This window comes from Ahaetulla prasina, chromosome 1 (assembly GCF_028640845.1).
Source record: "Ahaetulla prasina isolate Xishuangbanna chromosome 1, ASM2864084v1, whole genome shotgun sequence".
In the NCBI taxonomy this organism is placed as follows: Eukaryota; Metazoa; Chordata; class Lepidosauria; order Squamata; family Colubridae; genus Ahaetulla; species Ahaetulla prasina.
Genome location: NC_080539.1, coordinates 61,485,594 through 61,557,682, shown reverse-complemented (window position 1 = coordinate 61,557,682; position 72,089 = coordinate 61,485,594). Strand labels below are relative to the sequence as shown.

The window sequence follows — 72,089 nt, the reverse complement described above, 5'->3', positions numbered from 1 at the left end:
ATAATTGCCATGGGACCTTGACATGGTAACTTAGCTCTTCCCTCTGACTATAGCTCTGTAGGGAGCAGGAAGCAAAACCATCATTATACCATGTTCTCAAGTCTCAACCTATATAGGGGCCCAGAAGGATGTCTTGGTTAATAATATCAAAAGCCACCAAAATATCAGGGAGAACCAACAATGTTTCATTTCCTTTTGTTTTTCTTTTCCTGTAAAGTTTTTCCATTAAAGCTGTGGATATTTGGCAGCGGATACAGAGAGAGGGAGGGAGGGAGAGAGAGAAGGAGGGAGGGAGAGAGGGAGAGAAAGGGTGAAAGAGAGAGAAAGATATTTTTTATCTGGTATTTATTTATTTGATTTTTAATGTGACTCCAACTGACTTTGGCAGGCTCACAGGGTAAAGAACATAAAAACAACAAAATACAATAAATTACACCAAATTAGAAAATTAATATACAAGATGCTTATTGTATATTACATTTTGTATATATTTGTGTTTATATGTAGATGTATATGAAATAAAACTTCACAAACAGGATAGTCCCATCCACCCTGCCCCAAAATGAGGTTTTCGAGTCCTTCTGGAATCCTATCAGGTTAGGACCACATGGATCTAAGAGGTGACCTCATCTGAGAGGGCAAATGCTGCTACAGAGAAGGCACACTTCCTGGACTCTGAAAGATGACACTAATTGAGGGGACTCAAATCATGCCCACTCTGCTGGATAATGATGGCTTGGCAGGAAGTGTTGGACAGAAGGAAATGCTCAAGGGTATACCTCAAGTAACTAGTACCTGTGCCACTAATAGATTTATTGGTAATAACAAACAAGAATGACATCTGGAAGCATAATGGCAACCAGTGCTACTTACTAAGCAGAGATGTTACATGGGCAAGCTAAAGCAAGCTCATCACTGCTCATGCAACTGCATCCTGGACCAGTTGAAGCTTGAATGGTCTTCAAGGTACCCATATAGAGTACATTGCAATAGTAGAATTGTGAAGTGTCACGAGTGAGTGATTATTTATGATCCAGGAAAGCATGCATTTGGGGCATCAGACAGAACTGTGCAAAGGCCACCTTGGCCCCAGCTGCCACCTGCTCTTAAATATCTCCCTGAAAGATTTAAATTGCATGAAAAATCTGTTACTAATTGAAGCCCTTTATTACCAAGATCACTGTCCCACTTCCTCTGACATATGTTTCTTTGCAAAGAAAGCCTGCTAATTATTATTTCCAAGAAAAAGAAATGATTCCACCTCTGTTGCTTCTAAGATTGCAATGACTGGACCATCATGTGTCTGACCTTTTCAAAAATATGTTGATCTGTCTCAAAATAAGGTTTATTATGAAATGATAATAGACAAGAAAGAAAATCAGAAAAAGGGAGAAAAAGGATGTTTTAATTTCTTTCCCATCCTAGTAATAGCACTGTCATCCATTCAACTTCAGGTTGCATGTTATCATCATGCCCTCATGAAAGCTAACCTATTTAACTCCTGTCTAAACTGTGAACTTATCTTTTACATGGTAAACTGATAGATGCTGAGCAACATTTAATCTTTCCTTTATGATGTCACTGCTGGTTTGTTTTGAGAATCCAGGTCTAGGCAGAATTCATTGGGCTAGATATGGGGGACCAATCTGGAACTGAGCAATTTGGCATAAGGTTCAACCATGTCATATTCCAGTTGAGACAATTAATTTCTGGTGCATGCTAGAGAGTTTTTCAGGGCAGTGATGGGTTTCAATTTTTTTTTACTACCGGTACTGTGGGCGTGGCTTCGTAGCCATGTGACTGGGTGGGAATGGCTTGGTGGTCAGTCATGTGACTGGATGGGGGGTGGTTTGGCAGCCATGTGACTGCATGGGAGTGGCTTGGTGGTCAGTCATGTGACTGCATGGGAGTGGCTTGGCAGTCATGTGATTGGGTGGTAGTGGCTAGATGGTCATGTGACTGGGTGGGCATGGCTAGGTGATCACGATCCTAGTTCCCCCATGAGGATTCCCACATCCAGACCTTTTGCAATCCCCCAAAAGGTCAAAGAAAACCAGATTCCGTACAGCTCTGAATCTTTAAGGCAAACCAAATACAAGTGGTCCTCGCTTAATGGCCGGTTGCTTAGCAAGTGTTCTAATTTACGACTGACCTCCCCAGAGCTACTTGACCTGTTTTTGGAGTTTTGACAGCCATGCAAACACACACTTATGACCAGTTACAACATCCCACACAGCCATGTGACTGAGGTTTTCTATGTTTTTTTGCCAGTTTCCAACAATTCCTTCTGGTTTCTGGTTCAAAATGCCCATTGGGGAAAATGGACTTGTTTAACAGCCACAGTGTTCACTTAATGACCACAAGGTTCACTTAATAACCATAGTGTTTGTCTAACCCAGGGGTCTGCAATTTTAAACACTGGTTCGGGGGTGTGGCCAGTCGGCCATTGCTACCGGTTCTGCGATCATGTCCAAATTTTCGCCAATGGTTCACCTGAACCGGTAGCAACCCACCACTGTTTCAGGGTATACCAGGGATAAAATGTAAAATTTGTTACTACCGGTTCTGTGGGTGTGGCTTGGTGGGGGGATAATGTGACTGGGTGGGCATGGCCAACTTTTTTTTTAACTTTTAAAAGTTCGGCCAAAGAGGTTGTAAAAAAATGCTTTTAAAAGCCTCTGATGATCAGGCAACTCAGCTGGGATCGCCAGAGGAGCCTTTTAAAAGCTTTTAAAGGGTTCTGACGATCCCAGCTGAGTTGCCTGCTTGCCAGAACCTTTTAAAAGCCATTTTTACAACCTCTTCAGCCGAAGAGGTTGTAGAAAAAATGCTTTTAAGGGGTTCTGACAATCCCAGCTAAGCTGCGCGATCATCAGAGGCTTTTTTTTAACTTTTAAAAGCATTTTTTCCATTGAAAGAAAAAATGCTTTTTAAAAGTAAAAAAACCAAAAACCTCTGATGATTGCATGGCTCAGTTGTGTGTGTGGGGCAGGGATTTTTGCTACCAATTCTCCAAACACTATCATCGCTACTGGATTGGGCGATCCAATCCGAACCGGGAGCATTTCACCCCTGAGGTATATCAAAGAATTTGAAAAACAAAAAAGGAATTTCAAGTGATATACTTCCAAAACAATAACACCACAAGATATCAGTGTGTAAATCCATTCAAAAGTTACATCTTAATAGAAAGAACAAAAACTAGAAGATGAAATTTAAATATGAAAATTTGCATGCACACTTAAATTAGTACAAAGTGAATTGGTGGCAATGTTTAAATATTTATGAATGGATCCCATGGTTTCATACGACAAATGCTACTATTCTGTGCATTTCATTTCTTAATTTTATTGAATGATCATATCAACCAATTTTAATCTATTTTTATGTAGCCCATAATTAGAACCTAGAATTGAAAACAGATATTATATACAGAAGCTGATGAGTAGTGGCTCAGATTAAGACCTCCCACTAATGCAGCATGGAAAAATAAACCATATTTGACAAATCATTCCCACAAAGCAAATGAATCATGTCTCAGATTTGATGAGTCTGTTTGCTATCTTCTTTTGCCTGCATTTGAACAATAAGGTATAAGCAGAATATTAATGGCTTGAAAACAACATCGAGTTAAAATGTTTAATTCGTTTTTCCACTTAGATATTTCCACATATTCCACTTCCGCCAAATATGCATTATCTTTCTATGACATCCCAGTTAGTTATACTAAAATTCAATAGCCATTAATTATTTTGCTGTAATGTGTTGCTACATAACATATTGGGAATCATTCGTTTTAAAAGGTTTATGATAATAAGCTATCAATTTTTTTTGAGCAAATGAATTCTCATATCACTCCCATATCAAGCGATAAGGCGTAATGGGCAAATAGTTACAAAATAGTAATAATGATATACAATTTCAATTTTGTGTCTGGAAGAAAATAATTAGTGTTCTGATTGCTTGAGGTAACTCTTTGGAAAATGGAATAGGAAGAAGCCTTTCCCTAGAGAAAACATTTTATTCAATTCAAATCCCTACATTAAATCTAATGTGAGATTTGATTTATAGTAACACTGCTAGAGATACACTAGTCTAAGGCAAAAGTTCATTCACTCATAGATCTGTGAGTGAGCACATTTTAATGGTTGTTAGAAAAAACTTCACCACTCTATCTTAGGTACCCTTCTGTAACATTTTAATGTACAGTATATTTGGCCACCATTTGTAGAACTTACCACCGAATGATCCCAGATAGTTAGATATATGAAAAAATGCAAAAATGTCACTGGGCATTATAATCAGTCAGATTCAACCATGTGACTATGCTCATGGCAGCTGAGAAAATCATCATATTGCTCCTACTTTGAATAGGGGAAAGGAGAAATGTGTCCCTCATGCCCAGGCCATCAGATAGACATGATTAATTTTGCCTGTCAGGCTGCATTGGAAGACTTTTGCTCAAATCCTGAAATAACTATGCACAATGAATAGTTAATAATGAGTGAATAGTTCTGGTGAAGATAGATTTCATTCTATTGATGAAAAAAAGAACATGCTTTTGAAATTTCTTTCAAAGAAATGAATTTGAGGGAAGCACTCATGAAAAATGTGTTCTGCTATTTAGTCAATAGATGTTCTGAGAGGATTTAGGTGACAGCTGTGAATTTCTTGTACAATTTCTCTCCACTGAGCCACAGCTTCCCTGATTTCCCATGTTTCAATTAAATCCCAAGGGAAGGCATTAGGAGAAAACTCCTTGTTTGGGGAAGAATAGGCATCCAGCCTATTCTATCATGTCGCAATGGAAAGCAACACGAGCAGAAATTTCAATGGTTCAGATGAACAATGGTTCAGATGAACAGATATATAGTATTTTTACTTGGCTGTACACTGCCCTGAGTCCTTCGGGAGAAGGGCGGTATAAAAATCGAAATAAATAAATAAATAAATAAATAAATAAATAAATAAATAAATAAATAAATAAATGAACAAACAACAGCATCAGCTGTAGTAGCATCCTATACCAACTCCAACAAATTCCTATCCCACTACCAACAGGGGATTTGAAAGTAATGCTCTAACATCTTGAAAATAAGATTGAAGGGGGGGGGGAGATAAAGTATTTTTTTTTACAGATGATGAAAACTGTTGAGTTAAATTATAACTCAATTAATTAATTAAATTAATTAATTTAATTTAATTAAACTAATTAAATTAAACTATACCAACACTCTTCATACTCTTCATACTATACATTAATGATCTTTGTGACCATATCTCAAGTAATTGTGTTCTCTTTGCTGACAATGTCAAACTATTTAACACCACAGACAATACATCCATCGTTCAAAAAGACCTTGATCATCTAACTGCTTGGTCTAAAACTTGGCAACTCCAAATCTCAACCAGCAAATGCTCAGTCTTACATATAGGAAAAAAGAACCCAAACACTAAGTACATACTAGATGGACATTACCTTACAGATGACCCCATTCCCGTTAAAGACCTTGGAGTTTTCATGTCAGATGATCTAAGTGCCAAAGCCCACTGCAACTACATCGCAAAAAAAGCTCTAAGAGTTGTAAACCTAATCTTGTGTAGCTTCTTTTCCAAAAACACCACACTACTAACCAGAGCATATAAAACATTTGCTAGACCAATTCTAGAATACAGCTCGCCTGTTTGGAACCCTCACCACATCTCTGACATCAATACAATTGAACGTGTCCAGAAATATTTTACAAGAAGAGTTCTCCATTCCTCTGAAAACAACAAAATACCTTATCCCACCAGACTTGAAATCCTAGGCTTAGAAAATTTGGAACTCCGTCGCCTACGACAAGACCTAAGTTTAACTCACAGAATCATCTATTGTAATGTCCTTCCTGTTAAAGACTACTTCAGCTTCAATTGCAATAATACTAGAGCAACCAATAGATTTAAACTTAATGTCAACCGCTTTAATCTAGATTGCAGAAAATATGACTTCTGTAACAGAATCATCAGTGCTTGGAATACTTTACCTGACTCTGTGGTCTCTTCCCATAATCCTAAAATCTTCAACCAAAAACTGTCTACTATTGACCTCACCCCATTCCTAAGGAGACCATAAGGGGCGTGCATAAGCGCACAAAACGTGCCTACCGTTCCTGTCCTATTGTTTTTCTTTTCTTCTTCCTATATACATATATGCTTATACCTCCTTATATTTACCCATATATGTGTTTATATATTATATAATCTTTTTGTATGATACCTACATATATTGTTATGACAAAATAAATAAATAAATAAATAAATAAATTTTAACATATCATCAATCCCAAAACACCACTAAATATGCAGCCCATTTCAGTTGAGCTGTAATTAATAATCTACAAGTGTCTGAACTGGAATCAGAAGACATCCTCCTATGGTAACACGAACATTTGCTCTGGCCTCTATGGCTTGTCCCTCATTAGTAAATTTTGTAAAGCAAGTTCAGGCATTTTCCCATGTAGTCTAGCATAGCAATTGACACACACTGAAATTAAAACAGATGCTGCTACTTCTGCCTGACTCTGTTCAGCAGGCTGGTGTGAAAAGTCCTCAGTATCTGGATGACAACTGCTTATTTATTTTGGGTCATAGGACATGAATAGATGTGGATGAAGCATGATAAAGAAAGGAGTCTTGTGACTGAGGTAGATATTTGATAAAAAGTTAACAATATCTGAGACACTTTGCAATAAAAAGAGAATGAAAGAACATATTAACAGTTTCTCTTAATGTGGAAAATGTGAAGAGGGAAAATGCTCCCTCTCTCAATTCTAAAAAACCTTGTTTTTCTCTGAAGCTGAGCTGATTATTAAATGATGGAATTTTGTTGTATTCGTGTACATCAATTGAATCTCTTTCCATACAAATATGTTGCAAGTTTGCTTGTCAAATGGAACTAAAATAAAGCTTTGGTAAACTTAAGGGTGGTGGTGTCAAAGAATGTCTGAGGAGTCAGCTGAGTAATTCTCATGCTTTTATAATCTATTCTTACAAAGCATGATTAAAAAAAGGATACCAGCATAATCAACATTAATCATTTCTGGCATCTATATAAAACCACCTTCTGAAGCATATGTTTATGCTCCGAGAGTTAGGGTTTATGTGTTCCCATATTAAACAGGGTTCTGGTCATGGTAAATATGTAATTGTTAGTAGAGGAGCTTGGAGCAGTAGAAATATGAAGGTGCTTGGACTGGCTTAATGGATATCAACTATCCATCCTAAGTCACATAACTCTTTTGCTTTCTGATCCCCAGTCTCTGAATTTGTTTTTCTGCTAGGTTGGATTACTTTGAGGGATGTCACTGGCAGGTGTCAATGAGGTAGATGTGACCTGAATAGAAAACAGGCATATAATTAGGCTGAAACAACTGAACATTCTAACTAGCATAACATCCCAACTTTGGAATAGTGTGATTTTGGTACAACCTTTCTTGGCAGGGAAACAAAAGCATGGGAAGATTGACTATTTTATAACCTTTGTTGTGTGCTACCCAGAGTCACTTTTTGCATAATGGCTGTTTATAATTCTATTTTATTAATTAATTTTACTTTAAAAATGCATAGATAAGTTATCTATATCCTAGTTTGAAAGGATCCATTCTTTAGTTATCCCTTATTGCCTCCATGTTCTAGTTGGAGTGCTAAACATCTTGTTAATGCTGAGATCCTGTTTTCTTCTTCTTCTTCTTCTTCTTCTTCTTCTTCTTCTTCTTCTTCTTCTTCTTCTTCTTCTTCTTCTTCTTCTTCTTCTTCTTCTTCTTCTTCTTCTTCTTCTTCTCCTCCTCCTCCTCCTCCTCCTCCTCCTCCTCCTCCTCCTCCTCCTCCTCCTCCTCCTCCTCCTCCTCCTCCTTCCAAAGGATAAAAAGGAATGAAGGGCCTACATTTCTTGCACTCTCCTCAGTTCTGTTGTGCTTGAAGCTGCAATATATATATTTAGAGCTCTTAATAATGAAGTATATTATCCAGCAAGTTTCTGGACAAGAAAGCACTTTAATGATGTATTTTTAATCAACTTGAAATGAGCATTGGAATAATTTACTGCACTATACTTCACATCACTATCTCTATTTACCAAATTCTGCTCTTTGCGGAGCTTAGATTGGTGGTAGAGGCCATGTTCTGAATACAAAATTTCCCCAGCTTCTTCTCCATAAGGAAGAACTTTAGCCTGGAAAAGTTTTTGCCTGTCAAGACAAATGCAATGTATAAGGTTGCCCCTCCACAATGATTCTGGGAGGCATACAGTAAAAATAACCAGAATATAAGTTAAAAAACTCAAATACTGAATAATATTAGATATTATTGTAATTGCTTGTAAGAACTGAAAGTAGCTTTCAAGAGATTCACAGTTTCCTGAAACATAAATAGTTAAACAAATGGAAATTTCATAAGATATATAAGAGCGCATGAGATCTCTTGGGACATTTAAGTTTAATGAGCTTTCATCCCAAAGTACTAATGTCACCAGATCTTGTGTGAGAAAACTTAAAGTTACAAAATTTCATATCAGAATGTTGAATCCTTACTAACCTGAGAGGTTTCATGAGGCATTAACATTTTATATGCATGTCCACTACTGGAAAAAGTAATATACAACTGTTAATGCGGTATTCACTTAAAAATATTTCCAACTCCTTAAAAATGGCAAAAGACTTTAAATTTGAAATGTAAGACTCTGGGAACTAATTCATATATATCGTTTAGGGTGAAGTTATAGAAGTTATAGTCCTTTGCATGGAAACAGTTTCCTTTTCAGTATTATTATACCTCAGTAAATATATTACAGTTGTTCATGTATCAGTTTCTGTGAAAGCACAAGCAAAACAGCACCTTTTTAAAGCAATTTCTCTCCTCCCCCCACTTCCATGCCAGACTGAAGACAGATATGGCTGATTTAAAAAGTCAAAGATGTGGCAGCTTTAAGTAGTAGCTCAGAAGCATAAAAAGAAATATGTCACTTTAAAGAATTGCTGTATCCTGTGTTCACACTCTCACATATGGTGAAAAATCTCTTTTGAATCAGCTTTGAAACAACCACAGCTGTACATTACTGAGATTAACAACAAAGTTCTGTTAAAGCCAACAAATTTAAATAGGAATCAGATGCTCACAAATTCAATTGATTTGGAAACAATGAAATTTTGTACCTCTAATACATCTGGTGAACAGGGACGTTTTACAGTAGTGGTGACTTACTATGACTTACCCCTAGTAATGGGGTGAACTGCTGTTACATGTCCCAGTTTCTGCCAACCTAGCAGTTTGAAAGCACATAAAAATGCAAGTAGAAAAAATAGGGACCACCTTTGGTAGGAAGCTAACAGCATTCTGTGTGCCTTTGGTGTTTGGTCATGCTGGCCACATGACCACAGAGACGTCTTCGGACAGTGCTGGCTCTTCGGCTTTGAAACGGAGATGAGCACTGCCCCCCTAGAGCTGAGAATGACTAGCACATATGTGTGAGTGGTACCTTTACATTTACCTTACTATGGATGAAGAACAATAGAATAGAATAGAATTAGAATAGAATTTTTTTTTATTGGCCAAGTGTGATTGGACACACAAGGAATTTGTCTTGGTGCATATGCTCTCAGTGTACATAAAAGAAAAGATACATTCATCAAGGTACAACATTTACAACACAATTGATGATCAATATATCAATATAAATCATAAGGATTGCCAGCAACAAGTTATAGTCATACAGTCATAAATGGAAAGAGATTGGTGATGGGAACTATGAAACAATTAATAGTAGTGCAGATTCAGTAAATAGTCTGACAGTGTTAAGGGAATTATTTGTTTAGCAGAGTGATGGCCTTCGGGAAAAAACTGTTCTTGTGTCTAGTTGTTCTGGTGTGCAGTGCTCTATAGCATCGTTTTGAGGGTAGGAGTTGAAACAGTTTATGTCCAGGATGCGAGGGATCTGCAAATATTTTCACGGCCCTCTTCTTGATTCATGCAGTATACAGGTCCTCAATGGAAGGCAGGTTGGTAGCAATTATTTTTTCTGCAGTTCTAATTATCCTCTGAAGTCTGTGTTTTTCTTGTTGGGTTGCAGAACCGAACCAGACAGTTATAGAGGTGCAAATGACAGACTCAATAATTCCTCTGTAGAATTGGATCAGCAGCTCCTAATAATAGAACAGCTGCCTTTATTCAACTCATATGGAGGTGCTGGATAGAGAAAGGCTATATTAATACTTCCTACATATGTAAGCTGCCTCATATTGCTAGGACCATTTTTCAGAATGTTACCTGATCGCAGCCTATGGTCCTCTGCAGGATGTGAAAAGGAGGTTATCAAAAGGAAGAGATTTGCTGATGTTTAATAGTGAAGTTTCTAATGGTTTGAAAAGTTCTTGTGTGTGTTGGGTTGGTGACTGAAGCCTTCAAAAGAAGTATTAAATGGCCATAATCTTAAAAGGATGACAAAAGTTCTAAGAAAATACTTTTGTCCAGATTTTCCCTTGCAGGCTGAAGAGTTGCAATAAGATGAGGAAGTTTCTGGAAGGACCTTTTCCCAATTCGATGGTTTTCTCTCCATGCACTTCAATATACCACCACACTATCTTCATGACTATGGAAAGGTAAGGGCTTAACTGGAAAGCCTCCAATTTCCCTTGAAACATGCCCTGGCAATTCACTTCGGGAATTATATATAGAAAAAGATCTAAGCAACTTATGGTAAGTCATTTCTATCTTCAGCCTGCCTTCAGCCTGCCTTCAGCAAAAGAAAGAAAGAAGGAAAAGAAAGGAAAGGAAAGAAGGAAAACAAGAAAGAATACCACAGTGATGGAGATGATGGGCAGCCAGCATTGTGGCTTTGCCCTAGTAGTCATGGTATAATAATTTGCAAATTGTTTTTCATCTGGAATGTACCAATCTAATTAAAATTGCATAGCTCTTTCTACATGCCATTTTAAAATTGGTATACATTGCCAAATGCGGGGACTTAGAAATTTAGAAACTCACAATGATAAAACCTGAACTGACTGCTCTACCAATTTACAATCTCTAAATTAGCTGGGATAACTAGTGGGCAGTACGGACCTGGTTGACTACCACTGGTATAGGGTCTCCTGCTTGAACAGAGGGTTGGACTAGAAGACTTCCAAGGTCCCTTCTAACTCTGTTATTCTGTTCTATCCTGTAAACAAGTCTTCCTTTGACATTAGCAAAACATGAGTACCCAGCAAAAAAGAATTATCCAGTGACGATTTCTAAGAAAATGGACATTCATTGTGCCTTTTGAGCTGGTTTGCCTTTTAAAAGGACAACTGTTTATAGCCAATGCTGTGTAGCATAAGGCCCTTTAGAATGACAATCATCATAAAACAGATGGGAAAGACCATCCTTATCATGCTATATATACTGCTGAAGGGACTCAAACAATCCTGTTCATAACTGAATTTATAACCACATTAGAGCATTCCTAGATTTGATTCAGATCCAGGTCCATTTGGTAGATGTTTCCCAATTGAGCTTCAAGTATCATGTAAAAGAATTGAGTAACAGCAGATTTTTGAAATACCTTACCTTCACTCATAGCTCTCTTGTTAAATGGGTGAGGTTCAGTAACAATATTGAAGTCTACTTAAAGAACAGTGGAGAGCTTTTTGCCTTTCAGAATCAATCATCAACAGTAAAGGAACAAACAGTCGAGAAACAGGCTGCAGACTAACACTTGGTACAGCAGCCATGGAGGCCTTGGAAAATATATTCAAATGCCATGATATGTCCATACCTACCAGGATAAGGATTGTGCAAGCCATAGTATTCTCTGTTTCGCTCTATGGAAGAAAAAGTTTGTACTTTAAAGAAGCGGGATAGAATATTGATGATTTTGAACTTTAGTATTGGAGAAAACTCCTGAGACTATTGTGGACTGCTAAAAAGACAAACAGCTAAACATTGAACAAATCAACCCAAAGTTCTCACTTGAGGCATAAATGATCAGGCTCAAATTATCCTACATCAGACACATTACATGAAGGCCCAGCTCTCTGGAAAGGGCTGTAATACTGAGAAAGATAGAAAGAAAGAAAAGATGCACTCAGCAATGAGTACACTATTGAGAGATATGAAATAACAGGCTAGAGATAGATAGTCTTAGAGAATATCTATGGCAGGGGTCCCTAACCCCCAGGCTGCAGACTGTTGTTGGTCCATAGCCTGTTAGAAACAGGGTCATGCAAGCGGCAGGCAAACAAGAAAACTTTATTTGCGCATGTACAGGATCTAGATTGCATGTGAAATACCCCTCCCCCTCTCTTTGGAAAAATTATCTTCCACAAAACCAATCCCTGGTGCCAGAAAGGTTGGGGACTGTTTGTCTATGGGATTGCTAGGTGTTGAAAATGACTTGATGGCACATAATCAAAGTATGACACTTGCATGTCATACCAAATTACAATGGTTCATACCACTTTTATATATGTACTCTATTTATCTTGTGCATATTTCCTCTGAGACAGTTTCAAACAGTGATTTTCTAATAAAAACTGAAATTTCCATCCCGCTTTCTTTTCCATATGGCAATGCTGTGTGATGAATGAAAAATTAAATTGTTTTTGTTGTTTGGCTTGCCAACCAAATGTAAGCCATTTCTGAGATGAATGTTGAATGTTTCCCAGAGCAGAAAGTTATTTGCAGCTTTATTAAGACTGCTACAGTTCCATTCAATTTTCACAATTCTACTATCAGAAGTCAATTTATATTTCATAACTGTATTATAGATTGCAATGACTGATTTGCAAGGCTTCTTTATTATGGAGTGGTAGAACAGCACTTTAGAACAATACCCAAAGTTTCCACTTAATAAACACATTCTCTACCCAACCAAAGAAATAAATTGCTCGGCTTTTTGTAGCTTTTATTCTTTGGATGGATTTGATGAAAGGGGAAGAATACATTCGGAATGACTGTTGACTAATTCATCAAAGGCACAATTTGCTTGCGGGCCTTAACGTGTCAATGCTTTCAGATGAGGACACATTGTGCAGTCATCTGGACTCATTGAAAACATTTTATAAGACATAAAGAGGTTGCCACCCTCCATTCTGTATTTCCTAACATCTTTGTATTGATCACAGAAATTTCTCTGCTTGGAAAAAAGATAGAATAAGTCTCTAATACCTTTTGATTCTTCACAAAGAAATAACTCTAAAAATATCATGTTTATCGGTACCTTGAATGGTACTTTGCAAATTCATCTCATTTCCACAGTGTAACCCCAACTGACACTTCTTTTAGTTAAATATCAGTCATCATGCCTTAGTATGATTAACATACTGTATCTGTGCTTTGTCTTTGGAAAATAAATGTCTCAGTTTTGTCATTCGTCCTTATCGGATAATACCCTCTTCCCCCTCATATACAATATGCCAGCAAATGCCATGGGGAAACCAGGAATGGAGGTGAAATGTAAGAGAACAAACTTTTGCCTTCTAAACCAGGGGTCTCCAACCTTGGTCCCTTTAAGACTTGTGGACTTCAACTTCCAGAGTCCCTCAGCCAGCAAAGCTTTGCTGGCTGAAGGACTCTGGGAGTTGAAGTCCACAAGTCTTAAAGGGACCAAGGTTGGAGACCTCTGAGGTAGATGATAGATTGAAGTACTGAAAGGTGCTACGAACTACAGATCTACTTATAGACAGGCCTCCCTTCTGGTAGTGCCAGCCAGAATATTCTATTTGAAATTTTCAATTCAGTTCAATTTATAACAGTCAAAGACCAGAGACCAGAACAAATACAAACACTCAGTAAATATACAATTAAAAATTCTAGAATAAAATAATAAATAACAGATAAAATCTATAATAAAATCCAGTCTGTCAATTACACATGGTCTACTATACCAAAATTACAATCCATAAACTGTGAGGCCCGTAGTCAGTTTAATACTAAAAGGGAAAGGAATAAGCAATGTAGTATATAATAGCTATGGTGGATTAGACACTTGTTTCCGATGAATCCCCCGTGCTGCTGTGCAGAATCTAGCCACCTGCACTGTAGTTATGGACTGTTCGTCCTTAAGCAGGCACTGGAGATAAGCAGTGTTGGAACAGCCAGGATACCTAGCAATTATTGGAAGGATATGTTTTTTTGGCATCTTTATGTAAAAGGAACTTTGAAGAAGTATGTGACCAATGGTCTCCACCTCTCCTGAGCCACAGGAACAGAGTCTTTCAGTCAATGGTATCTTTTTATATTTGCTGTACAGGATGGCCGATGGAAGTGCATGGCATGGCGCAAGCGAAAATGCTTTTCAACGGTTTGCCAACTCCAACTGGCTAAGATAGCTGGCAGGGGTAACAACATATCTAATGGCACATGGAGCCAGAAACAACAGAACTTTCCCTAAGTCCGTTTGCCTTTTGATGTCCTCTACCCTTTGTCACAAGGTTTCTTTTACTTGGTCATAGTCCAACGTGAGTATTGAGGCTGGGGAGACCATTACATCTTTTTGGCCCCTGTTGAAGAGTTCTCATCTAAACCTGAAGAATATCCAATGTTTTTGTATTTTTTCCCTCAGTCAGTTTCTAACAAATATGGTTTTATAATTATTTTTATGGAATATTTTGATTACTTCATTGTAGCCATTTTTACTGCAAATCTCTTCAAAACGCAAATGTCCTGGAAGTGATATAGAAATCTGCATGTACTGTAAGTAAATATTTTAAGTGTGGTGGAGAAAGCTGTCCAGGATTGACATAGCTGGCTTTTATAAAACTTTCTTCTACACTGGAGGCAATTAAAGGTCTCTAGACTGATATAATTCCTTGGGGGAGTGAAGGGACGAGACTTAGTTTCCATACAGAACACTGCAGTTTCAGTATTCCTCTTTTATTTATTTATTTATTTATTTATTTATTTATTTATTTATTTATTTATTTATTTATTTATTTATTTATTTAATATAACCATATATATAAGTATGAGTATGTAATAACTATATTAATTGGATATAATGAAAGGAAACAATAGGACAGGAATGGTAGGCACGCTTGTGCTCTTATGCACGCCCCTTACAGACCTCTTAGAAATGGGGTGAGGTCAATAGTAGACAGTTTTTGGTTGAAGCTTTTGGGATTTTGGGAAGAGACCACAGAGTCAGGTACTTTATTCCAAGCATTAACAACTCTGTTACTGAAGTCATATTTACTGCAATCAAGATTGGAGCGGTTAACATTAAGCTTAAATCTATTGTGTGCTCTTGTATTGTTGCAATTAAAGCTGAAATAGTCTTTGACAGGAAGGACATTGTAATTGATGATTCTATGAGTTAAACTCAGGTCATGTCGAAGGCGGCGTAGTTTTAAATTTTCTAAACCCAGGATTTCAAGTCTGGTGGGATAAGGTATTTTGTTGTAATCAGAGGAGTGGAGAACCCTTCTTTTAAAATATTTCTGGACACGTTCAATTGTATTGATGTCAAAAATGTGGTATGGGTTCCAGACAGTCGAGCTGTATTCAAGAATTGGTCTAGCAAATGTTTTATATGCTCTGGTTAGTAGTGTAGTGTTTTTGGAGAAAAAGCTACACAAGATTAGGTTTACAACTCTTAAAGCCTTTTTTGCGATGTAGTTGCAGTGGGCTTTGGCACTTAGTTCATTTGATATGAAAACTCCAAGGTCTTTAACAGGGTGGGGGTCATCTGTAAGGTAATGTCCATCAAGCTTTTACTTAGTGTTTAGGTTCTTTTTTCCAATGTGTAAGACTGAGCATTTGCTGGTTGAGATTTGGAGTTGCCAAGTTTTAGGCCATTCAGATACAAAGTCAAGGTCTTTTTGAAGGGTAATCTTCTATATAAGTATCTTATATCTTATAAGATATAAGGGTATATAGGCATTATGTGAAATCCCTGAGACATGTTGTTGAATAGAGCAGGAAGAGGGAACCTTTAGCCTCAGGACCATATAGGATCTCCAGATACATTTTGATAGCCTTCCAGGGCTACTTCTGCCTCCGCCTCCGCCTCTACTTCACCTTCTGCTTCTGCCGCTTCTGCTTTTGCTTCTGTTTCTTCTGCCTCTGCCTCTGCCTAGCCTCCTCCTCATCTTCCCTCCTCCTCTTCCTCTTCTCCCTCGCCTCCCTTCTTTTTGCTGTGCTCACTTAGTTTGCACTGCAAAGCTATCAATGTACAATGGGATGCGAGGGTTTGTTTTACAGCCAGCTTGTTGCAGACATTGATTCTGAGAAGGAGTATCTGGCCCAAGATCATTCTGCTGCCTTCTGTGCCTAAGTGAGAACTAAAATCTAGTTCTCTTTGCTCTAGCTTAGAATCCTGAATGCTACAGCACGTTGGCTGTCTCCACCCTACTGTTATCACTATCAAAATCCAGTGGTTTGGTTTAAATGTACTTTTCACATAGCCTACAGCTCTATCAAACATCTCTCAATCACCCATCCCCAGGTGATTGAAGAAAGTTGCTTACCCTTGTGAGCTGGAAGGGCTAATAGACTGATTTGGCCTCTACTTGCAAGGGCTTGGCTTATGCTAATAGGAGAAATGCTTTTACAGTGGAAAGTTCTTGTATTTTCTTTACTATATAGGAATATTTATGCCATGCTTTCCTGACATTTAGGTATCTCTCAGACTGATGCATTCACCAATATTAAAATCTCAAAATGAAATTCACAGCATCAATAAACACAATAAAGAATGGAAAGAGAAATGTGTCTATCCATCCAGCAATTGGATTCCAAGAAATGAAAGGCTAGACAATTGAAAAGGACAGCATCCAAATCTCTTGGACCAAGTTGTTCCACAGTTCCAGCAATGTCCAGAAAACTGCAGATTCCCAATCCCAATCCCAATTTGTCCAATTTTTAAAAAATAATAATAGCAGGATATCTGAGATAAAGAATTATTTCACTGGAAGTTAAAAAGAAGTTCTCACAAGTATGCTGAAGAAACTTTTCAGTTTACAATCTTTCTTTTTAAACAATGGATAGCTGTCTTATCTTTAGAATCTCCTACACTTTGGAGATGGATGAAAGAAAAGACATGTAGGTTAGCTCTATCTCCTACCATGGGAAACTTGGACTCTGAGCTGAGTCTACCACCTTGAATGCATAATGAAGGTTAAGTGAGAAATCTGAATTTTGATTCTTGTTTTCTTGGGAAAAGATCATATTAGATTTTATATGCAATGGCAGGTGATAATTAAGCTCCATTTGCACAGCGTTAGTGTAAAAAGAGAAATGACAAGGCATAAGGGCAACAATCTAACTATATTTATATATATCACATTTAACTTCACCCTTGACTTCTCTGTCATTTCTATATCTATATCTATTTCAATTTCAACTTTCTTTACTTACAGTCGATGAAAACATTTCACTGATGATAAAATCTTTTTTGTTTGGAAAGAGCAAAATAGTCTTATGTATATTCTTTGTTAATATTCAGATTAAAATATTACATCTTGGGACATGTAAAACTTTTTAAACGATTACTACTTTTTAAAGCACAACTGAGGCGCAAAACCCAATACTGTTCACAGTATTAAATGATTCCTTATTTAAATTTGGACAGTGTATCATTTAGAAGTTACTGTTTAGACTTAGAATAACTTTATTGTCACTTTGAACGTACACTAAGCGGCATATATTAAAATGAAATTTCATTGCATACAGCTCTCAGAGAGTCTCCACCTCTAATATACTACATAAACATGACAAAATAAATAAATAAATACAAAATTATGCATATACCCACATATCAGTAGTGGGTTCCACTTACCTTCGCCACCAGTTCAGAATTGGGACTGCACATGCGTGTGCGCTTGCTTTGCTCGTACACAGCGAAGTGAGAACCTTCTGCGCATGCACAGAGCATCCATGATGATGTCCGAGTGGGTTGGCGGAGCCTCCCACCGCCACTATCAGTTCGCTTGAACCGGGTCGAACCGGTAGAAACCCACCACTGCCACATATGTTATATGAAACGGAGAAACAACAGTTTCGTTTGGATGTATATATGTACATGACAAGAGAAACAAATCTTGCAAGTTTACCAGACGGATGGCATAGGGAACAAAGCTGTTACAGAATCTGGTAGTCCTGCTAGAAATACTTAGAAGCCTCCTCCCAGAGGGGAGCAACAGAAACAGACCGTGAAGTGGGTGTGTGGGGTCTCTAACAATGTTTTGAGCTCTAAGCACATAGCGCTTATAAGTAGTATCCTAAATGACAGGAAGTGAGCTTCCTATAATCTTGTTTGGTTATTCGGCTATGCAGGAGACAGGACTTGTTCATTGCATTGATTACAATGCAATGTAATCCACAAGCCCTAGCTTGTTGTAGCTTCTTGAAAAAGTCTCAAATTGCTAGGTTAAACCATTGTACTAAACCCATAAACCAAGGAATGCAAGCCACAATGGCTGGCCTCACGCTTAATAATGTGAATTAACATGAACTGTGAGCCATTTTCTTGACTGCTTAATATTGCTTACTACTCATCCAAATGAGTACTCTTTCTTCCATTTTTTTCTTTTTCTTTTCTGTGCTGCAGTTTTCCAGTCTTATTGGATTTCATTTTCCTTCCTAGCCTATTCATTTTGCTGTTCTTCTCTTCATATGTCAGCAGAGAGAAAAAAAAAAACCTCTTCAGCATTCTGCCACTATATTTATCTTCATAATGCAGTACAGCTCCTCAACTGGACATATGAATGAAAATATATTTATAAGGATGTAAAAAGGCCTTATAGGGATAAGACCACAGGTATATCTAGCCTAGCATTCCATTTGTCATAATGGCCAATCCAAAAACTCCCTGAATGACTATAAGAGAATGTAAGAGCCATCAATCATCTGTTCTTGCCATTTTCCCTCAGTGACTAGTCTTCTCCACAAAGTAGCTTAATTTCTACAACCTTGTTGAATGATGAAGGCAAGAGAAGTTAAATGTAAAAGCTAAATTTCAGGATACAGAAAATAAAATTTTTGAAGCAGGTAAAATACAGATGGAAAGCTTCTCTAAGATCTGCTGGCTCCAAGTTATAGTCTTAAATGAGTCAAATAGTGGAAGGAGGACGTAGATTAGAGAAAAAGAGATAATCTTAGAAACATGTTAAGATCGTTATATGTGACAAAACGAAAAGGGGGAGAAGGAAAGGAGAACGTAAGGGCTTTTGGTACCAACTTGGGAGGAGGAAAACCACCCCTGTGCTAACAGAAAGGTAACACGACAACTTAAGAGAACCATGGGTGAGCAAGATGGGAGGTAACGAAACAGTGTGCAAGAGATTATAAAACATAATTTGGCAGCTCAGCATGAGAAGCTGGAAGTTTTACCTATGAGACAATTATCCAGGAGAGTGATGGGGGCGGGGGAGATCAAGGTGTAGATTGTCAAGAGGAGGAGAAGCAGTCTGGGTTCAGATGAGCCAGATGTGAGGATATCCAAGCCATTAAGGATGCATCAAAATTCCCAAAAGAAGATGTGAGAAAAACAATTAGGTGTGCCTCTATAAGGAGGCTGTGGGTGTTTACAATGCAGGGGAAGGGGAATTCAAACAAACAAACAAATAAAAATGTACTTGGAAAACAACAAAAAACAAACTGCAGTTCAAAATACCCCAAAGCAAAAAAATTAATATGCCAGATAATATATTTAAAATAAATATAATATTTATATAAATACAAAATCCTACATTTATCATCTGACTAATAAGCTAATAAGATTTACAGTAAAACAGCCCTACAGCCATTCCTGTCATATTTCAATTACTTCCACTAAGCAGTCAACTTTACAAAATTCAACATAGGAAGTAGGGTACATACTGTACAGTCTCTTCATAACTAACTTGTTTGTTACTGTTACAATTACTAAAGTCTAGATTAACTAAAGAAGATTTTGCAAAACTTTATGTTACAGTTTGGTAATTCTTGATTTACCAGCTGTTTGATGGCCAAGATCTTTAATGGCCAAAATCTTTAAACAATCTTAATTGGGGTACTATTTATGAATTTTAAGGGTTTTAAATTTAATTGTTTTAAATTTAATTGTTTTGTTTTAAATTTCGGCCATTTATGAAATATGTTTATTTTAAGTCTTTGTTTTAATTGTATATTGTACTCTTTTTATAATTTGGCTGTACACTGCCCTGAGTCCTTCGGGAGAAGGGCGGTATAAAAATCTAAATAATAAATAATAAATAAATAATAAATACAAGATGGTCAGAAAGGACTTATGAAATGATAAGGTATTCTTCACTTCTTATAGAACATGGCAAACCAGATTCCTGCTTATTTTCTAAGTGGGAATTTGGACATGTGTCCATAGGTCCTTTTCAAGGTATGTTACTGATAAAATAATTCAGTTATACCTCCACAAGTAGATTGAACAGAGATTTAATAAATAGTTAACTATAAGAAGAATCTGGCCTTCAAATTCATTATTTTAGGTCAATGTCATCCAACCTGAAAACCAGTTTTCCTGCTTAAGCTTATTCTCCACACTTAATATTTTTGTTGCTGACTGAAGTGTTTACATTGTTTACATTCATTAATTAATTCAACATACATATTAGTCATTTAGTGTGAAAGGAATAAATAAAATTCACAGGAAGCTCTGATGTGGAAACATACAGATAGTGCCCCTGGGTAAGAGCCTCCTGTTCAATCACAACAATTCTTGCCCCCTATTTTTCCATCTGAAAATCATTCAAAGCTCTTCTTTGAATTAAGGTGTCAGGTATCAGGTTCATCATTTGCTATAGGTGGCTACAAAAATGACAATAATGTTAAGCCTCATCACTAGAGCTTCTCCTGAAAATCCTAAAATGCCTCAAAGTTGAAGTTTCTCTACCCTCATTGTATTATAACTTCATTTTTTTCTTTTTAAAAATAAGATAGTTATATAAAGAGTACAAATAGCATCTTTGTGGTTTCCAGTACTTTTGAATAATTAAATATGGAGTATATAACATGGACCTGCAAATCTGGCAGTAGTTTCTTAGATCTCTCATTTGACTCATCGTATTGATATTTGCATTGCAAATACATATTTTTCAAAAAAAATTGTTCAGTAGAAATGTATTTGAGATCATTATTCGAGAGGTTTATGAACTGGGGAAAGCAGAAATTCACTTCTCTTTCTAAAAGTAAGCTACCCAATATGGTGGAGGCAGCTCATTTCTGTATTTTTTTAAGGAACAAATCTGTTTGAGTGAACCCAGGAAATGCATGTGTAAATGTAGTTAGTGAGATTTTGTAGCACTGTGATTGGAATATTTAATGTTTTAGGGTTTGATGGTCATACCGATTTTGCTTTTATTGAATATTATTGTGACCTGGCTAGGATTATTGCATATAAGGTAGGCAGACAGGCATATAAGTTTCTGTATATTTTTTTAAAAAGAAAAATTATTATCATTCTTCAAAATAGAAACATAACTTTTATGTCTCTATTAGGTGCTAAGTTGGTGCTTATGGATGCATTCTTCTACTCTTCTCTCTGCCCATCCTACATAGTGGCTGTTATGTCTGTTAGTGAATATCAGATTCCCCAGATTTCCTTCCCTTCCCCTCCTCCATTCCTCTTCCCATCCCTAGGATTTTTGGTTTAAATTTGGTCTAGGATGCTCAGTTTCACAGTTGAAACTATGGTTGAGTCTATCTATGTCCTGTAAGCTTTCATGTCTTGTGACTGTGTCTTTTGAAAATCAACCCACATTAAATAAGTGCTCCATTACTCAACCCAACTTCCCAGGAAAGGAAATGTGTAAGAGCATAATTCAAACTAGTACAAACACACTGCAGCAACCTAAAAAAAAATACAAATGTGTTTATTTATTTATTTAGAAGCTTGTATGGCTGCCAATTTTATATACAGGTGGGTCACAATAATATTCAATAAAAATAGTATCTGTATGACTACTGAAACCTACAGTATCACATATTCCAATCATAGTGCTGCAACATCCTATTTTTTTTAAATCATATGTTTTGACTGGTGGTGCTAAGTTGGTGCTTATGGATGCATTCTTCTACTCTTCTCTCTGCCCATCCTACATAGTGGCTGTTATAGTCCTTACATTGGATGTTGTAGATGAAAACATAATCTCACAATATATGGACAGATTCAACTACATTTATATACTCCCAACAACACTGGCAGGGCAAGCTACTGTATATAAACACAGAGCAAACACCACACTCACTGGCACTGATGATGTTACCTAGTCAGGTGGGAAAATATCTGCAAGCAAACAAGCTCAGAGAACATCAAGGACTCCATAGTTCATCCCTGAGCTACAAATATTATCTTCTATTTGAAAAGTTTTCTCCCAAATGGCAGTGTACAGTACTGTGTCACAGATGTGCCTGAGCATTTTGCTAGAATAATAAATATGCAGTTCAACAGAGGATGTATTCCTGCAAACCTGGTTTATGGTTGCAGTTTGCCAGCTTTAGTAATGAAAGCCTTTTTGCAATCCAGGAAAAAGAATGTGTGCTTTTTCCTGTCCTCAAAAGAAAACAAAAGCAAAATCCCCACTGGCTGTTAACCATCTTCAAGTCATAAAAAGGCCATTGCTGGGGATGATTTATTGTCCGTCAGATATAATAAAAGAAGAGACTTTTCCTCTGGCATTTACACTTCCTTGGTTATTCCTTTTGGCAGTTTCTTTTTTAAAAAGATCAACTGCAGCACCGAGAAATATACACATGAACTTGCTCTTAAGAAAATTGCAGGATGAGCAAATGAGATTCTATCTGTATGAAACTGTACATGAGATTGTGAGCTTTTAGTGATGAACCTGAATTGTAATTCCACAACACTGGAGATCAAAGGCAAGGAAGGTGGGCAAATAATTACTATGGTAATTCTGTTTTAACTGAATACATCATTTCATCCAAATGAGAAAAGAATTCTGAGATAATTGTTCCCTCTAGGATCATAAGGGTGGAATATTTTGCTCTAAGATGGTCTCTTATATTCCTATCCAACATATCAAAGTAACTATAATAGCTTTCTCTCACTAAAGTATAGGCCTTGCAAATGATTAGCAGAAAAATCAATTGTGATGGGGATGCTCATGTTTGCTTTGTTAAAGCAATTGAGATTAATTTTCTGGGAAAGTTGAATAAACCTGAGCTATAAGAGAGAGAGAATCAGAACAAAATTCAAATAACTTATTTCACTTGGAATGCTTAACAAGAGGTCTTTTCTCCTTACTAAGTTATAATTCAAGGTGCTGGTTATCTCTTTAAAGCCCCACCTCATTTGGGACCAGGCTATTTGAAGGAGTGTCTCTTTCCTATTGCATCCATCTGGTCTATTAAGATGGGAAGGCAGAGTATGTTGTGGATTCCATCATTATGGATGTACAACTGGTGGCACCATGAAAAAGAGCCTTTTGCTGGTGGCCCCTTCTCTATGAAATATCACTGCCCCAGAGTATGATTCACCCACACTCTGTTACTTTTCTGAAAGCCCTAAAGATACAGGCCTAGGGACCACAAATAGAGGTGGAGCCGACCAAGTGGTTGATTTCATTGTGTTGTTGCTGCCATGAGAGTGGGGATGGATTTTTATGTTGTGGATTTTTAATGTTGTCAGCCGCCTGCAGTCATCTTGGTGTGTGTTGGGCAGCCTTATACATTTGTTTAATAAACACTGTCCACTCCCCCTTGAATTGGAAGAAAATTATACTGGCATGAAATTTCCTTTGTCATTGCCACTCACTTGGTTTCCATCCAAGGCAATGGCTTTCAGAATTTATATATTTTGAAACTGCCTTTAGACAGTGTCAGAATAAAGGGAAAAAATATAACTTTAACACTGGATGTTAAGGATGATTTAGTCTCATTCATGCCCTGGGGCATGGGGGGGAAGGAGAGAGAAAAGATTTTTCCACGTAGGTCAGTTAAAGTGCTATCTATCATTCCTTCGGCTGATTGCAAACCATACAGAGTTCAACTTTGCTGTTCCTTTCTCTGATTTCTAACCTGCACAGTACAGAGGCAGGCAAGGAATGGGGGTGGGGATGAGGAATTTTGGCAGCTGAACCTCATGCTGAGTGAGGAGAAGAGGCAGAATAGGAGAACTAAGCAGCTCCCATCTGATCCTTTACCTAAAGCTATGAGATCAGAGACTTGGTGAGTAAAAGCCACTACCCACTTTTCCTGGCATCTCTCTCAGCCTTGAGCTAGAAGATGTGGTACGCCACCTCAAAAATATGAGAAGTATAAAGAAGACGTTTGATGGTGAGGCATGAGGGAAACTCGTGCTGCACTATGGAACTTCCCTGCAGGCCTATCTCATGAAGTAAGAGCTAATAGCTAAGCAGGGGTGTGGGTTAGTGAGAAAAATACCCAACTACCATGTGCATGACAAGTATTACCCATTAATAACCGAAAGATACATGGAAGGTTGCTCAGGGTGATGGGAGACAAGTTCCATCCTGCTTTATTACATCTCTCTCTCTTTCTCTCTGGCATCTTCCAGATGTTGTTTCAGTTATTGGTAAGGAATAGTTTAGTACTCTTTTAAAAGATAATCAACTAGTCAAAGTATGCTGCCTGAGACTTGACAAATTCTTGGAGTGGGGTGGGGTGGGGTGGGATAGGGAGATGGTTGCGCTAAATTATAATCCAAAGAGGTGCAAACAACAGTTGATAAACGTGGAATTGCACTGTGAAGTGGCAGAGAGAAGTCATCCCTTTATCTCTTGCTTCACTCTATATCAGGGGTCTTTGCTGGCTGAGGGACTCTGGGAGTTGAAGTCCACAAGTCTTAAAGGGACCAAGGTTGGAGACCCCTGCTCTATATGTTTTGCCAGAGTGGCTGTGGAAAACAGTGCCTAGAAACTACAGGGAGGTATGCTGCACTGATCCTATCCTTAAGGTTACCTGGTTGGTGAAAATGATCAGATTGTACCCCTAGTACCAGTTTGTTACAAACTTAAGCAGGATAGTACAACTTGAAAACCAGAACAACTAAGGATGGCATAAGCCTACTTCAGATATGGATTGGGAATGAGATGAAGGCAAAATTATGAGGACATGGGAGAAAAGAGAGGTTGATGAGGCATATTCAAGTAGTGAGGAAGTGCAAGAGAGGAAGGAAAGGCCTATGGTTAGGTGTTTGTAACTATTGTGAATATATTTCTCATTGCTGATGCCTCAGCTTTTTAATAGAACACATTTTTGTATTATGGGATATTACAAATACTGGGCACATTTAAATAACAGTAATAGTAACAGAGTTGGAAGGGACCTTGGAGGTCATATAGTTCAAACCCCTGCTCACACAGGAGACCTATACTAGGGATTTGAACCTCCGAACTGCCGACCTTTCTGACCGACAAGCTCAGCGTGCCTAGTCAAGCACATTTCCTTGATTCTTGTGTGATGATAGCCCTCAGCATTGGCTCCACATTCCCAGCCTGGTAAAATTTCCAAAGGGATTCCTCGACAAGTTAAAATTCCTTGTGTGGAGTTAAAATATTGTGTGGTATCCCTTTACCTCAAGAACCGGAGAAAAATTCAAATGAATGCTATTCTGGTTTGCCTTAAGCCAGAGCTAATCAAAGTGTTAAATTTGACAAAATTGATTTCCCTCAATAGATTTATAAATCCTTCAGCAATATTACTATCCCAGAATGAACCCGGGGAATCTAAAATAATGCTAGCTTATATTAGCCGAATGAGCATTTGCGTGATTGAAATGAGATTTCAATCAGGGATGCTTAACTATTAAAGGACATCATATTTCCAATTTAACAATTTGCAGTTGAGCAGGCTCTTTAAAATGCCCAAAGTCTGACCAATGTTACAAAAGAATACCTGTAAATCTGATACTTGTAAACCCAACTCTTCTTTAGGTCAATGATACAAACAAACAAAGAAACAAATCACCACAAACACACAACAGCAACAAAAATAATAAAATAGAAGAAATGCTTTCTTTTAAAACATCAAACATTAAGCTGGTTGTACAGTAAGATTTGCAATTGAAACTCAGTTTGAAGATGGAGAAGGGAGATAATATTAATTAGTCATTGAGAGCTACTGCGGCCACAGGATTATAGCTGGTATTATGGGATAAAGATGCAGTGCTTTTAAACCATAAACCACTATTCTCTTGCCTTTGGCAATACAGATTCCTGGCTACGGACAAGAGCAAGAATATCAAATCAGTTAAGGTAATCAATTAAATATTTAAATATCTAACTGGATCAATTTGATCCAGTTAGAACGTAGGTAGTGGAATATGTTATGGAAAACAGATCTTTTGTGTTTCATTCATATCTCTTGTTCCAGGATCATGGAAGTATGGCAACACAGTAGTTTCAGAATAAGATTAAAGGAGAACAACTCTGGTAAGAAAAGAAGGTTGCATCTAATTGGGTAGATACAACTAAAGGATATTATAATAGAGCATTTAAGAAATGGCTTATCATCTTCCTTTTATCTTAAGTGCCACTCCAATTGCCCCTGTTTAAGAAGAAGCCAAGCCACTGGAGCATCAGAATCAAAGCTTTCAGGAATCTTCCTCAGGAAAGCAAGAAAACGATAAGGATTTGACCTCATAGCTTGCTCTGGAGACATCCATTCCATGATGGAGCCTGACCAACCAAGCAAAAGTCCCCAGTGTACAACACAGCGTCAACCTATGCTCAAACATTTTACTTCTTTGCGACTCTAATGCTTAAAGCATGTTATCAGGTTTAAACAGGCAAAGAAGATTCTTGGCTGCTGCTCAGCAATTTCCCATCATTTATATAGCAGTGAAGATGCAATAAGAAGAAGAAATGCTTCTTCTTATTTCAGCAGTTGGGTGTACAAGGAATATAAATATAATTTATGTGCCCAAGGTCCCCATAAAACAGCAAATAAAGTAAGCATCAGAAAAGATGAAGATGACATTTAACCATGTCATCCTATGTCATGATTTGATGATGAAATCAAATCAAATGAGTCATTTGTTGATGAAGGCATTTCTATTACCAAACTTCAAAGTAATGGTCAAAGTAATGAATTCCCACCTCAACCTCAGCACATTCAAGTTGCTGAGAGCCGCATTTGATTCTTTCAGGTACATTGAAGGTTGCTGGATGGAGTCATTTCATTCATGTAGGCTCATTTTGCAGGGAGGAAATTTTAACAGTTTTTTCTGGTCTTTGACTTTGATATATCAATTTTATGGATTATATTAAAAGTTTCACTTGTGTCAAATCAAAAAGTGCGAAACTATGTTTTCATGGGTTCAGGGAGAGCATTAAAACCATAAAAGGGGAACTTTATGTAGCCCTGCAGTTGTGGTTGCTTGCCTTTCAACTATGTCTACAAAGAATCTTTGGATCTTTCAGATCTGTTCCTTGTGGGTCCTTCACAAGCAATAATGGACCTTGTCACACCAGGCTGACTTCTTATTCTTTAATGTCAACTTGATTTGTTGGAATGAGCATTCTAATTGTTCAGTCTGAAAATTAAGACAATATTTTTAAAAAACAATAGACCAATAACTGCTAGCTAAACAATTATGAATTCTAATGGAGCTTCACATGAGATAGTACAGCACAGAGCCAAAGTAGTGTAGAGGTTACAATACTGGACCAGGATTAAAATAAACAGAGATTGGAATCCACCCTTAGCCATGAGAACTCATGGCATGGGTTCCCAATCTTTCAGCCAAACTTACAAGTTGTTTTGTGGGTAAAAATTGGCATGCATCTTTGAAAGAAAAGTGGGGAAATAATCTAATAAATAAAAAAGAAATATGTGGTCATTTTTATCTTGATTTGCAACATATTCAGAAGGAACCTGAAAAGAAAAGTCATATATGGAGTGACCCAGTTGATGATCCTATAGTATTACTTATATGACAAGGTAGAGAAACATGCATAACATGACTTCTACAAATCTTTCCATCTCCATCTTTCCATCTCCTTTAGGCAGTGGTGAAATTCAACTTTTTTTACTACCGATTCTGTGGATGAGGCTTGTTGGGCGTAGTGTGGCTTGGTGGGCATGGCTTAGTAGGTGTGGCAGGGGAAGAGTACTGCAAGAGTCCCATTACCACCCCTCTCTGGGACCAGCCAGAGGTGGTATTTGTCGGTTCTCTGAACTACTCAAAATTTCCGCTACCGGTTCTCCAGAACCTGTCAGAACCTGCTGGATTTTACCCCTGCTATCAGAGATCATAGGAGACACCTGTTTTCTTCTTTAATATGCTATGCCCATGTCTGTGTTTCTATTTATTTCTTATTTATTTATTTTGTCACAACAGTATATATAAGCATAAGCATGAAAATAACTATATAATATATAAGCATATAAATGAGCATAAGTATGTAATAACTATATTAATTGGATGTAATGAAAGGAATCAATACCTTTTCCTTTTCCTACATCTCCATGTTTCTGTGCATGTGAATTCTCCCCCCCCCCCGGATCATATCATGGTATGAGCCTAAGTATGGCCTTTATGTATGTTTCTGCCCTTTCCCTTGTGTGGCATCTACTGTATGTGTGTATTGGGAAGCACAGGGCACGAAGGACATGGAAAGAATGCAGAGAGTGGCTTTTGGAAATCTTATTCAATTGTTTAACAGCAAATCTGGCCTGGATTACATGATCAGAAAGGAAGAGGGCTAGAGAATGGAGTAAATGGCAGCATAATGGGTTTTAAAATGGGTTTTTATTGGTTTTAAGTGTTCAGCCAATTTTGAATTTTCTTTTTAAACTGGTTTTAACTTTTGTATTAACTGTTTTACTCTGGCTGTAAACCGCCCTGAGTCCTTTGGGAGAAGGGCGGTATAGAAATTTAAACAATAAATAAATTTGGAGCTGTTGCCAACAAGATCTCCAATAAGAAATCATTGGGGAAATGATTTTTTTTTCTCCATCCCCTAGTCACCTTAGTCAATTTTTAAAACCTCAGTCTTGGTTGTGTTTCATTCTGTTTCGGAGAGAAATTCTGTTGACAGACCAACTGAAAGACAGACAGATGAGCAATCCTTTTGGTTGATATCAAAAACCTCTAAAACGGTATAACAACTTCCAGAGTGTTTCTGCTAAGATTATGAACAGCTTTAAATTTCGCAGGAGGCTTGTGTTTTTTTTTCTACCCAAGTCAGTTTCTGATTTTAAATGTCTACATCTGATAATATTGCAGTTATTTCTGTTACTATTAGCCCAGGGTTATTTTAAAAACACCTTTGTTTTCCTGTTACACTGCTTGCTATAAATCTACATGGGGCATTACTGGAGATCATTCCTTCTCAGAACTGAGCTTTTAGATAAACAGCTCCAGTTGTATCTCTTGACCAGGGTTACTTCACTTAAGTGGTTTTAGAGAGCATAACTCAACAGTGAAGCAGCCAACAAGGAAGGATTTTCATTTTGGCAAAGGCAATAAAGGACCTGAAGAAGAACTTTAGCTGCTTCTAAGTGTCATGAGGCTGAGATCTGTATATATCAGTTGGCAGTCATTAAATAGATGGAGTGATATTGGGCAGAGAAAGGAGACAAAATAAATGAGCAAAAGCAGCCCTGGAAAGAAATAATACCCCACGATGAGATTGCAACATATTCTGTCAACTTTTCCTTACTTGGTCCAGTTCTTTCAAGCAGAGTCAGAAAAAAAAAAGTTCCTAGCCTCCTTACTTTCCTGAGAAATGTCCAGCCCCAATGGCCCAGGGACAAGAAATATTTAATTTATTCTATTCTTTAATTTCTCCATTTTACCTCTTAATGGGATGGTGGGAATGGTGATTGTAGATCAGAATGCTTAGGGGTCTTTAGCTAGCCAGCAGGGTACTCAAGCATCATCAGACTGCAGGTTCTAGATTTATTGCACTAGACTGCAACATTTGGATTGCACAAATTCACCTGACTACAGTACTTTGAAGCAGCAAAGAAATAAAGAAATTGGAGAGTGGAATACTCCCTTTGCCTGTTGTATTGCTATGCACACAAGGCAGAAGGAAAAGTGCTAAATATCAGCTTTGACTTCTTATCTTTACTATTTATTTGGCTTGCTTCCTTAAAAAAAAAGAATAGTTAACTCTGCTCAACATATAATAAAATGATTCTTCTGACAATTGTGTGTTGAAATTTTCTTATACTATGAGACTACCAGAACAGATTGTCAAAAAAATCAGGATAACTAATGGGTGGATAAAAAGAGAAGAGTTTTCTGTTTTTCCTGCTGTTTGGTGGTCTTTTCCTGGATTTTTGCAGCCCAGATCTGGTTTCCTATTTTATTCATTCAGTCAGTTTACAAACCACTCTAGTTGCAAACAACTAACATGTACACTTATTTATGATGACACAAAGCAAAGATTGTCAACAGTCTGTGGATTGATTTCAGGAAGGGTCTGTATATTTAGATGGGAAAAACTTACAACTTTACTTTCATATATTATGAAAGTAAATATATATATTAGACATTTACTATTTTTAATATTTTAATAACTACATTTGTCTATTTTAATTTAAATACATTTTCCTTGAAAAGGGTGGATAGATTTCATCAAACTCTCAAAAGGATCCAGGGCACACAAAAAATTGAAGACTCTCTGCTATATTAAATGAGCACAGAGAATTGCTGGCAAAGCTGGGCTCACTTATCAACCAGGACCTTGAGGTTGTTGATGTCCAGCAACCTTAAGCTGATATTTATAAACACACATCCATTCTCGCCACAAAAATTTTAATCTAAAATTGTTCACAGTAGCAAGTATCCAGTTACAGCATTGCGTGATTGTGGGGCTCATCTCACATAATTCCTGGGTCCAAAATTCTCTGTAGATAGCATGGCTTTCTCATTTAGCACGTAGGGCATTTGTGTCTGTTTTGTTAATGTGTGTAAAAGCTAACCTAAAGATTAAAATAAAAATAATTGTTACAGCTTTGTAAAGTATGACTCAAATGATTAACAATCCATTGGCAGCAATTTTTGTTTTGCTTCTGTTTCTTAGTTACGCTAGGGAGCTGACCAGTAAATTACCAAAAGAAGCATGTCTCTTGGAAAGTGCTGACTCACAGCCCTTTCAGTTTTGGCAATGAAAACCTTTGAAAGGAGTAGAACTTTTGGAATTTTGGAATCCAATTCTGAAGCGTTTGTCTTTTTCTCAGTGTTATTATATAAAAAGATTTGATTCAGAGTATTCTCCATTACTTTGCAGAAGTGGATTTCTTATCCTTCTCCTTGTATGTGTATACGTGTGCGCACATATTCACTCTCTCACACACACACACACACTGAAAAGTAAGCTAAATCCAGATAATTGAGGAGGAGGTCAAATGGCAGCCAAATTTTTAAAAAGTGAAAAAGGTAAGAAAAGAAAGGCAAATCTCTGTCTAGCTGGTAGTTATGGCTTTCACCCTGACCATCTCCTTGAGAATTGATTTCCTCTTGGAGTCCATCCAGTTTTTCTATCCAGAAACAAAGTGTAGAATTCAATAGATCCATTGTAAAATGTTAATGAAAGAAGCCAGATCCTCCTTTTTGTAGCTCAAGAACTCTAAAGAGTTGCAAGAGCAAGTGAATGAGGAATGGAGGTGAAATTTATCATTATTTTTTGGGCAACATAGAAGATGTGCAAACTTTCTTTTAGGATGAGTAATTTGAAAATTTCTCATATTTCCCCAATGAAACCATTTCAGGTTAGAGTTGTTGCTGCACTATGACTTCTGGTGCAATTTTCAGAAAGAATTTCAGATACTTCTTGGTGCAGAGCTGCACTAGTTTGTGAGTGTCGTATTTTTATTGGCATAACACCTACATTCTTATCGTCTTAAATAATTTTCTCATAACTTCCGTAAGAATCCATAGCATTCAAATGCAGCTAAACAGACATGAATGGAGAACCCTACTACAAGGTCCTCTACCATTGCAGAATAATAATTGCTAGGTAATAACTGGACTTTATCACAAACATCAAAACTTTCATGAAAGTCAACTGAGAAATAAGAATAATCTATATTTGTGCCTGATTGCATCATTGTTCTATTTTTTCCCAATAGCACAGTGGAGTGCATTCTGCAGTTATCAAAAGGCAGGAAAGCTTGGGTAAATGACATCATATCAGTTCTCTGTAAACAGTGAATGAGAAATGGGTGGTTATTGAACTGTAAACATTTACAGGTAATCCTTGACTTATGACCAATTGCCTAGCAACTGTTCAAAGTTAATACAGACTTCCCTGGGGGTACTTATGACCTGGATTCAGACTTCCAATGGCTGGGCCTCCTGCTACAGTCACATGACCAAACTTTGAGCACTTGCTAACCAACAAGCAGGCCATTTGCAGTATCCCATGATCTGCATATGACTGCATATGATGACATTTTTTTGTCAAAACTGATCTTTACTTCCAAAAACACCTCATAGTAAACTATTGGTTCACTTAACGGTTGCAACATTCACTTAATGGCCACTGCAAAAAGATTGTAAAACTGGATCTGGTCACATGTCATCCCATTTTATCATCATCATGATTAAGGCTATGATGGGAAGGCTCCATTACAGTTTTAACTTGAGGACTATTAGTAGTATATGCAAGTACAAAAATCTCTCAATTTTTCTTCCCTTCCCCTCTGCCTTATTTGAAAGGTCTACTCTTCTTCCCCTGCTTTAAATCATTCTCCCCATTTTTTCTCTCTCACTTCTATGCTGCATTGTATCCCTCCTCCCCCATTTATATATATAATATATAATATAATATAACAACAGAGTTGGAAGGGACCTTGGAGGCCTCCTAGTCCAACCCCCTGCCCAGGCAGGAAACCCTACACCATCTCAGTCTGATGATTTTACCACATCAACCCATATATTGCTCTTTCATTCACAGATGCACATGAGGAGACTGCTCCATTCACTGGTGGATGGTCCTTTCCAAATATTCCAGGGTAATTTATGCATTGATCACCTACTAATAATTATCAGAATCCCCACAAAGAGGCATCCCTCAGTCAGTCTATTGAATCTTCTGTTGAACTAAGCCAGGCTAATCAAATATTGATTCAGGGCAATTATTCATTATCTGATGCCTTCCTAGTGTGTTGGATTACAATTCTCATTAGTTTAACCATCATGGAGGGTTGTTTTAGGACACAGCAGTGATGATAAATAGATTAAAAAATTGCTTTAGGCAACATAAGAAGTGGGCAGCAAATTTCATATTAAGATTTTCAGAGCTGGGAATGTACAAACAATGCAAATAAAAGTTATTCCTAGTGTGGAAAATATGAATTATCGTACTTTTGCACTTAGTACAAATGATTAAATAAAAATAGACAAATGGAACGGATTAGACCAAACTGTTTTGAATTCTGTACAGCTGTTGAAAAACAGAGTTCAGGGTGCATGAAATGTCAGCCAAGAGATGCTCTGAATTGTTTAGTATATTAACAATATCCCATTTAGAATAAGTCACACAGGATGCCTTATTTGTACAGTTAAATAGGGATTTGGTTCTTATGAACATTGTCAAAATAATTAAACTCTTCAATGAAACAAATAATTTCTATAAACAAGAGTGTAAAATGAAGGGCTTCTAAGTAACTTCAGCTAAAATTTCTATGGAGACTCTAGTAGGGTTTTAAGAACATTTGGTAGGTTCACTAAACACATACAGTATTGATTAATCCCAGCTGAGTATCGGCTAAAAATAAAATCTCTTTGATGTTAAGCCAAAGCCCATAGATGGATGGACACTTGCAAGATAATTTTCTAGTTCTGGAGGGTTATGCTATACATTCAAGTGGAGGAACGATTATGAAATGGGATGCCAAGATGGATATGATGATGGAGCAGAAAGTGAGAAGAACTTCACATCAGATAATCAAAGTTTGGGGGGGGGGGGAATCACTCTGGTACATGTTACTTAACAATATAAAAAAATGACATGGAGGATCAAAGAAAAACTTAACTGCTTTTATAGGAGTTTATGTTTTACTCTATTGTTAGTCACTTTGACTGAACTTTGGATGCACTACAACTGCATCTATTGCCAATATTCTCCTGCTCCTGGACTCACCTTTGACTCTTGCATATATCAAAAATGTCCTCTTCCACCTGTCTCCTAGAAGATTGCCTTTTGTGAGTGAGAGGAACAGCAACAAATCCTATAGCTGAGCCATCTTCTGGGGCAAGGTTCCAACAATCATTAGAAATTAGTACAATTAGTATTTCTTGCAAAACACAAAGAGTTTTTGGAATTTCTTATAACATTATGAACTTAAAATATAAGACTACATTTATAGGTTTGGGGACAAACTGATAGGCGTGGTTACATGTGAATACCATTGCACTGATATGAAAAGGAGGAACTGATCTTTAACAACAGTAAGGTGTAGCACTTAAGGAGATGGACTACAACTGAGGAGTTTATCTTCAAGACCACCTTCACCCTGGAAGTTCATTGGGTCAGTCACTCTCAGCCAAATTTCTCACTCAAATTTATTGTTGGGTAAATTAAAGGAAGAAGTGCTATATATACTGCCTTGGAAATATGGAATATAAATCTAGCAAGAAATAAATGATCAGTTTGAATGCTCTGTAGCAGGGGTCTCCAACCTTGGCAACTTTAAGACTTGTGGATTTCAACTCCCAGAATTCCTCAGCCAGCAAAGCTGGCTGAGGAACTCTGGGAGGTGAAGTCCACAAGTCTTAAAAAAGCCAAGTTTGCAGACCCCTGCAATAGACTACTGCTATCTACATTTACGGTGCTTTACAACCCTCTCTAATATGTAGTTCTGGGGATGTGTAAAAGAGAGTGTTATGGGAGGATGCATATTCTGAAATATTCTCCTCCCTTCATTTACAGGTATTGGAGAGCAGAGCTGCTTCAGTTTGAATCAAAGAAGCTTCTCGGATGAGAAGTGAAATGTTTTCAAAGAAAAAACCCAAGGAAGTCCAACTGCCTTTTGAAAAGCACCTCTGGGACAACCATGACCTGGATGATTGAGAATCTCCATAGACATTGTTGGTTTGTGTGATTCTGGCCTTAAAGATGGAGGTGAAATGATAATACTCTAAAACTTGATATTCTTGAATAAAATCTGGTAAAAGTAAATCTTTAAATTGTCACAAAGAACAGATAGTCCATAATTCTGCTATAAATGGATGTTTCCTAGTAATCCCCATTCCCACCCAACTTGCTACCCAATGAAAACAGTGAAGCTGAATCAAAAGACATCACTTTTATCTGTGGGAACACACGGTAAGACTTTACTAAGAATCTGAGCTACAGTGATGGTGAAACATGAAATCTTTAGTATCTCTGCCTGATATGACAGTATCAAGGAAATGCTGATATGAACTGGCTGACTTCAAGATGTAAAGTGTGTGGGATGGGAATAAAACAAATTAAAAGACCCATATTGTTGGGGGGGGGCAATAAGTTGACTTTGTAAACATACAAATAGAATGAGACTATTGCCTTACACACTGTAAGCTGCCCTGAGTCTTCGGAGAAGGGCGGGATATAAATGTAAATAAATAAATAAATAAAAAAACCACCAGAAATATTAGATGGATAAATCATACGAAGAAGACTAAAACTGTGTGTATGATGCCAAAAGGTATAGCTATTTTCTTTTTTGAGCCCTTGTAAAAACAATAAAGTCAGGATGAAAATAAAATAAATAAATGATAAATATACAAATAACATACACACATATACATATACATACATACATATATACCTTGAACTTTTTTTCTTCTGTTTACAGACATAATAATGCAGGATCCAAGAGGGTAAATCACCAGGACCAAAGGTTTACTCTTCAGAGCTTTTGACTCGTGCTGGGAGAATGGGACAACTCGTCACAGTCAACCCCCACTGCAGCCAATTCAGCATGGCCAACTCGCCATGGTCAACTTGCCACGGGATGACTCGCTGCAGAACAATTTAACAATTCTATTTAATTATTTACAATAAATATTTATTTATTTTATTTATTTTATTTGATTTTTATACCGCCCTTCTCCCGAAGGACTCAGGGCGGTGTACAGGCAAGATAAAACCAGCAATACAAATATACAAGTTAAAATATCATTTAAAAAACTTATTTAAAATTAGCCTGAAATTAAATTACCATAAACTAAAAACCCCGTTTAAAAATTAATAAAATTTCCCATTAAAAATCCAATTTAGGCCAGCCCCGCGCGAATAAAGAGATGTGTCTTTAGTTCACGACGGAATGTCCGAAGGTCAGGTATTTGACGTAGACCTGGGGGAAGCTCGTTCCAGAGTGTGGGAGCCCCCACAGAGAAGGCCCTTCCCCTGGGGGCCGCCAGCCGACATTGTTTGGCGGACGGCACCCTGAGAAGTCCCTCTCTATGGGAGCGTACGGGTCGGTGGGAGGCATGTGGTAACAGCAGGCGGTCCCGTAAGTACCCAGGTCCTAAGCCATGGAGCGCTTTAAAGGTCGTAACCAACACCTTAAAGTGCACTCGGAAGGCCACAGGCAGCCAGTGCAGTCTGCGCAGGAGCGGTGTTACATGGGAGCTACGAGTAGCTCCCTCTATCACCCGCGCAGCTGCATTCTGGACTAACTGGAGCCTCCGAGTGCACTTCAAGGGGAGCCCCATGTAGAGAGCATTACAGTAATCCAAGCGAGAGGTAACGAGCGCATGAGTGACTGTGCATAAGGCATCTCGATCAAGGAAGGGGCGCAACTGCCGAACCAGGCGAACCTGGTGGAAGGCCCTCCTGGAGACGGCCGTCAGATGATCTTCAAACGACAGCCGATCATCCAGGAGGACACCTAAGTTGCGCACCCTATCCTTTGGGGCCAATAATTCGCCTCCAACAGCCAGCTGCGGCTGCAGCTGACTGAATCGGGATGCCGGCATCCACAGCCACTCCGTCTTGGAGGGATTAAGCTTGAGCCTGTTTCTCCCCATCCAGACCCGTACGGCTTCCAAACACCGGGACAGCACTTCAACAACTTCATTGGGGTGGCCCGGGGTGGAAAAGTACAGCTGGGTATCATCAGCGTACTGCTGGTATCTCACCCCGAAACCACTGATGATCTCACCCAGCGGCTTCATGTAGATGTTGAACAGCAGATTAAGATTATTTTAATTTTTGCCATTCACATTTCATTCTGTCCCTCTTTTTTGCATCCTTTCTTTAATGATTCTATTCCACCATTTCTTTGATATTAGTATAATTCCCGTCCTGCAGCAAATTGTCCTGTGGTGAGATGGCTGTAGCAAGTTGGTTGTGGTGAGTTGGCCATGATGAGTTGGCCATGGCGAATTGTCATAGAACCTGTGCTGGAGCCCATCTTCAGGGAACTTCTCTGTCACATACTCTGTATTTATTTTGCTCCTAGACAAATACTTCATATTTTTCTAAGCAGTGCAGATCATTTTATTAATAGCTCTTTGCATAGCTATTTCTTGCAACATTATAATACTTAATTGTATTACTGATTTTAATTTTCACTGCTTGGCATTTGACAAATGAACTTATGTATAGTATATGTGTAAAGCTCTTTCATATGAAGAACCTGAATTACACATACACAGACTAGTAAGAATTTAGGATGTGTTCTTATGTGTGCTCCAAGTAAGTTGGGAACCCACCTCACATTGTTACTCATGTGACAACATCCTGAACCACAGTGCTTCAAGGCATTCCATGCAACCTAAGTAACATTTATTACTAAATACTGTTTGTAATAGCACAAACAATAACAACAAAGTAGTAAAAACAACCAAAATATCTCCAAATATTAAACATAAGGTAAATAGTATTGTGTCACTGACCCTTATTTCAAAACCTAGGCAGGATCAGATCTGATTAGTACTTGGATGAGAGACTAGAAGAAAAGACCAGGACTCTAAACTAGCCAATATTTCTCAGCCTCAGACATTTTAATATATGTAAATGTTTTGGTTGGGGAATTCTGGGAGTGGAAATTCACACATCTTAAAGTTGCTGAGGCTGAGAAATATTGAATTAGAATAAAAAAAATTAAAAAATATCCTGGAAGAAAAATGGTGAATCACTTTCACTCTGTCGTCAAGAAAACTGTGTGAACATGCTCATGAATTCTTAAATTCAACATCAAAAAGTCCTTCTTGCCCTTCTTATCCTGGGATAACAATTACTTCCCATTTGTATGGAGAAGTTTGGGATATCCAGGAAAGAAATTTTGCAGTTGTAGAAAAGACCTTGACTTTGATCTAAGGTTTAATTACTGTAAAAAAGACTGCCATGTTTGGAAACTTTAGGAAAAGAATGCAAAATAAAATTGATGGGGCTATGTGGCTTTATGCTTTGACTCATAAATTTGCCCAGAATAACATAAAAGTAATAGCGTGCGTCTCAGAAGAAAATATGCATGACATCAATTGGAATCTGACTTTTAGGATGCTGAAAACATTAGCACTAGTAAATATTTGAAGGCAGTTATCCAAATGTTTACATCAGTCTTTTGTTTTTCTCCACAGAGTGAATATAGAAAGGAATGGATACACTATTGGAACTGTCTATTGTTTTGTCTCTATTGCTAAACTCAAATCAACTTTATAATAAAGTTGAATGTATTCATTTCTCTATCATGCACCTAATCTGGTTAGGATTTTATTTTGACTGTGTGCTAATCCTGAAGCCATGTTCTAATATGATATGGAGGGGCACAGGGAGTCACTTGGATATGTTGCTCTATTGCAACTGTATCATTAGGACTCATAAACAACCTTGGTGAAAACCAATTATGGAAAATTTGAGTCAGCTTGGATTCTTTATTAGGGTTTTAGATCTATTTCCCATTGAACAATTTTTAGTCAATTAAACCAAAGGAACTCTCCATATTTTAGAGTAGTAATTTCTAAGTATCTCTCTTTTAGAGTTTAGAAAAAAGAATGTCTAACCTATGAAATGGGTTAATGAAAAAATCCGTTAAATTTACACAGGACTGCAAACAATATGGATGACCACGGATGGCAGCAAAGAGTACTTTCTGTTCTATTTAACTGCCCTACAGGCCTTTCTACAAATGTACAAAATACTTATGGCTTCCTTATTTGGATAATTCCTGGTAAAGTCTCTCTCCTTTTCAAATTGCTCCATTTTTGAACCTTAATATTGTGAGCAAATGTTTGAGAAGGACTTAGAAGCAAATCAGTAACAAACCAGGAAACCTGAAACAAACTATGCATTTAAGTCCCCACGTTTTATTAGACCACAGTTTAAAACATGGTTTCAAACAGGTTTACTGCCCTAAAACATCCCGTGGTTTATTTACTGGCTATGAGTGGCACTAAGCCAAAACTATGAAATCACAGTATAATATACCTATAGAGGAGAGTATTTGTAGATCAGGTTTGAAATGAGGATCCTTGGTGCTCTCTGAGCTTGGTTGTTTTCTTGCAAATGTTTCATTACCCAAAGCAGGTAACATTATCAGTGACCCATAAAACACCACAGCCAAGTGAAATGGCAATGCTTTATGGACAACAGTTCCAAAGAAGATGAATCAGTTTGGCAGTTGGACTCAGCCAAACTGATGGGGGTGAAGTGCTTTAAAATCACTTTATTTTAGAACATTACAGCATTAGAGGCGTTAAGCATAGGGGAGGAGCACAAACAGAGCCTTACTTTATACCAGTGTTTCTCAGCCTCAGAAACTTTAAGAGATGTGTGTGACTTCATCTCCCAGAATCCCCTGGCCAGCATACTGGGTTGAAATCCACACAACTTAAATTAAAGTTGTCAAAGTTGAGAAACACTGCTTTATAATCTCCAGCATAGCTAGGAACGACAGGAGTTACAGAATGAAACACAAGCCTTTGCTTCTCAGAGAAGCCAGATGTTAACCTCTCAACCAAAGAAGAAGCTACAGCAATGTAGTAACAGTTGTAGACACACCACATTAAGCATTTGCAGACAGACTTCTAAATGGTTAAATGTGAAAGCAGAAGTTCTTCTGCTTACAAATATGTGCTGCCTGACTGGAAAAACCACTGAGTCTTGAACAAAGAAATATGATATCATTCCACTGGCCTCTGAACTTTAGACAACCTTCTAAAACTTCTTCAGACATGCAAAGATTGACCCAAAATATGGAAATTATTATGTCTAGAGTGTTTTGTGGATGCATTTTTAAAAAACCAGTTTACACAGTAAGCCGCCTGCATTAACACAACATAAGCATATTTCTCAATCATGGAGTTGTTTAGCCACATAAATACTATAGACAATATCACTGTGTCTGCATCTTTTGTTTTGTGCTTCAAATCTTAGAAACAGATAAAATGCTCCAGGGTGATTACTCCTAAAGATAAACTGTTGAATACCCCACCCCCTTTGTGTGTGAATTATCATAACCATCATGGAAGTCTACTGAGCCATAGAGATCTAATCTTGTAGGAAGAAGTATGACCTCAAAGATAACTTCCTATTCCTATGAGGCCTATGGTTTTTTCCAATGTCAGAATTTTAACAGTAGAACCGAAAGAGACAATTATCAAGGGAGATGGTCCATGTTGATAGTGATGTATGGATTTGATGTTTCGAAGCCTTAGTGACTCTGAGCATACCCTCAGACTGATACAGTAATAAAACGAATTACTTCCCTTTCATTTGTTTCACAGTGGGGAATTCCTTTAAATAAAGAAAGCAAGCTAGGGAGGGGAGGAGGAAGGGAGAGGGAGGAGAGCAATCAAAACAAACATTGTAAGCAGGGAAGGGTTCATGTCAGAATGGCCCCAATGAACATCAGTTTGTTTGTCTATTTATTTATAAAATTTATACGCTGCCCATCTTACATCAAGATAACCTTGAAGTCCCAAAGTTCAGGAGATCTATTGCAGACTTTTCCAATCTGATGACATGCAAATTGATCAAATATAGTTGGAGATATGGGAGACAAACCTTCAATACAGATGAACAGCTCCAAATTGGAGAAACCTGTTTTAATAGAAACCTCTCTCCTAGGGCTAAGAGGAGCTTCAGGAGATGATTTTCATCAAGAATTTTAGTTGGGGACAAACTTCCATCCAGTGTGTTCTGAATCCTGTTCTCTTCCTACAGTGATGCATATTTTTATAAACATATGTGAATTGCATTTTCTTGGTTGATATCAGATGTTGTTGAGATCAGATGTGTCGTGTCCCACTCCTCCACTGACGGCCGGTTCGGGGAAGTCCATATCAAGCGTGCCTCTGCAGCTCTGCCAAAGTCCTATCAGAGTTCTCAAGGCAGTCAGGAGACCAGGAAGTGACTTCAGCAATCCAAGTTAGACTTTGCCTGACTCAGAGAATGCCAGAAAGCAGATCCCTTATATAGGCCATGGGGTGTGGCTCCATGACTCAGCACTTATCCAGGCCTGCCCCTCCCTTCCTTTTGGTGACATCGCCTTTCCATTCTCCAGAAGCGTGGGTCTATCCATTGCATCGTTTCGTCTCCAGCTGTTGGTAATCTCAGCTCGTGGCTGGCTTCAGGCGCACATGCTATCGGAGAGAGGTTTGTTTGTTCCGCCTGTCCGGGCATGGTGCCAGGGCTGGGGGCTGGAGGCATGCCAGGACATTCTTCAGCACTATCAGCGTCTGGCAGGAGATAAGAGGGGCCCTGCTGCGGCAGGGAGAGTGGGCAAGACATAACAAGATGCTATACAAGGTAAAGGTTCCCCTTGCACATATGTGCTAGTCATTCCCAACTCTAGGGCATGGTGCTCTAGGGGGCGGTACTGAAGACGTCTCCATGGTCATGTGGCTGGCATGACTAAATGCCAAAGGTGCACAGAACACTGTTACCTTCCCACCAAAGGTGATCCTTATTTTTCTGCTTGCATTTTTACATGCTTTTGAACTGCTAGGTTAGCAGAAGCTGGGACAAGTAATGGGAGCAGCACTAGGGATTCAAACATGCTGTATAAGAAGAATTATAACATCTTGCCTGAGTTAGCTTGAGTCTTTTTGGCAAATTAATCAATAATGTATTTTTTCATCTGTTTCTACTTTAACCTGGTATTGCAAAAATATTTCATGCTTTATTTAGTTCATATTGCAAAATATTTCATATTTCTCCTAAAAGGAAGAGGGATGTACAAATCCCCAGTATGTTTCTTTCTACCTTAACTGATGTAAAAATAGCTCCTTTGATGTGTCATGATTAAATACATGGATTGGAGCAGTATCTCACTGAAATTAATCATTTCATACTGCAAACAATTCTTGTTGGATTTAACCAAATGACCCCTGTAGTGTATTTGATGGGAGATACTGTTATTACTTCTGATTATACAACTGATATTATGTGCTAAGGGAGAGCATAAATGAGGATATTATGCAGTGTTTTTCCAACTGGTGCATAGTTAGTGTAACTTGTGTATGTTTGTGGAAGTAGACTTCCCCCAACTGTTGGAATGCTGCAACACTTGGCCAGATTTACCACCTAAGCAATAAAAATAGTGAGGTTTAGAAAGGAATGGAAAAAAAATGACTTTCTATCCTATTCCTAGCTATAATATTCACTTTCTTGCTATATTCTTGTCATATTCTTTCTGTTAATCGTTTCACACTGCAAACAATTTTTACCCTTGTTGGATCTAACCAAATGACTTCTGATATGTATTGGATGGGAGATACTGTTATAACTTCTGATTATATAATTTATATTCCGTGCTAATGGACAGCATAAATGAGGATATTATGCATTGTTTTTCCAGGTTGTGTACAAAACAACAACACATTCTTTCTGTTGTTTTTCCCCCCACTGCTCTTGCTTCTTTTGCCCAATGGCAGAAGCAAATACCCTGACATTTTAATTCTACTCCGGATATTTATGTAGCAGGCAGTTTGAAGCTGCAATTTCAAATGTACGTTCTGCATGGCAATCGTGTCAATCTACCTACATATTTTGACTAATCCAAAATGCAGGCTAGGAATTGGATCATAGATCATAGAATCCTAGGCCTGAAAGGGGCTTTGAAGGAATGTTGGCAGGAGACCTTCTACCATGCTGGAAAAATGGATGTCGAATCTGGAATGGATGGAACATGCACAATTCTGGGAGACAAGCACTCTCATGGCTTAATTGCTCTTACTGTCAGGAAATTCCTCCTTAGTTCCAGGTATCATCTCTTTTTTTTTATGAGCTTCCACCCAATGGTTCTTGTTCTATTCTCAGGTGCTTTTCTGCACACCAGAACAACTAGGCACAAGAACAGTTTTTCCCCGAACGCCATCACTCTGCTAAACAAATAATTCCCTCAACACTGTCAAACTATTTATTAAATCTGCACTACTATTAATCTTCTCATCGTTCCCATTGCCCATCTCCTTTCACTTATGACTGTAACTTTGCTGCTTGTATCCTTACGATTTATACTGATATTGTTTCCTCATTGCTTATTTGTAGCTTATGACTATCATTAAGTGTTATAAGTGTTGTTCCTTTGATGAAGGTATCTTTTCTTTTATGTACACTGAGAGCATATGCACCAAGACAAATTCCTTGTGTGTCCAATCACACTCAGCCAATAAAAATTCTATTCTATTCTATTCTATTCTATTCTATTCTATTCTATTCTATTCTATTCTATTCTATTCTATTCTTTTGGAGAATACGTTGACTCACTCTTCTTTATGAAAGTCCCTCAAGTACTAGAAGAAAGCTAGCATGTCCTGCCCTTCCCTTTGTTAGGCTAGATATACCTACAGTAATTCCCCTAACTGTTCATCATATGGTTTAGTCTCCAGACCACTTTTCATCTTTATTTTTTCCCCAACTTCTGTAAGTGCTCATCTTAGTCAAATGACTCTGGGTGGCTTACAATTAAAAAAAAAATTATGATTAAAATATTAAAAACATTTTAAAACAATAAAAGCAAATAAAATAAAAATAAAATATACATTTGCAGATTCAGGCTATTTGCTATATATCTCTTATAGTTATATGTCCTTTCCATTTTTATACTCATTCTTTTTGCCTCTCACTTTTTCAGAGAGCTCTTTACGTTAGTTTGTCTGGCATAGTTTGATTGGCTCTTCTTTTTCTCTATGGTATTGTGTTTTATTGGGTTTTAATAATCTCATGTTCAGAGTTTCCCTAGCATCTTGTTGTTTTTTCCCTTTAGGATTTTCATTCTTGGAATCCTTTCTAATCTGTCTTTTAGTTTGTTGAAGTCAGCTCTCTTGAAGTCTCAGACACTACAGTAGAACCTCTGGTCACGACCGTAATTTGTTCCATAACTTTGGTCGCAATCTGATTTGGTCGTGACCTGAACCTAATGCAAAATTAATGCAGTGGCCACATGAGGTCACTGTTGTTTGGCGCTTACAAAAAAAAATGGCGCGGAAGGGGAAATAGGCTGCGGATGTGTTTGATCGCTACCCAGATATGTGTTTGTGACCAGATTAAAAAAAATTGTGAATTTTTGGGTCAGAACCTGATTTGGTCGTGGTCAGAAGTGTTCGTGACCAGAGGTTATACTGTAGTTTGATTTTGTTCAATTGTCTGAGCCGGCATTATGTTGATTCCTAGTATGGCATGTTCATTCTCTGAAAAGTTTCTATAACTTCTGCCCTTTTCTATCATTTCTATCATTCCTATACATAAGAATTAAATCTAATATACTTGACTCTCTAGTTCACAGATGTCAAACTCGTGGTGTTACATTGCTGTCACGTGATGTTTTGCAATGTTTTTCCCATTTGTGGACACATCTGGCCCACAGGCCACCAGTTTGACACCCTGCTCTAGTTCCTTTTTCTACTTTTGGGTAACAAAGTTGTCAGCTAGGCATGTCAGGAACCGGTTTGATCTCCAACTTACTTCAGAGTTAGTCTGCCAGTTTATGTCAGAGTAGTTAAAGCCAGGGGTGAAATGCTCCCGGTTTGGACTAGACCAGCCGATCTGGTAGTGATGGTGGTGGGCAGTTCGGAGAACCGGTAGCAAATATCCCTGCCCCCACCCCCCGCCACCCATGCCCACCTAATCACCCACTCGCCCACTTCCCCACTTGCTGCTTCGTTTAAAAAAATACTTTTAAAAGGTTAAAAAAAAGGCTCTGACAATCCCAGCTGAGCTGCCTGATTGTTAGAGCCTTCTTTTTTTACTTTTAAAAGCATTTTTTAAACAACCTATTCAGCAGAATAGATTGTAAAAAAAATGCTTTTAAAAGTAAAAAAAAAGACCGCGTGCCACAGCTGATCACCCCCCCCGGCACTATTCTACTTACCCCATGCCTCCTTTTGGTGTACACTGTGTGCGTACGCACCTTGCACAACAACAACAACAGCAACGACAACAGTAAATCCTTTTAAGATGGCCAAATGGTCAGTAAACTATTAGAAATTTAGGATATACAATATTTGATGGCAATTGAGCCTACTGAACCTAAATCAAATAGGAATACAACAATTATTCCTCCAGCTAAGATTGGTTATAGAATTAACCCATTTTTTGGTTGTTATAAATTTTGAACCACACACTTCGAGTAGCTCAGAGAATAAATGAATTGCTGCAATTCTTATTCTAAACCTTTTGAGTTCTAAGTCCTTGCATTAAGCTATCCAAGCATCAGACCATAAGAACATCATATGTTCTCAAAAGCTGTAAGGAGGTATGATTGAGATCAGCATTTTTGCCCCTCTAAATGAGCTCTATAGTTATCGGTTGGGACTTCCAGCCATGCTGTGTCCCAATCACACAGTCACTGTGAGAATTTTCTGTATAAACTGCAATATAAACATAAATTGAGATTAGCAGCACTGAAAAATACAGCTTTTTACATTAAAAATAGCAGCACCTAGAACTTCTTCTTCCCTGCATCCCTCCATGTCTAATTGTTCTGATCATCCTTGCCAGGTATATTGATCATTTCCAAGGAATAATAAACTGGCCTTAAATCTCTACAGATTCTGTTATTGGAAGGGGGATGGTGAGGAATGCTAAACTAGTTAAAAGCTTGACTGCTCTCAAAGGATTGTTCCTTTGTATTTGCATAGGATCTGGAAATACTATTGAAAGGAATTTCCTCCTGTTTTCTAAGCCAGGGGTCTCCAACCTTGGCTCCCTTTAAGACTTAAGCTTTGCTGGCTGAGGGACTCTGGGAGTTGAAGTCCACCAGTCTTAAAGGGACCACGTTTGGAGACCCCTGCTCTAAGCAGCAGCATTACTTCTTCTGTCTCTATAATCACTGAGGAACTTGTTGAAAATAATTTCAAATAGTGCTTCTTTCTCATCTTTATGAGCCCTCCTCCCTTCAGTCTGGACATATCTGATCTCCTCCAAATATTTATTTTTCCTTGTGGGAGTTGGAGTGCACAAAATTCTGGGGTAAAACATTATAAGGCAGGAATTTGGGATTATTAAAACCACAAGAAAAATTTCCCCCATCACATTCAGAAAGTTGAGGGCAGATAGCCCATGAAGTCTGCATTTCACCACCAATCGTACTATAAGAATGGTTCTTTTCAGGTCTTGCCACCTGACTTTTATCTAAAAAATGTTCTGCAAAATGAAGCTAGGATCTCTTGCATTCAAGTTATATTCCATTTCATTGATTTGTTTCATTTAGTTTCATTCCGATTTATGCCTCTCCAGATGCTGGACTGTATTTTCTCTATGTAATATAAGAAGCAACCTTGATAAAAATTCTATATCCAATTTCCTGGGAATAAGTCAAAGGGATTGATCACTTCAAAGACTTATTGGAAATTATCCTGTATGGTATTTTCATCCAGGCTGGTGGAACCATAATGAGTGGTAAAGACATTCTCAGAACATCAGAAATTCTGTAATATGGAAATGGATTTGTCTGCTTTAAGAATGTTTAATAGTGAAAAGGACATAGATGTTTTATAAATAAATTTTAAATTATAAACTGAAATGATAATGAATATGTTCTGCTTTGAATAATTGGGTTTTTTAATGGTGCAGAAAAGTTATTCTTAGACACACAGAACTCTCATTAAATTTCTGATTTGAATCCTAATAGTGATGGAGCAACACATAGTTTTCTAATGTAAATTTGTGGGAAATTGATTTGACAGAAACTCAGCCAATCAAATAACCAGGTTTAGAATAATAAAAAATGCACTTTTGATATGGACAATATCACTTAGTTGGTTGAAATTTAAGCTTATTCTTTATACCATAGTACTTTGGATGGAGAATCTCAAAGACTTAGAATTAGTTTTCATTTTTCTCCTCCAATATATCTTAAAAGAAAATGTGAATGCACATATCCAAATGCATGTATTCATGAAACCAGTATGCTTAATTTGAGATGCTATCTTATACAAGTAAGATAGAGTGAGCTAGATAGTTTCCTTCAATATTTAGACTGTGGCATGGTTTTAAAATGACATCACATACAAAACAGTTGCCAAGCTGGGAAATTCTAATTTATTTTTGGCAGACCAACAAGATACGCAGGCAAAGGGCAAAGTTAGTTTTTAAAAATATTTTTTATTATGAACATGTTACTGTTGATTTTGGTCTAAATGTTGAGACACTTTTCATAGTACTGTTGCAAGCCCTGGAGGAACTTTTTCAATTCTTCAAGAGATTATCTAATTAAACAAAACAACACAAATTATATTCCTTTTACTGAGCCAGACTTTCTTCTCTACTTGGGCCTTCATAAGAACAGGTGTGGAAAGGAAACAGCAACAATTAACTATTATTGGTATATAGGTTGCTTGCTAACCAAGCTATGACTGCAGAGCAGTCTTCCCACACATTTCAGTCTGTGTTAACATCATCACTTCATTATGTGGTGCAGAATTTGGTAAGGAAAAGTCTTCTCCACGTTGGACTTTTGGTGACCTCTTGTACTCATCCATGAAGTTTTCTTGGCAACAATACAGAGGTGCTTTGTTACTTCCTTCTTGGACATTTTTGACTAGGTGATCTAGCCTACTGCTCTGAAATTTCCTAGCTAGGGCTACTGAAAATTGTACTCAGTACGGCTACTAAATCTGGAAGATCACAATTATATTGTATAACAATGTTATAATTGGCTTAAAATATTTCTTTATATTAATATAATACCTTCCCTTAGTACCATTACTTTTCTGATTTAGTCCTGTATATTTCTACTCAGAAGTAAAATAAATAATCTCATTCCTAGATAAACAGATGGAAGTTTGAAGTCTGAAATAATTAATCAATTGAGCTAACCAGTTAATTTAAAAGTGAACTTGAGAATGCTTCTTCCATATTGGTAATGCATTAGTAAAAAGAAAATTGATCATGCATTTGTAAAAATGCTTTTAATCAGCAAATCTATGCAGAAAACATAAGGAAAATGTTGATCGAGCCCACCCTCACAGCAAGTGAGCCAAGTTTGCTATAGTAAAGAATCTCCAATGTCATTCATTCTTCCAGTATCTTAGTCAATGTGTGAGAATTAGTGAGAATTTTGAATTTATTTATATTCCTAATCAACATGTTGTTTTTAATTAGTTTTGTTATGACATCTTCTCTTTTGTCAAAAGTGTAATTTCCCCCCAGTAAACAGGATAAAGTGCAGTGGGGTATTTTATGTCCTCTGAAAATGTTGTATTCAGACAAGATGCAACTTCCAGTGTTGTCAGAATTGTATCTAACAAAGAGAGACAAATAATGATGTTATCCTAGAATCATTTCCACTCCCATGCCACCAGATGGGCTAAGACTTACCATTTCAGTCATACCATGTAGTCATACTAAGTGATGATCTGGAGTGCACAAGACTCTGGAAAGTGCTCCATAACTTAATTGTTTACAGCTGTCATCAAAACTAAATAATACATTCTGAATGGTTGGTAAAGTTGGCGGGTGTTTTGGTATGGTTGCAGTCAGAAGATATTATAAAATCCCTGCTCAAATGCTTTCTTGAGGTAACGAAGCAATCAGAGGAAAAATGCATTACTGTGGGAAAAATAGAAATAAACCAACTATTTGAATGCAAGAATATTTGTATATTTGGAATGGGCAATTTGTTGCATCTATTGTAGGCAGATATACAGAATGACGTTAAAATGGTATTTATACTACTTTTATTGTCTCTCTCCATATGTGATATCATTGAGTTTTAAGCCACACATCTGTAATATCGGATATAAATCTGATCAGTTCTATGTTTTACATTCAAAAAACATAGAAATGTATTTGTGTTTAATTAATGACACAAGTCAATCAAAAATCCCTTGCAGAGTTTGTGTTTATACCTTCCTTAAATTAGGACAAGAGTACATCATGACTCAGGATAAAATTCTTGTTTGGCTTTGTGTGATGTATGATTTTTGAGTTTCTTTAATTTCTCCTGGCATGGTACAAGGGCATTTGGGGGCAATTCATACCAAATAATGGGTACCCTCTTCTTTTTCAGCTGGGAGTGGACCAGGGACTGAGAATTGAAAGCCATGGGCCAAAGAATGAGTCCGAGAAACCAATGAAACTAAAGAGGGAAGCTGGTGACCCAACTGAAAAGCCCAAATTACAAAAAGTACTTTTCAGGTCCAAAATTTTTCATGCCACACATTTTGATGAAAGGCTGTTAAAGTGATTGGACTGTCAGTTGCATTATGTTATTGACTCAAAAATAACTTTTCTTGGTATATCCCCTCACAGGCTGGCAATATCTGCCATTATACTAGTTCCTGGAAAACAAAGAGGAAGAAGGAAGAAAATGAAAAAGGAAATAATGTGATATGCAAACTAAATATGAACTTTGTTGCTTGTCTTGCTGCTTTAATACAAATAATGTTTCCTAGCTGAGAATATGTTAAACAGAGACATTCTAAAGAAGATCCTGGGTCCAGATAAAATATACTTGTCAAATAGTCATTGACAGTCACTAAAACAAGGCCAGAACGATGTGACATTCCAGACGTTGGTGGAGTTGAACTCCCATAATTTTCATAAAGCATTATCCATGGTTAGAGACTGTGAGAGATCAACAAAACTAAAGAAGTAAAGACTTTATATTTCTGTTTTTAAAAAAATCTATAATCAGCTTTATTTTATATCCCGGTGGCACAAATTGGCATAACTGCTTGGAGTTCTTTTTAAAAAGAAAATACCATCGTTGTATGCAATATTAACTGAACTGATTTTTATAAATAGTCAAAAAGGTATGATGAATTTTAATTATAACTATTTTAATAAACTTTGTCAATACATATTGTACTTTGTCAATCAACAGTTTGTGGCTTAAAATAATTTGAAGTGTCTTCCCTATACCTAATATTCTTTTATTTCTCCATTATAGGCTATCACTTTAGATTGATAACTTTCAAGGCCTATAGATGAAAACTGGCCTTGGAGAATTTCTTTGTATTTATGTCAGTTTCAGGAGGAACTTTACCTTTATGTTTTGCAGGCATTGTACTCCTTATTTTGGAATATTGCTTGCTATATTTTCTCATTTACATTGTTTCTTAGTGGTGGTTTGGTGGTTTCCTGGCCTGTTTTAGATGCTGTTGGATTACTTCACATACGGCCTGAAAAACTACCATGCAATACATATTAATAACCCGTCAGTTACTGTGTAATTGATGCAAATAAAGTTCAAGAACAAACATAGCCAAAGGTGGGAACTGCAAATGTAAATCAGTAATATGTTTTGAAGATTAATGGCGTACCTTGTAACTCCTGAATTCCTTACTTCTGCTTCCAAGAGATTCATAGCACAATGTCAACTATTTAGAAATCACTTCATTTTATTCCAAATTTGTTTGATGTCTTCAGTTGAGAAACATAGCACTTGCCTTACAGTAAACCTAACTTGGATCAAAAGAATGGATGCTTACCTTTATTCTGTATAAATCATGAGCTGGAGTTTAATCATGTGTATGTGTATAATATTTACATATTGTTAAGAACAATGATTCTGTGATTTCATAGAATCATAAGGTTGGAAATGACCTTGGCGATCTTCTATTCCAAGCCCCTGCCCAAGGTAGGAATCTTCATACAATTCTGGATAAAATCCCTAATTTTTGTTTGAATTATATTGATAATTCCAGAAAGAAGACTGTTCCACTGCTTAATAGTTCTCATGGTCAGGTAATTGCTCTTTATTTTGAGTTGGATTTCCCTTAAACTTCCATCCATTAATTCTGGTCCTATGACTAATATGGAGAATAAATCCAAGTCTTCTTCCCTGTGAGAGCCCTTCAAGTATTGGATGATTGCTATCATTTCCCCCCTAAGCACTTATTTCTTTAAATAAACCCAGTTCCCTTAACCCAGGGGTCTACAAACTTGGCTCTTTTAAGACTTGTGGACTTCAACTCCCAGAGTTCCTCAGCCAGCAAAGCTGGCTGAAGAACTCTGGGAGTTGAAGTCCACAAATCTTAAAAGAGCCAAGTTGCAGACCCCTGCCTTAACCATTCTTCACAGGATTTAGCTTCCAAGCTCCTTGCTTGTCTTCATCACCCTTTTCCTGGGATATATGCATAATGATTGTCATTTAAAATCTATAAGACTTCCAAGAACCTTGTTTTGACAGATCCGTATACCTCATCTTGCTTGTTTGCTGAAAAGAACATAATGGGTTAAAATAATCATAACATATTTGTGCTTTTTCTCTGAAGGCTATAAACGCTTTTAGGATATATTGCGAAAACTGTATTTTCTACTTCCCTTCAGTAGAGTTTATTTGACATTCAAAGTCACGGTGAACGGGGGCATGATATTTTCAGAAAGCATTTCAATGCCATCTTCTAAAAACAACTATTTTCTCTGGATAGCCTTTAATAGCTTGCGAGCTTGACTGAGCAATTTCTAAAGTGGTTTCCAGCTCTTTCTTTTCCATGTTGTTATTTATACATAACAGTTTGTGAAAGCTGATCACAAAATTATAAACCTCAAGCCTTGCTCAGTTTGGGATTTGCAGTATTGGATTTACTTATAGAAGTCCTATATTACCTCTTGAGGCAGTTCTGTATAGTTCTTGTTGGGAATTTTCTTTTAATTTTTAACAAAATATGCATTTTGCATATGCATATCCAAACTTGCCTTTTGGAGCAAAAGAGAAAAAAATCTGTTTCATGTTCTACATAAAATATTAATTTTAGTTAATACTTAGGTTGATATTTAGTTCCCTTCTCTATCTAGATAGAGAGCATTGGACTGAAAGACGGTGATTAGAATCCTTTGTTATAAAGCAATTGTATTGGCTGCCAGTTAACAATTGATCCCAGTTCAAGGTTTTTCAATGACATATGATGCTGTAGGTGACCAAAGTATCTACCAAATTCATCTCACTGTTACAGATCAAATCTATTCTTATGGAGGTGATTAATAATAATATTGAATAGCACAGTGTTTTGATATAATTTAGACTAGAAGGAAGAAAAATGTGTTTTTTGTTGTTTTAGCTATACCATACACATTCTATAGTAGACACCATCTTAGAAGAATCACGGAGAAGAATCGAGACTGTCTCTTATTAAACCAGGAATGGGGAATCGGTAAACTTCCAGATATTGTTGAATCATAGATTATAGCATCTATCATATAAGTATCATTATGATGCTCTTTGCAAATTTGCTAGCTAGCATCACACAACACCATTGATATATATTTTTCCCTTTTATTTCTCAGAACCTGGTAGTCACATGAACTTTCTACGGCTGAAGTTTATTGACTTCCCAGTTGCTATCACTATTTATCCCTGATTCAATATGCCATATGCATTTATAAAAGCTCATTCATTTTAAAAACATTTATGTGAATCAGTGATGAGTTTTGGTGATTTATAAATCTAAAAATCTGAATCTCATATCCCATTGGATTTATATGGGTAAGACTCTTTTCCTGAGAGATGTGTAATATCTGGATATCTGAAAGGAATAACAGGTGCTGTGATGTATAGCTGGTGTATGTCTGTTAAAGCTAAGACAATCAAGCAATTGTCCTAAAAATTCCTATCATCCCAGCCAACTTTCTGGAAAGATTGAAAAGGAAAACCCTTCCATGATATTATTGGGTTTCTGAAGCTGCCCTACAGTTAAGCTTGTTACTTTCAACTGAGCTGTGGTACAGCAGGAAGCAGTACAAGAACAATTATGCAGTGTCAACATTGAAGCTCTCAATTTTTAGCTCTGACCATCCATAAGGCTGCTATTACTTTGTCAACTTCGTCTCTTGAAGGTGCTGAAATTATGAGCTTCACAATTATGAGCTGCTCAATCTATATATGTGTAAATAAATATTAATATTTTGCTTTGTGATAAAACTCTTCAGATCTTTTTCCAGAACAACTTACAAGTAATCCTGAATCTTCATCATCCTTGAGAAAGAGATAATTGCAGTAATATTTCTTTAATATTTAAAGACTACTGATCCCTCTCCAAAGCTCCCCCCCCCTCCATATCTATATTAATCGCAAAAGTTGGGATCAAACACTCTACATTGTTATCTTCTAACACACTAAATTCAGTAAAAAGTCATCCATATAAATTCAATTATAGAGTAAAAAGGTATAACCATTTCCACAGTAATTAGATCCACTTTGGAGAAGTTGAACTTGATCAATTTTTAACAATTTCTTTGCCTGTGCCCTGCCTCTCTTCCCCACATTGCAGTTGCTCAAGATTTCCCTGGAGGGGGATAAAAATGATTAGTAATTTAAGAATCTCTACCCAAACATTTTCATAGAGCCATTTTCAAAATAAGCACTGATTTTTGCTAATGCCAAAAAAAAAAAAGGGTAACTGGGCCAAAGAGAGCTAAAATAGCACTCAGAGACAGAAAGTTATGAAGTCATCTTCATTTGAAGTAACCCAGTCCGGGTTTGGAAATAAATTTGTTGTTGAACAGCTTTTAATGCAATGCAGAATGACTTGTTTTACATAACCATGCCCTAGGCCTTCTATACAATACTATATCAAAGTATCTGTGTTCCTGGAGGCTATGTATGTTCAAAGCAGAAGAGCCTGCATTTTGTGTAAATAAATATACACATATATTTTTCATGTTGTTCAAATAGCTAAGACATTTGAAATGAGAGCAAAAGTCACAAATAACAGGTTTGGGCTGTCATTCAATAATAGCTTTCTGTGTATTGCATCAAGACAAATTCCTTGGGTGTCCAATCATACTTGGCCAATAAAAATTCTATTCTATTCTATTCTATTCTATTCTAGTCTAGTCTAGTCTAGTCTAGTCTAGTCTAGTGTTCTTAACAAATCTTCTGCATTAATATTTTAAATGCAGCTTTATCCATGTTCATTTGCATGCCAAAGCAAGATTACAAAATCCACCTATAGTTTCTATGGTCACTAACCAATCTTAGCAAATTTCTAGTTAAGTTTTTTAATTGATTAAATGTTTTTTTAAAGAAAGTACAAGCATGGGACAACAATTGGTAATCCTTTCCAAAATTTCATTCTCATGTTGAAACCTACTGCTATACCACCATTCTATGCTCAGGCAATGGCTGAGTTCCTTCACTATATTATGCCACAATGTGGTACTGAATGAGCTATTACAGCTTCTAAACCAGAGTGTAGCTAACTTATCTGGATCTTGGGCAAATTGATGCATTTTTGGTTTATGCAAGAAACCATGATTAAATGTATCATGGCTTAATGTGCTGTAGGAAGTCAATACATACAGTACGTCCCAGATCCTACAATGTGAGAAGATATGTGAAAAAGATACTAGTTTGTTAAAAATGCAGAAGCCCAAAATATTATCTAATCTGGTAACAAAACATTAGCAAGAAAATAACCAAGCTCAGAGAGCATCAAGGATTTCACAAATCAACCCTGAGCTACACATATTCTTTTCCATTGATTAACTTAACTTCCTGGGTCATTGGTCCAAAGAATACTCAGCAACCTAATTCTCAACTTGGCCACAGTGAAAGATCTTCTCAAAATCTGGCTTCTGTGTTTTTAACAAACTAGTATCTTTTTCACATATCTTCTCACATTGTAGGATCTGGGACGTACTGTATGTATTGACTTCCTACAGCACTTAGCAAATGCAGTGATTCATTTAGCAACTGTTGCAAGAAAGGTCATAAAATGGGGCTAACTAACTTAACAAATGTTTCAATTAGCTACATAAATTTTGGGCTCAGTTTTGGTCGTAATTTGAGGACTACCTGTACAACTGACAATATTGGTATACTTGCCCAGACAGTTAAAGTTTAGGACTATTCAGGCTTCAGTCTGAGCAAAAATACATTCTTAAAATTTGTAACAGCTATTATGGGTGAAATTCTACATCTTTTGGTGATTTAAGAACGTATTTATAGCTTTGAAATTTATGAGAAATGCATTCTTCCTTTGATGTGGCTCACCAGCCGCACCTTGGTTCACTGGGAGAAGATAACAAATTCCAAGACAGAGAAGCATGTTATGACTGAGTGTGCAAGAAATGAGGCTCATTTTCTCATGGAAGGACATCGATGGCATTTGCTCTAGGACTCTTGGTGACCTGCAAGCAAAAGCTATTAACATCAGCTTCAGCACAAAAAAAAAAGAAAAAGTCAATCAATCAATCTGGGTATTCATAGGATGCCCTTTGTACAAAGTGCCTCTGGGTCAGTTGCTAAAAATATTACCATCTAATGGGATCTGTTTAAAACAGGGTAGTCAGAGAGATTCAAAACAAAAACTTTAAAGCTAAATGCAGCAGAAGGGTTACTGTCAATTATCTTATCAATCATTCAGTTTTATGGCCATACTGGTGTAAGAGAAAGACTTAAATGTTCCTCGGGTTGAGAGAAAACTACTTTTCCATCTCTTGCTCCTGTGCTTCTGGGGCAACATGAAGTTGCCTATCAAGAAAAGCAGGTCCACTAAGACTGGCATCCTTTCTCCATATGATGGCCAGAGCTGCAAAAGTGGCCTGTTTTCCAAGAGTAGAAGGGAGAGTGTCAACTCTGAAGTGAACCTGGCTGAAGCCATCTTGCGCTGCCTCATAGTTGCCATGAAGCCTGAGAGAGGAAAGGAAGGGGGGAAGCAGATAGTCCAGCTAACAGTCAAAACAAAAAGTTTTCCTGTGGGAACCAAGATCATTGTAACAGGTAGCTGAGGAAGGAGGAGAGGAGCCTGCCAGCTATGTTCATTGGACAATGTGACTAGTGACACCTGGGGGTGGGAGAGTTTTACTCTTTTAATTAGGTGAAAACTGTGGGAACCTTTAGAGTTGGTTTTCACTGGCTGTGCCAATATGATGTATCCAATAAACATGTTCTTTGAGGAATCTACCTGCCTCAGAGTTCTGCTTTCAATAGATGCGTTACCTGGAACCCTGACACAGAGAACATACTCTATGGTGGATATTTTCTAGAAAGCTGGCAGCAAAGAAAAGCAGAACGTGAGTTGTTTGGTGGCCTTCTAAAGGTTAACTGGATTTTTACAACCAGACGTAGTAGCCTTATTCTCATTTTAGTTGTATTCATTTGTATGTTTATAAATAATTATGCTCTTCCTGAACAGAGGGATTCTGAATATAAATAAAGGAAGGAAGGAAGAAGTAAGCCACGTACTTAGTTCAGAGGTAATAACTGAAGAATTACAAAAACATTCAAGAATATCCACAGTATTCAACTATGAAATTAAGTTTGCTCCCAGTATGCCCATCACATTTGTTCTGTATCCCAAAGTCTATTGTTTTATATAGACATGATATATATTTTTTTACTGCTGTGATGGGTTTCACCAGTTTCATACAGAGTAAGGGTCACATTATGTTTATTTGAGTTTAGGAATTTTAACAGGATTGTGACCAAATAAAAATGGACTGGATGGATGGATGGACGGATGGATGTGGTAATGCCATTAATGTGAAGACACTGTAATTTTCTATCCTTTTCTGAATGGAAAGGGTTTTAAAAAATGAAAACAGATACTTTAAATATGTCACAGGCTTAACACATTTGTTTGGGGACTGCTTTAATTGAAGAAGTTCATTTAAAATGCAGCTTTGAAAATAATTGTTTTGCTTCCAAATGTTAGCATGATCATGGCAGATTCTTGGGCAGCAAAATAAGACTAGGGAAATTGTCCACTCCTGCAACTGTAGACTTTAAGTGGATATTATTGAAAATTACATTAAGTGATTACACAAACTTTTCAGTGGAAAGAACCTACTCAAATACTGCCTTTTTTCACAAACATAAAAGCAGTAATTTGGAGGTATTATTCCTTTCACCTGGGGATGCATACATTAATTTTTCCTGGTCTGTCTTAGAGCAAACAGGCTTTTCAAAAATCTTCACTGCTAGTTGTATCAATAGTCACATCAAGTCTGAACCAAATGAAAGAATGTTTCAGTGATGGATGCTCAAAATCCTTTCTGTGCTCAATCTAACCTCCATCCCTTTGTTTTTAACCTCTTCAACATTCTAATAAATAGAACAGAAATGTGGTTTTGCATTAGGGCAGGGCTTGCTCTGAAAAATGTTTCAGAAGGTATTGTTTGAAATGTATGGGCACATGAGTACATCACTTTTTCATATAGCCAGAGCTTTCTTCCCAAAGGTTTATCTCTGAGCCTGAAAATAGATGTAGCTGCTTCAATGGAGGAAAATATAGCCCACACGTCTATTTTTTTTCCACACTGCTGATTTAGTTGCTGAGCTATTAAACAGTAACAGTTTATTTATTCTTATTCTTTTATCATGTATCTTGAATGTTCCTAGGCAACTGTAACATACAAGGTAGGTTCTTCCACTTTGCCATGTAAACATTTGTTCTTATGGAAACAAATATAGGGATCCTTTTCTGATCAATATTACGGTAAAGTCCTTTGGATTTATGGTATAATTAGTAACTGAACCTCAAATCCTTCCTATAATTTGTTGAATCATAGTATTTGCTAACATATATTCACATATGTATTTACATTTATGCGACATGCTACCTGATGGTTTAAAACCACCAGGGCTGGGTTTGTGCAAAAATTCAAACAATCTATGCTTATCATGTATGAACCTATAGAGAAAGTAACCTTGAGGGAGAAGAGTTAGCTTTGAAAGTCTATGTTTCTTAAACACCACAGGAAATAGTCTGAGTACAACGGTACATTGATTTTATTGCTGAAGCTCAATGCATTGCCATGTAGCAAGAATTACATAAAGAATTGCTTCTTCAGTTTAAACATTCTACGCACACAGTTACCTCTCTTCACAAATCATTGGTTACTCTCACAATTAGCTTGTGTATACAGAAGTTGTATATACATACGCATTAGATTATGAACATTATTTTTGGTGCAGGGTGACATTTGAGGTTTTGATGTCAGTATATGATATTGGTATTGAAAATTCAGCAGCATACACCTCTAATACGTACACAGGGAGGGAAGTGGTTTCTCTCTAAATGCGATACCACAGCACGCTTAGGGTTATTTTTTCCTTCTTCAAATATGCACAACTAACATTAAGATGCAATTACAAGTGTAGACTCCCCTCTTTATATTGATTTATGTATTAATTAAAGAACTTATTAGCGTTCAGTGGTTTTCATTTCAAGTTGGGCAAGAATTCCATCTGCTAAATGCTGCTAAGATTATTTACTCTCCAAAACACATTGTACAATGAAATTGTGAACAAAATGGTGCCATGACTTGGTGGCACTCAGGAAATGGGATAAGGGTATGAAAATGAGCAAGGAAACAGTCCTGTGCTATGATGAAGAACCATGATCTGCGCCAATGGTCGGTGGCAGCCACCAGAAGACAAGGACAAGAACTGATGCTAAGTAACAAGATGATTCTAACCCAGGGGTCTGCAAACTTGGCTCTTTTAAGACTTGTGGACTTCAGCTCCCAGAGTTCCTCAGCTGGCTGAGGAACTCTGGGAGTTGAAGTCCACAAGTCTTAAAAGAGCCAAGTTTGCAGACCCCTGTTCTAACCTGCTCTTGAAGTCAGCAGGTTGGTTTACAGGGCATAGATATGTGATTTTTCTTAGTTATCTAAAAAGAAATTAGAATTACTTTCTGGCTTCCAGTATCTGCTGTCTGAGGCAAGCAGCAATGATTACTGTACTCTGGAGAATTTCCTAGGTGAGGCAGCTCATTCTCAGAAAGCCTAAAATCTGAAATTAATCTTATGAGGAAAAATGCAAAAGCTTACCCATTTTATCTCAGTCTCTTCCTTAACACCAAGTACTTTTTGCACCAAGCATTACACTTTTGTGAAAACTGCCTAACTCAATGGCCACCAACGTTTTGGACATCAAGGATTGGGGGGCATTGTTTCACATGCTGCCTGCATCTCATGCATGTGTGGATGGGGCTTTGCTCATTTGCACCACCTAGTTTCTGGTGTGCTACAACCCAATGCCAGTCCATGGTCTGAGGGTTGGGGACCCCGCCTTAATCTTACCAGTAAACCCTAAATCCAGTCCCACCCAACAAAGAATATACCCTCAGGAATCAGTACAGGACTTTCTGACCCAATGCCCTCTTTAGCTTGAGTGCCAGTGAGCTTGCAAATAAGCAAAAGGCAAAGTATGCCTGCTGGCTCTTTCTCTTTATTCAAGGAACCTTAACAGATTAAGTTGTTAGGTAGGGCAGGTACAATATTCTGCCAGGCCCCAAATGGAGGCCTGGCAGGCTAGGGAGCCTCCTCTGAATCTTAGCACATTTCTAGAATTATTGTAATAGGTGTCACAGTTTAAGTAATTCAGTTTGAATTACTGAACAAATTAAGTCACATTCAAAAATCCTTAGTACACCATAGGAAGGCAATATATTGTTTAAGGAAGTTATAACAGCAGCAAGTTACACAAACAGTAAGCAAATCATCACCTAAGAGAATCTCATAAAGGAAGTATCCCATGTACATATATACAAAAGGATGTGGTTTTGGCCACAGTTACTTCAGAATGTTCTACCAAGTCCAGAAGTACTTACTTCCAAGTAAATATGCACTGGAAGGGGAAGGCATCGAGCACACAGCATGATGCACCTTTAAGACAATCAAACAAAACATTTAATCTGTATCCTCAATGTTCAAGCTGTATAAACAAATGAAAAACAACAACAATTTGCTTTCCTATTTGATCTATGGGTCAACTTAGTTTAACTTCCTCAACTTACAACGTTAAGCAACCGTTTGAAGTTATACTAGCACTGAAAAAAGTAACTTAAGCCTGGTTCTCACACTTATAATTGTCACAGTGTCCCCATGGTCAAGTGATCAAAATTTGGTTGCTTGGCAACTGGCATGTATTTATGATGGTTGGCGTGTCCTGGCGTAACATGATCTCCATTTGCAACTTTCCTAGCTGGCTTTCAGTAAGCAAAGCCAAGGAAAGGAAGCTGAATTTGCTGAACAATTATATGTTTCACTTAACAACCATTGTAAAAAAAAAGATCATAAAATAGTGTGGCTCCATTAACAACTGCCCCACTTAGTAACAGAAGTACCACTCCCAACTGTGGTCATAAGTCGAGGATTGCCTGTAATAGTAGTCTGAAATAGACAGCTGATATGCTGCTGAGCGTTCTTTTAAGAAAGAGCTGGGGCCCATTTCAAATAAGGTATTTTTCTTTAAAGCTCATAAATAAAGAAGTCATTTTAAAACACTGGTTTCATGGCCAAGTAGAATATAGTCATACATATTTCAAAACACAAGAACTGTATAATGAAAACCTTAAAAGGCAATTTTCATCAAAGGAAGCAAGACAAAATAGCAGAGGTAGATACTAATCAAAAAGAAGGTTTTATTTTTTTTCTTTTAAATTTAGCATTTCCCCCCTTACTGTTCTAGATCACATGTATAAATTGTAAAGAAAATGGCTTTTATAGTTTCACATCATTGTTTTGCTTGATAGTGTGCCATTAGGAGTGGCCATTTGTGATCCATACAAAACAGCCAGATTTCTTTGTTTTAGTGCCTGCACCCCTCATCAGATGCCTGGCTTACTGGGTCATTATCAGGAAAATTACTGCATTTATTTTGCAATCCTGAAATGTATTTTACGCATCACGTCTCCAGCCTGAGGAAACCTATCATTTTGTTGAGGCTCCCTCCCCTCTCACTCCCTGCGCAAAAAAAAAATTGTTTCACAAATTGCGGTTGTTCTCATTTACAGAAGGGTTGCGATTAAAAAAGGAAATAGATACATAAGAATCATGTGCTGCTATCTGAGATGATAAAGGGAAGTTGTTTTATGTTGATTTCTGCTTTGACATGCACAGCAAATAGAAGAGTGTTAGATCACCCATGCCCTTGATTAACAAAAAATATGATCAAGTGCGTGATCCCTTTGGACCAAGAAATATACTACAAGCAGTATTACAATAATATAACATTAGAATTGAGCCCAACATTTCCATTGATAAGCAGAACAGTTGTTAAGTGAATTTTGCCCCATTTTATGCCCTTTTTTGTCACAATTGTCGAGTGAATCACTGCAGTTGTTAAGTGAATTATGCATTCATTAAGCAAATCTGACTTCCGCCATTGACTTTGCTTGTCAAAAGCTAGCTGGGAAAGTGACAGATGGTGATCACATGACTCTGGGGCACCACAACTGTCATAAATACATGCCAGTTGCCAAGCACTTGAATTTTGATCACGTGACCACGGGGGATGCTGCAATGGTTGGGAGTGTGAAAACCAGTCATAAGTCACTTTTTCCAGTGCTGTTGTAACTTCAAATTGTCACTAAATGAATGGTTGTAAGCCAAGGGTAAAGATTAATAAGGGAGGAATTTCTTTACAGAAACCCATTTTAAATTATTTCTTATCCTTCCTAGGGAGGAGATTTTCAAACATCAACAGTCCAATGTCATTACTAATTAAGATTCTGAGGCCTTGGAAACTATGATACCTTTTCTTCTATTCTATATCCTTTATTGTGATATAAAGCAAAAACTTATTCAGCCACTAGTTTGGAGGTTTTATTTTATGTCACCTGTTTATTATATTTATTTATATCCTGCCTTTATTTGTTTTATAAATAACTCAAGGCTCTGAACATACATACCTAATAGTTCTAGTGTAATGTATTTTGAACTTTGAGAGGGAATTTTGGGCGGGAAAATTGCACGTTGCTGATTGGTTGAAGCCTCAACCAAAAGAGTATTTAAAGAGGGGTTTTTGCCGGTTGTGTTCGCTGGGGTCACAATAAACTAAAGAGCTGTTGTCACTCACTGGTCTCCTGCCTCTTCATTGCCCGAACTTAACATTGGCGACGAGGATGGGATGTTGAGGCAGTGAGATTGAAAAAAAGAGCTGAAGGAACCAGGAATTCGAAAACCCAGCCAGTTCTCGAAGGCAGAAAATAGCGATGTCCAGCTACACGCCGCCAGCGCCATTCGACCTAGCAAAGGAGAAATGGGGGTCGTACATGGCTCGCTTCGAGTGTTTCCTCGAAGCAAATGAACTACAGGGAGTCTCGGACAATCGGAAGCGAGCATACTTCCTGAGCCACTGCGGTCCAGAGGTCTTCGATACAGCGGAGTCACTCTCAGAGCCAACGCCGGTACAATCGGTACCGTGGCAGACACTACAAACAACACTTCGAGCGCACTACGCACTGGTACCCTCAAAGTTCATCCAACGTTTCGAATTGAGGCAACAGGTACAGCGAGAAGGCGAATCAATAAGTGTGTACATGGCCGCATTGAGGAAAGCCGCAAACCACTTTGAGTACAGAGATTTGGAGGATTCCTTACTCAAACAACTCATTTGTGGGGTCAGGGACATCAGACTACAAAGGCGGCTGCTGTCTAAAAGCAACCTGACTTTAGCAATAGCCCTGGACGAAGCCAGAGCTCATGAGATGTCCAAGGCGGCGGAGACCTTGCAAAAGCCAAACGCGCAGGGTGCTGGGACAAAGACTACACCGGTCCACAGTGAGGAAGTCCAGGCCGAATCGGAAGGTGAGGAAGAGGAAGAGGTGTTCCACACCGGGAGGCTGGAGAGAGGTGACCGGGACGAATGTGTGAGTTGTGGGGGGCAACACCAACGGCAAAACTGCAGATTCAAAGACGCGGTTTGTCGGCGGTGTGAAAAAAAAAGGACACATAGCTCGGGCCTGCCGAGCCCCCCAACCTTCCCGCCAAAAATTCAAACCGACCAATCAGAGCGTGGGAGCAGCGAAGCAGCCCGGGATTGGTCCATTTAAAAAGGGCGCGAAGTTAAACCAGACCACTGTGAGAGTGGGCCACACATCGACACGACTAAAGAAGAAAATATTTACCCAAGTCTACATTGAAGGGGTGCAGTGCCCCATGGAAGTAGACACTGGGTCATCAATCACAATTATGTCCTGGGACACCATCGTGAGAGACTTGCCAGCGATCGCTAAACGTCAGCTACAAACCCAGAAGCTGAGAGTGCAGGACTACCAGGGGAATCGGATCCCTGTTCGAGGAGCCACATCCGTCCAAGTCAAATATGGACAATTCAAAAAGACCCTGCCGATCACCATAGTAAACGGAACTCTACCGAGTTTGCTAGGGCTGGACTGGTTCCGAGCTTTGGGCATGGGAGTGACCGGGGTCCACAGGAGCGACGTCATCCTCAGAGACGAACTACTGAAGGAGTTCGAGGACGTATTCAAGGATTGCCTGGGCAAGTACGTGGGGACCCCTATTTCTTTCAACCTTGACCCCCAAGTCGCCCCCATCCGGTTAAAGGCTAGGAGGGTTCCATTCGCCCTAAAGCCTAAAATTGACCGAGAATTGGACAAGCTAGTAAGCCAGGGAATACTAGTCCCCGTCGATCATGCAAAATGGGAGACACCCATAGTAACCCCAGTCAAACCGGACGGATCGGTCCGGATTTGCGCTGACTACAAAGCAACGCTTAACAAAGCATTGCAGAAAAGTGCATACCCCGTTCCAGTGGTGCAACATTTGCTACACTCATTAGGGCAAGGGCAGGTCTTCGCCAAACTTGATTTGGCCCAAGCCTACCAGCAGCTACCTGTAGATAGCAGCACAGCTGAGGCGCAGACAATTGTCACGCACCGCGGGGCTTTCAAATGTACGCGACTCCAGTTCGGAGTTAGCGTGGCCCCAGGGCTCTTCCAGAACCTAATGGAGCGATTATTACAGGGCCTGCCAGGAGTGGTACCATACTTTGACGAGGTATTGGTATCAGCTGAAAACTTAGAGGTACTCGGGGTAAAACTAAGGAAGGTGTTGGGCATTTTTAGGTCTGCGGGGCTTAAAGTTAAGCTCAACAAATGCCACATTGGGGTGAAATCTGTAGAATTCCTAGGATACCGAATAGACAGGGAAGGGATCCACCCCACGGAGAGCAAGGTACGGGCCATTAGAAAGGCCCCAGCCCCCAAAAATAAAACAGAATTACAGGCATTCTTGGGGCTTGTTAATTTCTATGCGGTATTCTTGAAGAATAAAGCAACAGTAGCCGAGCCACTACATAAGTTGCTAGCAAAGAAAGCTGTGTGGTCCTGGGGCAGAGAAGAGGCTAGGGCATTTGAGGGGGTAAAAAACCTTTTGTCCAGTGATAGCCTCCTCATCCAGTACAATGGCACGTTGCCACTAGTGCTAGTTTGCGATGCTTCACCATATGGGGTGGGGGCGGTGCTCAGCCATAGGTTACCGAATGGAACAGAAGCCCCTATAGCGTATTATTCCCGGACGATGTCCTCTGCAGAAAGGAACTACAGCCAGTTAAATAGGGAAGCGTTGGCCATAGTCTCCGGGGTTAAGAAATTCCACGAATACTTGTTCGGGCGAGATTTCGAGATAGTCACGGACCACAGACCCCTTCTAGGGCTTTTGGCGGGTGACCGCCCAACACCTGTGGCACTTTCTCCCAGGCTGACCCGATGGACTATTTTCCTAGCGGCATACTCCTACAAATTGCTCCACCGCCCAGGAAAAGACTTAGGGCATGCGGACGCTCTGAGCAGATGCCCTTTACCAGAGACAATTGAAGACCCCACCCCAGGGACACCCGTCTTACTAATTGACTCTTTGGACTCTGGCCCAGTCACATCCAAGCAGGTGGCTAGGGCATCTTATAGGGACATTACAATACGGACTGTAATCGGTTGGGTGCAAAGGGGTTGGCCGCCCGGGCGGCGTTCAAAGACTTTGCGAAAAAACAATCAGAACTGTCTGTTCAAGGGGGGTGTCTGTTATGGGGGGATAGGGTAGTTATCCCAGAAAAATTACGCGAAAATGTGTTGGAACTGTTGCATGTGGGCCACCCAGGGATTGTGCGGATGAAGAGTTTAGCGAGGAGTTATGTATGGTGGCCCTTAATGGATAAGGACATCAGCGACAGGGTAGGGAAATGCCAATCCTGCCAAGAGTCGAGGTCGCTACCCCCTACAGCCCCAGTTAGAGAGTGGGAGAAACCCCAGGGGCCTTGGTCCAGGATTCACATAGATTTTGCGGGGCCGTTCCATGGGCAGACCTTTTTAATTGTAGTAGATGCCTACTCAAAATGGTTAGAAATAATCCTCATGAAAAGCACAACGGCCGAAGCAGTAATCACAGTCCTAAGGCATCTATTCGTAACACACGGCCTGCCCGACACCCTAGTCTCTGACAACGGCCCGCAATTCACGGCAAACCAGTTTGAGGGGTATTTAGCGGGAGAGGGCATCAGACATGTCCTCTCGGCGCCTTTCCACCCGGCGACGAACGGACTTGCAGAACGTTTCGTTCAGAGCACCAAGGAAGCGCTATCTAGGATAAGTCCAGGCGACTGGCAAACGAAAATAGACACTTTCCTGGCCGTCCAACATAGGACCCCTTGTGTAACAACTGGCCGCAGCCCAGCAGAACTCTTAATGGGCAGGAAACTCAGGTGCCCACTAGACCGACTAAACCCAACTTATACCCCAGACGGGTACAAGGGTATTCAAGGAAAACCAGGAAATGACAGTGGGTGACCCAGTATGGGCACACAACTATAGCGAGGGCCCAACATGGTTAAAGGGGGAATTCTGGGCATAACTGGACCCAAATCATACGTAGTAGACATGGAGGATGGCCGGGTATGGAAACGCCACATAGACCAGTTAAGAAAACGTATACCAAACAAACTAGAAACCAAACAACCAGGCCCTGACTACCAATTGTTTGAATCTGCAGCTGACTCAAACCCAAGGCGAGCGGAGGACTTATCTGATTCCGATGAAGTCCAGCGACGCCAATCGGTTCCTCCTGAAGGCAACAGGAACGACTCAGCCAATAATCCAGGGCCGGACGGCCTAGAGGAGGAGCTGGGAGGAACAAACAGTCCCTCCGACCAGCTCGACTCTCTCCCAGAGAATGAACTGCGCAGGTCAGAAAGAGTTAGGAGACACCCTGTCTACCTGCGTGACTACGTAGAGAAATAGCATGTAAATATTATGTAAATAGAGGTACAAAGCGTTCTGGGAGGGAAGGAGTGTAATGTATTTTGAACTTTGAGAGGGAATTTTGGGAGGGAAAATTGCACGTTGCTGATTGGTTGAAGCCTCAACCAAAAGAGTATTTAAAGAGGGGTTTTTGCCGGTTGTGTTCGCTGGGGTCACAATAAACTAAAGAGCTGTTGTCACTCACTGGTCTCCTGCCTCTTCATTGCCTGAACTTAACATCTTCCTTTTATTTTCTCACACTTATCTTAGTCTGTAACTTGAATGACTATTATTTAATAATGGTGGAACTGTCTACCTTTCCTCATTCCCTGGGGTTGATAATACAAGTACCTTCCTTCAGCAGTGGGGATCAAACCCTGAAATTACTACAAACCTCTTCCCTTCACCTCTAAAACAACCTTTTGGTTTTTATTTATTCCTGCAAGTGAGAGCAATCCGAGGATCCTTCTGTGACATTTTCAAGTTTTCTGTCTGCTCCACTTATGGGAAACAAATGGGTCTACTCTGTTTCTAGTTTGGTACCTTAACCATTAGACCAAACCAGGGGTGGTATTCACTTACCTTTGCTAACGGTTTGCAAATGTGAGTGCACGCGCCTTCCGTGCATGCCCAGAGAGTAAAAAACGGGGCGTGATGACGTCCAGGTGGGTGGGCATAGCCTCCCACAGCCGCTGCTACCAGTTCGCCCGAACTGGATAGAACCGGCTAAATACCACCACTGGACCAAATCAGATCTCAAGTTGAGATGTAAACCTTGCAGGGTTTTTTTTTATGTTTAATATGTTGTTGAAAGGAAATTCAGTTATTGTTCATGTAATGTTGGTAAGATTGTAATGTTATCCATTCAGTCGTGTCTGGAAGCAAAATCTATGGGCCAGGTTGCTCCATGTCTTCCAATCTTGCACTACTTCTTTGAGTTGTTCTATGCTCTGGCTGGTGTCAGCTTTGATGGTGTCCAGACACCTGTTCTTTGGCAGCCTGATTTCTGTGCCTGTTATTAAGCCAACATTTTAAGAATGATACTCAACTTGTGGCATTTATTGTATGTGTTGTTTGGCCAAAAGGTGTAATAAAAATACATTCATGCTTCAACCAAAGAGAACAAAAAGAAACCCAATTTCCTTACTTCCCAATATTTACTTCAGATTTTTAAAAATTACATGGTAATGTTCTAAGACTAAAGGAACAAGTTAAATCAAAATCTGTAGTTGGACAGTGCTTTTTACCACAGAAAGGTGACAAGCTTTAGATTTGTCAAAAAGTTTTTATGTGCATGTTAGGCTAAGTAAATTAGAAAGATAAAAAAAATCCTCTTCCACAGTGAGATATTCCAGACTGAATGAAGATTCATCACAGTTAAATCCAAGTATTAAAAAACCATTTTTTCTTTCTTTCTTATAACTGATGACAGACATACCGTAGTATATGTCCACATAATGCATACTTAATTGACAGAATTCACTGTTATGAGGTAATTCCTTTTTACAGTGTTTCACCATTCTTTCTCCAAGGTGAGAAACCAAGTGAGCAGTTGTTTCCATTTTCCTTCTATCGTTTCAAACAATTCCATGAAATAACTCAGCTACAACAGAGGGAAAAGAAGCAAATATGCCCAGGGAGCTTCAGTGCTGAAGTAGGATCTGAACGCTTACCTCCCATATCTTAATCCAACCCTCTAACTGCTACCTTATACTGGTCCATCTTTTGGGATTGCTGCAAGAAGAGGACTAAAAAAAGAAATCATGTGAAGTGGTCTATCACCCTTCTGCCCCCATATTCAGAGGCAGCCTGCTAATCAAAGTTCCTGGAAGCAACATAGAAAGAACTTTTCCCATCAAGCCTCCCTTGTATACTACTTAGGTGCTTTTAGTTAGTCTGTTAAAAAACTATTAGATTTGGGTAAAACAAGTCAATTTGCAGCCCAGCAATAACTGAATGCCTCCATTTCATATAAGAAAGGGTTTTGCGTTGTTTAACTTACAGCATATGCAGTAGGTGTTCAACGTTTAAATACTGACTCTGCCACAAGTACTGAATAAAATCAGCTAAGCCCAGGGCTCTACCAGATGATTTGGTTTACATTTCCCATATTCCTGGCTTTGGACTCTACATTGTGATTTAAGAAAGTCATGGGCCAAAGCATCTGGAGGATGTCTCCCCCTGCTTTAAATCTTTCCTCCCATTGAAAATAGAAAGTGTGGGGTGGGGGGGAATACCCAAACCAACTTCAGGATCAATGTAAATTGAGCACAAATTTTAGAGTGTGCCTTTGTCCCACCAGAGTTTTGGATTCTATTGATTCAAAGCATTTTCTAATCTGCCCTGGCCATACTGCTGATCAATCCTCTTTTAACCCTCTCCAATAACCATGGAATATTTTGTAGAGAAGAGGAATCGTCTGAAGTAGAATGTTCCCCTTCAAGAGTAGTATTATATCTCCATCCAATCCAATCTTCTCTGAAAGTATAAAATTGCAGCCTGCTAGCTCACTCCTCTTTAAGTTACAGTTAACTATGGAAACTGATAGAGAAATAGCACTTGTTTCAATATTCTGAGCATTGTTCGGATGTAACACAGCAGCTGCTGATCTGTCCTTACCTGAATGAATACCTTAATTGAAGCCTCCTGTTCACTGAAGTGGAACTGACTGATTCATATCTTGCCTAGGTTTACATCCAGCTAAGACATCATGTAATGCAAATAAACATTCAGAAAGTCAGTTCCATTTGGCTACTGTAAATATAAACAATAATGATTACAATAATAGTATAATAATTTAATGCAACCTAAGAAAAGCCTTGCATTTCTTCATTTTCATTTCAAATTCCAACTTTTTATTTGGTAAGATATTACCTGAAGACTATATATAGATTATACACATTACTACCAGTAATTTATTTGAGGGAGTAGAGGTGAGAGGGGTTTTTTTGGTAAGAAATTGACCATTTCTCATTTTTGTTGACTTTATGGGACTTCCAGCAGAACATTACTCTTAACTGCTCAGGTTGCCTTCATTTTCTTTCAGTCACAGTTCCTTTCATTTATCAGATCTGATTGTTTGCATAATATTGTGCTTGTTTTCTTTCTAGTATATGAATTCTGTTTGGGCAAGATCAGGGGTAGGATTGATGAAGAAAGGAAAAAGGAGCAAAACTAAAGAAGTAAAAAATGCACCTAGAGAAAATAGTGGCAGCAAAATGATAAAAATGATTTTTTATATAATGAAGAACTAATATATGATGAATAAATGCATACAAGTGGAGGTTAAGAAAGAAACTATGGATAATCTTGCATATCATTTTGGATGCTATAGGTGAACTGTGGTAGATACGAAAAATATATTGAACTCCAAATATTTGCAGGAGCAAACAAGGTAAAGGGGCAAAGAAAGTGGTTAGGGTAAAGAAATAATAAAATCACAGGATGTTATGCCCAATGTCACCCAGATAGCTTTCATGGCTAAGGTGGGACTTGAACTCACCGCATCTTGTTTTAACAGTTTTAATAGTTGACAGTCTCTGCCTAACCGTAGGATCAGCTGGGAGATGACAGGAACATCTCCTATACACAACATAAAAAGCTGAAGAATTCCAGAGTCTGTCGCTCTACTGTCATAGCTGCTTGCATCTCACAATCTCAAGATATTGAGGGTTTCTCTCATTTCCACAGGTTGTTACTCCACCATGAAACATTTCAATAGTCTGACAGTTAGTGCTTTTGATTTGACAGCAGCAGACAGCAATGGAACAGCAACATTTGAAAAAGTACAATTTATCCTTTCAATTATTTTTGTGAAATCAAGTGACAGAGACTAGTTATGGCAAAAAACTCTTACGAATATGATACCTAACTCTCCTACAGATAATGGAGTATGAGAAAAGCATGGTCATCTGAGCTGATTTCTAGACTGGTAACTCCATGAGGAGAAGTAAACAAAGGCAAGACGGGCGAAATGAGGAAACAATCTGACGGGTGCATGAGGGACAATAGCATCTACTCACTAACCTTATGCCTGAGTTGGGTTTGTAAAGGTCTCCTGTTACAAGCAAGGGATTGTTTTACCTCAGCGCAATGACAAAGATGCTATATCAGCACCTTTATTAAGTATTGCTTACCATTTTGCTCTGATGGAGAAGGCAGTATCAACGGGTGTGAGTCTGATCCAGCTAGGCACAAACAGGCAAAATCAGGGGCTCCTACATGGTTCTGGTTATTTTGACATTAATAAAACATGATCACAAGGCCCAGATTAGCCTTCCATCCCAAGGCATGCTCCTTCTCATGTTTCTGTTCTGTTACTCATGCACATGGCTGTCTTCAAGTTGGAAGCTTTCAGAATTCAGAAATTTTCTCACTGCACTCCAGTGGTGGAGGAAATCTCTGAAATGTGACTATAAAGAGTAGATGGAAAAGCGTTGGATTCTCTGTATCTCAATGCTCTAAAATTAATTCATACACCACCGTTAATTGGCAAGGGTATATATGTTACAGTGTTCCATCAACATTGTCATGAAAGAGCATGACATGCTCATAGAAACTTCCTAATGGCCATGCAGAGACTTAACTGCCCTGGTCAGTGTTTCATGCCAAAAAGATGGAAAAGGTTAACTGAGTGTTATCCTTCTATCCTTGCTTTTTAAACAGAAATGAATTGCTAGAGAAGCCTAGTGACAACTGGGTTGCTCTAGGCATTCTACCTCTCTCTTGTCCTATTTTTCACAAAGAGGGTTATGTCCTCAGGTTTGTCCCCTGCTCTAACTGAAGTTAGGTCAATCTCAAATGGGCCACCAGGGTTTTCTTTTATGAAAGAAGGAGCAGCAGCAAATCAACAGAAGCCAGGATGTTAAAGCAGCAGCTGGGAGAATGTCAAACATGACTGCTCTACATTTGACTGAGTCATTCTTTAGGGTGCACAGTAGGATGGGGATTACTTATTTGCCCTGGGGAGTAGCTGCCTTCGTCATGTTGTCTGAAAAAGGCACTGGGTGACTTGTGACAAAATGGTATCTTCTAGATTTCCATATTTTAGAGTAGTGTTTCTCAGCTTTAGCAACTTTAAGATTTTTGGACATCAACCCCCAGAATGCTCCAGTCAGCATGCTTTACAGGAGAGGGTGGGAGGGACTCTATAGATGAGTTTCACCCAATTAGGGCACTATCCAGAAGTGTGGACATCACATGTTTAAAGATTGCTTAGCTAGGATGATGTGTATCTTGTGCTACTAATTAAGCTGGATGTTTGAGCATTGTAAATCTTACACATCTGGAAGGAACCAGGTTGGAGAAGCCCTCTGTGTATGATGATCTAAGAATGAACCCCTTGATCTTAGTGGGAGTTGCTGATGAACAGGATTCAGCTGGCAAGGTGACTGGACATATTTGTTCAAAACTGAAGCCTCCCTGAGTTCAGTCTGACTCAGTCCCAAGGAAGTGCGTATCCTAAGAAAGTAGAAATCTGTAAAATCTGATCAATATCAATTTACCACTAGTGATAAAAATATGAAAGCATTATTCTATCTATAAATGTACTGAAGAGATTACAAAACAACATAGATAAGAAATCTCAAATAAGGATTACTAGTGAACTGTCCCATGCACATAAATTATTTTATAGGCAGCAAGGCAATAATCAAAATATAAACAGTACGAATTAATATCAATAGAAGATATATGTATCTCTCTTTTGTAGCTCAATATGGCTCAATGTAGCTCAATGATTTTACATATATATATATCCTACCCGCTTATTGCCATCTGGATTTTTGCATCTTAGGTATGATAGTCTTAGGTTTTTGACAAG

At 38.2% G+C, this 72,089-nt stretch overlaps 3 long non-coding RNA genes across 3 annotated transcripts; 2 read left to right on the top strand and 1 right to left on the bottom strand.

The window, feature by feature from the left end:
- The first annotated feature begins 24,421 nt into the window (after positions 1-24,421).
- On the top strand, positions 24,422-34,926 carry LOC131191754 (uncharacterized). The gene is made up of 3 exons (XR_009153574.1): positions 24,422-24,520; positions 32,859-32,916; positions 34,836-34,926. It is a non-coding gene; the product is annotated as an uncharacterized LOC131191754 (long non-coding RNA).
- On the top strand, positions 24,758-27,073 carry LOC131191748 (uncharacterized). Its single transcript, XR_009153573.1, has 4 exons — positions 24,758-24,874; positions 26,159-26,201; positions 26,320-26,378; positions 26,477-27,073. It is a non-coding gene; the product is annotated as an uncharacterized LOC131191748 (long non-coding RNA).
- A 13,266-nt stretch (positions 34,927-48,192) lies between the features above and the next one.
- On the bottom strand, positions 48,193-50,426 carry LOC131189328 (uncharacterized). Its single transcript, XR_009152979.1, has 3 exons — positions 50,329-50,426; positions 48,660-48,890; positions 48,193-48,582 (listed from the first exon to the last, which is right to left on the bottom strand). It is a non-coding gene; the product is annotated as an uncharacterized LOC131189328 (long non-coding RNA).
- Between the last annotated feature and the right edge of the window lie 21,663 nt (positions 50,427-72,089).